This window comes from Trifolium pratense, linkage group LG7 (assembly GCF_020283565.1).
Source record: "Trifolium pratense cultivar HEN17-A07 linkage group LG7, ARS_RC_1.1, whole genome shotgun sequence".
NCBI lineage: Eukaryota > Viridiplantae > Streptophyta > Magnoliopsida > Fabales > Fabaceae > Trifolium > Trifolium pratense.
In genome coordinates, this window is record NC_060065.1 from 16,430,079 (window position 1) to 16,496,612 (window position 66,534).

Here is a 66,534-nt window from a genome sequence, read left to right on the forward strand (position 1 = left end):
AATAAGATAATCACGTACCCCCTTACGCACAAGGCTGGAGCACCACATACAAAAATGAATGTTCATGCCATGTCTACTCACACCATCACAAATATTCCAAAAATCATGCATTCACTAATATTTGTATAAAACACACACACATGGCTATCATCATACAATATTTCAATACAACCAAATTCATGCATAGTAACTTGTATGGAGGAAACTGCCCTTACCTTAATAGCTTCCCTTTCTTAGTCAACTCAAGCCCACACAAAGATAGCTCACAAGAAAGACGAGACAAATATGAATCAATTAAGGAGGTGCTAGGGGCTCTTGCTGGTCGAAAGGATAATGTACAGGGATGAAATACATGGGATATGATGTACTATGATTTCTCTTTTCGGATTACCGACGGAACCATCGTGGACTTATAATGATTTTGACATTGTTGTGTATGTAAGGCAACTTAAAATGAATTATTGCTACCTAGATATATATTTGAACGTGCAAGCCAAAGAGAGAGAGGGTGTCACCAACACAAAACTAATTACAAATGAAGGCACTTTATTGCCATGAATTAACTCATTAAAGAAAATCAAAACTTACACCTCAACATTAACAATGAATAATGACCATGATAAAGACACTTAAATAGCATTGGATGATAGGTTCATACGGGCTGAAAAATTATGTTTTGGTTCACTAATAATTAATCACTTTCAAGTTTATTGAGTAATAAATAAATTATTAGCAACCTAATTAATCAATCGGTCAGCACCAACATACTCATTTATTTTGTCACTCCACATTCTAAAATCATACAATTAAATTATAAGAAACTCTAAATTAATTAGATAACTAGTATAACTGACCCGTGCAATGCACGAGTTAATTTTCATTGAAAAATATTAAAATATTAATAATAATATTTTGTGATTTATTAATTAACAAAATTTATTTAATATATTCAATGTAATTTATCTAAATATGAAAAATGATACAGATTTTAGAGATTTTAAAGGGGAAGGGCGGAATGGTCTGACGAAGAGTGAAACTCATCCACTCTCCGTTTCCGATCGACGTGTTATTTTCTCCCTTGTAGCCATCTTCACTGGTCTTTACTACAATGCAAGGATCTCATGAACATAACAAATTGAATAAATAAATTCTATATTATTTTTCAAATGAAGATCAACCTCCCTGTGACCATATTTTTAAATGATTCTCTTGTTTAGAAAATAAAATTGAGAAGAGTGTTAATAACATTTTCTTAATATATTCTATATATAGTGGTGAGATTCACATGAGTGTCACTCACTTAAAGAGCGAGTTGAGTAATTGAAAGTGTTAAAAAAAATAGTGTTTCTGGCCTTCTTTATTCATAAACATGTTCATGGTTTTTTTGTCAAGTAACAGATGTGGAAACTTTGTACTATATAATAGTAAACACTACAAATAATGTGGATCTACAAATATTTTTTTGAACATCAAAAGAAAGAATTCTATAAATTGCAGAAAAAAGCACTAAATTATTTCTTTCTTTTTCTGTTTTCACAGCCAATTTAATTTGATTCGGGGTTAATTCTGGTATCAAGTGATTTATTTGATTGATATACAACATATGAATATTCAAATGCATTTTGACATGTATTAACATCTAATGTATTACAATAATTACTATAATACAGTTAAGCATATTCCCTATTTTTATTGCACTAATATTATTATATGAAATTTGAATTTTAATAGAATGATCTTATTCATAGAAAGTTTAAATATGGTAAATGCATAAATAAGTCATTATATTGAATTGAATAAATATAATTGTTAAAAAGTTATTAGAGTAAAGACATAATTTCTTCTGATATAAAAAAAAAGACATAATTCCTTCAATAAAGGATCCAATTTAGTCATCATGAAAAAGTTAAACCATCTTTTTAGTCTATGTCAAGGTTTTAAATTGTGGTTGCGGTCATGGATGTGGTTGCGGTTGTTGCGAATGCGGTCATTACGGTAGCTGCAACGCGCAATGCGGCTATTGCGGCGTGAAATTATTTTGACATTTCACAAGCTATATAAAATGAAACTACTATGTAACTATATTATTTATTCATCATTGCATAGTCTTAGTTTATTCCATAAACACTAATTTGAATGTGCTTAAAATACACGGTTGAGAGATGGTTAAAAGTAAGATTTTTCATTAGATTTAACACAAATTATGATTTAAAGGTCAAAAATTTTATTTTTTTGTGAGAAAATTTGAACCAACATCGTCGAAAATGTCTGATGCAGTTGTGGTGCGGTTACGATGCGGCTGTACACGTGAATATTGTGTTGTAATTTTTGTCTCTAACATGCAAAGATCACAAATATTTGCAAGGATCATGAATCTGCAATATACAATGAAAACAATTATAATCAACAAAAAAAATTACAATCAACAAAACAAAATTATCTATATTAAGGACATATGCATTGTAAATAGTCTAATCTGCGTAGAAAATAAATTCATAAATAAGTGCTCAATAAATTCATAAATAAGTGCTCATAGTATTTTATTGGTCATAGAGATGTATAAAAACAGTAGTACAAAAATAAGCCAACAATGAAGCAGACGAAAATGAAATATACTACTCACACAAAATAGACGAATAGAGAAACAGAGTACCTTTAAATGTTAGCTGAAACAAAAAAAAAAGTGTACAAAAATGGTTAGAGTAGAACAATATAAACGTGAAAATAAGTAAGGGAACAGGAAAAAAAAAAAAGTGTGCTATACCTTTTAAAAAAAATGGAAGAAAAACAAAATGTGATAAATAATGGTGAAAACTATACCTATATATTGATCCCAGGCACTAAAACGTTTTTGCTGTTAAATGATATTAATCATGATTAGAATTTTCTTTTTATAAGTCAATGGGGATTTTCTCAAAATAAAAAAACTTAATTAATGTCAATAAAGAGCATAATTACTATTCACACAAAAATTTTGCTACAAAAATAATAATAATACGTGATTGACACTAATAATATATTAATGAATTAATATGTAATATAATGAATCAAATGATTTGAATATATCCTGATTTAATTGAAGAACATTAAATTCGATTTATAAACAATAATTGAAAAATGATTGAATTTCCAAATTAGCCAAAGATTCTAAGTAAAATGATATCATCATGTATTAGAGAAATTGCAAAGACCTTCATAGTTAGCCACATAGGAATTGGAGAAATATTAGAATGCCACATAAGACATGGATCAAGGAAATGATGCCACATAGGAATTAGACCATGAGAGAGAAACTCCTAAATATATAAATAATAGATTAATAAAAATAGATCATAAAATATAAGTATCTAATTAATTAATTAAAATATAGGGTGTTACAGGGGGCTTGCCATGTGGTGCACTGCTATAATTGCCAATTGCCTTATTACCAGGAGTAGAATCTTTGGCTGCTGCACTCTTCTCTTTGTCACCTGATGATTCAGTATTGTTTTGGGGAGAATACTTTCTGAAAGAGGAGAAATTTCTGGGGGATTTCTCCATCAATTCTGCCTTCAAAGCTTGGTTGGACGCTTCAGCAACGGTCCAAACGGTTTGCAAACCCATCTTCTCCTGCAAGGATCCTTTCAATCCACTGATATAACGAGCCACATTCTGATTTTCTGATTCACCCAATTCATTACGTTCAGAAAAACGCAGAAATTCAGCGGTATATTCTGTCACCGATCGCTTGCCCTGAACACATTCAATATACATCTTATACAGAATTTGTTCATAATCTTCAGGTAAAAATCTCTCAAGCATCAATTGTTTCATCATCCGCCAAGTTCGAATGGGATTCTTTCTCTGCCTCTGCTTCTGAACGACGAGTTTGTCCCACCAGACAGCGGCGGTACTTTTCAGCCTGATTGCCACCATCTTAACCTGCGTGTGATCAGGGACGTCCATAACGTCGAAAAATCTGTCAACATCAATCTGCCAATCTAAAAATTCCTCCACTCCCATCGTTCCATAAAACAATGGAATATCTGCTTTCACGCGGTAATCATGGTGATTGCCACGATCGTTTCCTTCTTCAGTCACGGCCTCCTCCTCTTCTGAATTCGAATCATCCAGCGTATGATTATGTTGTTGTTGTTAACGTTTTTGTTGTTGTTGGATAACGTTGTCACCTGTGTTGTCAGAGCGGTGATGGCCGAGGTTAAAGCCGCTATGGCACCGTCAAACTCTGCTTTCGTCACCGGTTGATCTCCCATCTGACCACTTCACGAAAGAACAGGGGAAACCTGCTCTGATACCAACTGACGCAGAACGGAAGCACTAAGTTAGCAAAACGCTAGAAACCTAAATGATAATGACAAGCTGCCAGCACAAACTTGTCAAAATAGGGTTTCGGAGTCCACCGAAGGTTGAGATGAAACTCAAATATTTTATTGAATGAAAAACTGTCTGTCAGTCTACAACCGTTTAGCTTAAATAGGGAAAAGACAAAACCCTAATGGGCGGAAATTAACAAAGCGAAAAAATAATAATAAACTGCTAAAATATTAAATTGCTAAATAAACCCCCCTCCTACATCACTTTCTTATATGCAACAATTTTGAAAATGTATACTCATAGTTAATAAGAAACTGAATTGAGAAGGAAAATGTGAAGAGAAAACTGAAAATTTGATTATGAATCTCTTAGTCTTGTACAAATGGAAGCTACAAGGGTGCATGATGTGTCAAGGAATTGTTAACATTGCTTATGTGGCAAGGTTCAGTTAGCTTTTTACGCAAGTTACTTGTACCTCAAGTAACATCTTCAGTCTTTCTTAACTGTCCCCCACAAGCTTGGGCCTGGTAAATTTCTACCATGCCTAGCTTGGCTTAGGATGAAGTGGATTGTGAAGAAGTTAGCTGCTTGCTCACACTCTAAATATCCCTTCTTGAACTTTGTCTCGAACACAATGATAATCCGTTTCAAGATGTTTAGTCCTTTCATGGAACACGGGATTGGCAACTATGTGAAGACCACCCCGGTTGTCAAAATATAACCCTGGAACCTTAAGTGTTTTTTTTTTATCTTGGAGTCATCAAGAGCTACAAAGCTCTATGCTCAGATTCACTTAATGATCTTGAGACTGTGGTTTGCTTCTTAGGGCCCGTTTGAATTCACTTATTTTTGAGCTTATAATAAATAGCTTATGAAAATAAATAATTTTTTATGTTAATTCATAAGTTCTCACTAACGAAAATTGTATCTTCATAAGCTGTTTTTAATTTAAACTACATGGACAAACTTACGAATAATACATAAAAGCATAAAAGCTTATTTATTTGCATACGTTGTTTTGCATAAGCTCAAAAATAAATCACTCCAAACAGGCCCTTAGTGTGTCATGATATAAGTGATGTACAAAGAAAGAAGCATAACCCAGTAACAGACCTTCTAGTGTCAACACAACCAACACAATCTGCAGAGGTGATGATCAGTGTTTTATGCTGACAATTAGTATTAAACTATGTGGATTACGTAAAATCCAACCTGTTGTCAGGTTTCGGTAATTATGAAACCCAAGCAGTGTCTTCAATGGAAAGCAATTTATATTCCACTGGCCACAATCGTTTATATTAATCATACATACATTATACATATGGATTCTGTCATTAACCAACCAGTTAAGTTCTCTATATTAATCTATTAATATAGTCCCAAGTTAGAATTTACAGATAGCCTAGTACATTGATTTAGGGTCTAATATGTCTGTCCCAAGTTGGTTTAAACAAGTGTTATTCAAATGTGAAAAGAGCGTAAGTCTCAGATGCACCACAGCATGCTAGTCCAGTTTTCATAACACTTGTTAACGCTCTATGAAAATTAAAGATGCATCTGAGACTTACGCTCTATGAAAATTAAAGATGTACAATGCTCACAGTTGACAAGTGCGAAAAGAGCGTTAATATTCATATACATTTTTAACACTTATTAACTTGTTTTGTGTAATACCCAAACCCGTTATTTAAATAATTCTAACCATACAAAGTAATTTTTCGAAATACACAGCTGATAATAAAATCTTTATTGCTTAAAATCAAAGCTTAAATACAAAATATTAGTTTGAGGTATTACATTCTTCTTCAAAAAAAATATACTATTGTAATAAAAATAGTATTCATCGTTCGTACAGCAAAATGTCATTTTAAGACAATACATCTTTAATTTAAAAGACAAGAATAAGGACTCGATATATAAACATATGAATCCTTTCCCCGTGTCCTAATCAGAGCGGAGCTTCCTGACAACTCGAATCAACACATAGACTGAGAAATCTGGACCCAAACCAGTCAAAAACACAAAACAGAGAGTTAGATTACATAATCCAAATAAAATACATGTGCAAGGAGCATACTTAACACATGCCAACATACATAATCTAACTCACACACACGTTTAATCTTAAAACAATCATAAGATCACATGGTAGTAATACATCGAAACAACATTTAGAAATACATACATCTAAATATGATTCACATCACAAAGTCACATTTTCATCCAAGGGGTACCAATTACCACATAATCACCTTTTATATCACATCATATAAGGATGCTTCATCAAATGCCAATTACCAATTATCAATTAGGAAATAAACATATAATTCCTAATGCAACTAATGCAACAACTCATGTTATGTCACCCTCGACATAACTAAATGCATGTGGTACCATCTTCTTTATTAGAGTATCTCACCTCTAATATCCTTCTTGATCGAATGAATATAATCCGATATTCTTCTTTATTGGATAAATCCAATATCCCTAGTAATTCATGAATGCATGCATGATCATGAATACTCTTACATAAATCATCAACAATTAGCATTAAGCTTATCATTCATAAAGTGAACTTAACCCAACTTTCTTCTTTATTAAGATAACTCACAATCTTAATATTCTTCTTTATTAGAATAACACAATTCTAATATTCTTCTTTATTAAGACACATCAACCATCTTAATATGATAGTGGTAGTGGGAATGGATTGAACACGTATTTGAACCCCAGGGTACGTGGTTCGATTCCCACGGACGGCAAAAACTCCACTAGAGAGGGGGGTGGAGAAGATCGTGAGGTGACAGCCGGGATTGCCTACTAAATATGTAGAAAAGGGGCCCGGGTTGTTACAAATGAAATACACTAGGGAGAGGCTGAAGCTTTGGATGCAATCTCCTTTCTTTCTTCTTTGTTTGTAAGTTCTCATGAATATGAGTGACTAAACTATCTCTTGTGTTGAGATTATGTTAGTTATTTATGATCTTAATGTAATCATGTGATCTTCTTGGTTATAAATGAAGTATGTTTTTGTATGTTTATGATTTATTCCCATTCTTAATAAGCTGTTACAGCAAACTAGATTCATAACGAAAAAAATGCAATGAACCAGAAGTGTAATTCAAAATCAAAACCTCAATGATCTGAGGATTTTCAATGTAGCGGGTCAAACGAGTAAGGCTTGTTAATAAATTACTTAATTCATTAAAAGAATATCATAGTCAAAATAAGTCAATGGTTTGAGAATCCTTTGGTTTGTTTGGGGTAGTAAGTGTTGAGTATGAGTGCGAACTGGTGAGGAGAATAATTGTATTCAAAATTGCAAAAGCTGTTGTGCATTAGTGTGTTTGTGTAAGTGATTCTCTTCAGAAAAGTCTCTCAGAAGACATGTTGTGGTCATTGTTTATTAGATTAGTTCGTAGATCGTTGTAATTTGTGTCTGCTGTGTTTGCTCAGCTGTTGTTGGCTGGTTGCATATCATTTACAGGTGGCTGGTGCATTTCAGCCTTGTTGTCAAATTGGAGCCGGAATTCATTACATCTGTGTAGAGGTTCGCAGGCGTGATGGTGTTAGGTCGATGGTTGTTTGCGCTGGTTTTAGTGTTAGTTTATATCTATTATTTTTCGGGCTTTGTCTATGTTGGGGAGTTCAGGGGAGCTCGGGAGAAACAATGGGTCAATGCTCCAGGACCAAAAGAGAGGGAGACGCCACATCCCAACCCAAAACCTTAAGGTGTTAGGTTAATGGGTCACCTCTCTTATAAATCCAACAACATTCTTCCCACACATTGTCGATGTGAGACTTAAACACTCACACTTGAAACCCAACATTCAAACCCAACATTCTTCCCCAAGTGTGAGTCCCCCCCACATACTATAGTTGATCCAAACCAGGATCTCCTCCTGCTCCCCCACCAAGCCGAACCTAGGCTCTGAATAGCAATAATAATCACGAACAAAAGATAAAGCGATAAAATTGTAAAGAACACGAAGCAAATGTTTACCCAATTCAGTCAAAACCGACCTACTCTGAGAGAGAGTTTTCCTAAATTCTACCATTTTCCCGAATCTCTCCCCGTAACAAAGAGATTCAATCAATAAGTGTTTACAAGGTGATGAATCAATCCACAACCCTAGAGTATGCCCAAGGGAAGTTATCTAATAAACCCTAGCCTTTTGTTGGTTTTAGAAACCCTAAAATCACCTTTAAAAAACAGAAAAACTCAAGCAGCAGCACTATATAATCGTGCCCGCATAATCGTGCCCGCGCCCAGCTCAGGGAGGTTGGCACCCGGCTCAGATGGCAGGGAGCAAGGCTCCGTTTTTCTTCTTCTGCTGAGCCCAGCTCAGGCTTGCTGCGCCCAGCTCCAACACCAGATGCAAAACTCTGTTTTTTCTGCTTAATTTGAAGGCATAATCCAACAGTCTAACATGAAAGACTTCACCAAGTCTTCCACGGCGCACAAGTCGTGAATATATCCATTTGCAGGTTGAATTTTAGGTATTTAAATGTGAATTTATGCATTTCACTACATTGATAAGCTGTTATATGTTTATACAAGAAGTTGGCTTTTCCAACACAACATTAGGGCCATTTACGTTTTGGCTATTTCCTCAAGAAGATATGTCCAGCTCGCAAAATTGACAGAACCTGTAGGTCGAGGCACGAGGAGGTAATATATTTTGATGCCGAAAACGGCACATTCATTCTTGTATGTATATATGTTATGTCTTGATATTTTACAGCATGAAAGTTTTAAATTCATCTTTATTTTCTGTTGCAGGAGGTTGTAGTATATAGCCCAATGTTAAGAGTTAACAAAGTGTAGTGTCATTTATGTTGTAATTTTGAAGTCATAAAGATACCGATTTATTATTGTGGTGAAACTTTGTTGTTGTATAGGTTAGAATCTGTTTTGTTAAGGTCTGTATTGGTGATTATGCGCGCACTTTGGTTCTTTTGCAAAATCTTAAATTGTATTTTGTATCTCTAGTAATCATTGCTTCTGAAATAATTCACCTTATGCATCATAGGTTGTTAGAAAAACTGCACAGTATATTCTCAAATGTACTTTCATTTAAAAATTGCATGATCATAGTTCAAAACTGCTCAAATGTACTTTCATTTAAAAAATGTATTTTGATTCTAATTCTAATAGAGAAATAATTCAGTTTGGTTGAGTGAGATAAAATGTTAAGAGCAGAGCGAGTTGGTGTAAGCTTTTAAATTGTCGCATTAAGGTTTTTGCAATTTCGGCTGTTAAGTATGTTACTCGGTTGCTTTATAGATTGCTGCAACATTTTTCTACCGCTGTGATTGAGTTAAAGTGTGTGTTTGGTAAGTTCAATAAGTTAGCTTATAATTTATTGGACTAGCTTATATGCTTGCTTAAAAAATAAACATGTTTGGTAATGAGCTTTTTATTTAACTTATAGCGTTTTTTGAGATGCTATTAAAAGTAGAGTTTTAGCTTATAGCTTATTGTTTTTTACATTTTATTCCATTTTTATACCTTTATTATTTTATTATTTCTTTATTTTTATAAAAATATAATAACTACCCACTAACCACGTAATTTTATACTTACAACAACTAAATTTTTCAAAAACTTTAATTTCATTCTACTTGCTTTTCAGCTATAAGCTATCAATTATCTATCAACTATAAGCTAATTTTTCAAATATAAACTAGCTTTTCGGCTATAAACTAACTTTTCAGCTTAATTTTAACCAACAGATTTAGAGCATAAGGATGCAATACCTATACAAGAAATGCAACATTTTTATATAATTATTTGTAAAATTAATTTACGGGCAGAAGATGGAGGGGAAAAATGAAAGAGACAAAAGTGATCAAGCCTGGCAGTTTGTGAAATTTGATCTCAATACGCAACTACGTATATTTAATTAATTGGATGATTTGAACTAGGAAAAAATTCACCATTTCCACCCTATCAAAATCGTGCGATCAAAACAAAGTACCTTATATAATATGAATGCTAGCTTACTTTTATTTATCCATTTTCGCGGTATATTGATTCGTTAATTTGTCCTTGTAGAAGTTACAAAGCAAGCTAGCAATTAGAAAATTCATGTAATTATTTAATAGGACTTTGTAACAAGCTAGTAATTAGAAAATTCATGTAATTAATCATTATGTACATTGCATGGTAACATGATCAGTCCTATATATACCTTGCCTGCCAACCAACAGCAAAAACACAAAACCTCTTATATAGCCTTTGAGTTTGAGCAAGTAACATTAATCGATAATTAACCATGTCGACTACATCCCTCACCATATTCATCCTTGCTCATATGTGGCTTTTGATGGCGACAACATCAATGGCTCAGTTTGTCATCGACACAAGTGGCGAACCTGTTGAAGATGATGAGGAATATTTCATCAGACCTGCTATCACAGGCAATGGAGGAGGAGCCACTTTAGTTACCGGAAATGCACCATGCCCTCTAAATGTTGGTCTTGGCAATGCTGAGTTGGCACACGGTTTGCCTGTGGTATTAGTTCCATTTTCTCATCATGATGACGATGAAGTGAGGCTTAACAGAGACTTGAGAATAGCCTTTGTGGCTTCTTCAAGTTGTGCACAATCAACACAGTGGTTATTGGGTGAGAAGGATGCTACGAGTGGAAGGAGACTAATTATCACCGGAACAGATAGTGCATTTGGAGCACCTGGTAATTTCTTTAGAATTGTGCAGACACAAACAATTGGTGTCTATAACATCCAATGGTGCCCTACAGAGGTGTGCTCAACTTGTAAATTTGAATGTGGGACTGTCGGCGTTATTCGTCAGAATGGGAAGATTCAGTTGGCCCTTGATGGTGGTGCCCTTCCAATTGTATTCCAGAAAGAATAATTAGGATTTATGTGGTTTACGTACTCTGTTGCTTTCTTGTTTACCAATTAATATGGAGCTATAGTTGATTTTAATTATCATGATAGAAACAAAGAGTTACATGTATCATGTCATAAAATAAAATAAAGCTTCAATTGGTTATGTGTATATTGTCTTTACTAAGGAGTAATTGTTATCACTTCAATTGGTTAGAACTAGAAGTAAGGTGATAAGGATGTTCGAGAGTTCAATTTCTATTTTTAGCACATAATTATACATCTTCAGTACCTCGTTAATTTTGTTGGGTTTATGATCAATCAAAATTTGTATTAATCTAAAGTGTCTCCTTTCTTTCAAAACACAAACCACCTAATATCTTTATTTTTGGCAACCTCCGACCACCCCATAAAAACATCAATCTGCTTTATATCTCTTCAAACAAGTTAGATATTTGGACCACCAATTTCTCTTCTATTTTTCTACCATTGTGGACTATATTTGGCCACAAAAGTATCATCAATGAACTCTTGCTCTTAGAGGTGGGAATAGGTGAGGCCGGCCAAGATGGTCCAATGGTCTAGCCTACATAGGTTCGGGCCTGTCCAACCTATTTCTTTAAATAGAGCATGCCAATACATTTTTATAAACCTATTTAGCTAGGTTATGCCACACACCATTAAAAAAGCTTTTGAGGCCTACTAGTCTGGCCTATTTAAGTTAATGTGAATAATATTTTTACTACGATTATTATTTATATATTAAAATTTGTACTTTGATTAAATTATAAACCTATTAACTTTTTAAGTAGTTTAAGTTTATTAAACTACATTATGTATAAATGTATATTATAAACTAGAATTGAAATATAATAAAACTCTCTAAAATATCATTTTAAATATCAAAAGGAACATTGGTTTATTAGTTCATAAGTACATTTAAAATAAATATAATTATTTATTTAAATATGTTTATGTGAAATAGGTTTTTAAACAGGCTAACAAGCCACATCAGACTTTCAAAATGTCAGGCTCAAGCCTAAAAATTAAGCATATGATTGGCCACAGACGAGGCTCGGGCTTGGCAAAGCCTAGCTCGGCCTAGCTTATTCCCGCCTCTACTCTACAAAAACCCCCAATATATTTTTAGAGATATTTACTTTTATCATCCTACCAGTTAGTCGCACATCCTATGAGTTTTCATTTTTACCGTTCCGCTACTTAAGTAGCAAACGTTATAAATATGAGAAATTTTGAGGATTGCACGACAATAATAAAGTGCTTCTTTTTAAATATTTAAATGACTTTATTCATTTACTTACTGATTAACTATTTTACTATATTTTTGTAACCAAAAAAAAATTATTTTACTATTTTACAACCTTTTTTTTTTAGTAAAAAAAGTTGCAACTTCTCCGAGTCATTTGACATGTGTTTTCTCTCGTCTCTTATTTGTCTTGTTAAAGATTAATTACTATTTTGGTCTAAAATATAAGTAAAATTTAGTCAAACAAAATTGATATATTATAATTAAATTTTATATCAAATATAAATTAAGTTTTTTTTTCTCTAATTTACCCCTTTTTAATTTAGATTAACAGGTTATGAGTTTTTCTTATTTTTCTTAAATACCGTTAATCTTGATAGGTCTTGATAATATATCAAATAATTTTCAATTTTTCTAAAAAAAAATTATGGATGATATATACAATATAAACTTTCAATTCAACGGTAAATTTTATAAAATTCGTATTCATTATAAATTATATTGACCACTTATTCAAGGTGGATCACTTGCTATGGTGCCTTGTATTAGTGGTTAATTTCAAGTTACAAAAGTGAATTTTAAAGTACACAAAAAAAAAAAAATTTAAAGCATATCTATTATATTATATACATTAGGAGATTCCTACGGAACTCTTTCATGCATTCTCAATAGAAACTGCTTAGGTGGCATTCAATTGAATATTTTTATTTTTTTTTTGAAAAACAAGTGAATCTTCTCTAACCCATTATTAAAAAAAAAACTTCTCTAACCCACTTTTTTTAAGAAGGTTCTCTAACCCACTTTGTTGACATTCAATTAGAGAGATTGCTTACGTAGCATTCAATTGAATATTCTTTAACTCATTATTTAAAAAAATTAAAAAAAAACTTCTCAAACCCACTTTGTTGGCATTCAATTAGAGAGCTTGATTACGGGGCATTCAATTTAATCTTATCTAACCCATCATTACAAAAAAACAAACTTATGTAGCCCACTTTGTTTCCCACTTATTTGTTGAATGGTTGGATATATACAACTAAATTAGTTGGATATATATAAGTTATGTAATATTATATTAACAACTAAGCTTATACAAAGTTATATTATCTACGTAAGTACATTTTATTTTGGTTTAAAGAAAAAATTATGTTCATTAGGAAAACGAGTCCCATGGTTGAATATATGTTATATGTTCTACGAAAAGTGATCCCCAATTTCCCATGATCAAAAGTGTCTGTAGTTGATAGTGAGAACTAAGCATTAGAATTTTATTGTTATTCATTAAAAAATAATAAAGAATTAACAACTATTTTTTGTTCATGGAACACCTATAGAGTCCTATAACGGAGACCGAAGAGGTATAGAAATAGAAAAAGTCTCAGTGGTGTAAAATGGAAAATGACGAGTTTTTTCCTCTCGACTCTTAAAAATACACATTGACTAATTAAAATTTGAATATCGACTGTGGAGGTTGATCCATATATACATAGATTTTTCATTTGATGTTCACGCGTGAAGATTGCTTGTGGTACAAGGATCAAAGTATGTTAATCTTCATTTGAAAAATAGTAAAAAATTTACAATTATTTTTTATTGATGGGAGAGAATCCCTTAGTTTTGTTGAACGTGGAAACAAGGAATGGGAGAGTACTTCTCATCCCACTATGCCTCTATAACATCCTTAAACATATATTGTAGTTTCATACTCAAGTAAATTAAATAAAATCAATATCATAAACAATTGAAAGAAAAATATATACGGCGTTCAAAATAATATAAAATGAAAAAGAAAAAATATAAATAAATATTATTAAAAAAATAAAAATTATCCTAGGGGGAGATATATAAAAATAGAGAGTGAGAGAGAATCTTTAACTGGTGCAGAATGAAAAATGCAGAACACTTTCTACCCCGCTATTAAAAATAATCCTTGATTAATTAAAATTTTAAACCAAATTACTCAAATAATATATCAATCAAAATAAATACAGAAATAATATTAAAAAAAAATAATCCCTTGCCATCACGGGCTAACATACAAGTTTTCATAAAATCAAATCAAATTACTAATATATAGGTCAGAAGCACCCTTTTTTCCAAACAAAAAATTAAAGAAAAGGAAAAACTAAACGCTCCGAAGGAGAAAGGAGAAACTTTCTCTCTCTCAATCCAAATTCGCTCTCATCGTTCTCCATCTCCGATCTGTTTCATTCTCCGATCGATCTTCCATTCGATCAGAGTTTTGTCATGTTCTCATTTTGCTTCTCCTTTTCCAACACCAATTCAAAATGCACTGCGGTTTGATTTTCACGGAGCGTTCATGAATCGTGACGATCTTCAAAAACTCTTGTGATTCTTCACTGAGAGTTTTCAAATTGATTTCAGAATCAATTGATTGTGGTATTTGATGATTTTCTGTTTCAGGTGATTTTAATTATCTTCAGATATTTGAGTTAAAGTAGATTTTAACTTTGATTAGGGTTTTGATTTTTCTAATTTGATTTTTGTATGTTTAACGGATTGGAACATAAAGCAAGCAGATCGAAGAAAAAGAGACAATTTAACCGATGAAACAACATTCAATTTTCTCTGCATAGGAAAAGGTACCTTTTTTACATTCTTGATAATTCAAAAACGTTCAATCTTCTGCATGAGAGAATTGTGATCGGTCCCAACTCCCAAGACCCTTTTTGACACCTGAAAGACAGTTTTTTTTAGTTTGCTACAGTATTTTGAATATTTTTTTCATTGCAACATACTGGTTTATTTATGATTGATTGATACCTTGTTCGGATACCTATCTTTTCATTCTTGATTATTCAAGAACATCTAATCTTCGACTTGAAAAGAAAAACCAAGTTAGTTAGGTGTGTTAAATGCATTTTTAATGATAAATTTCTATTCATAAATATGGGGAGGTATAATTTATTCTTTGATGACCCAAATGCAATCTTGCAAAATATGCTAGCTTGCTGAAAGTTTTTGTATGCTGTAAATTCGGATCAAAATGGTTAGATGTCTATTCGCACCCTTACATCATGTTATTATTCAATATTGGAATTATGAAATGGTATCTTTAAGTTATTGATGACCCTTACTCGATGACTCTATATAAATTATGAGATGGTTAACATTTTACTCGATGACCCTTAAGTCCAATTGTTGTTTGTATAAATGATGGTTATGGATGTTGCCTTGACGTCCCTTGTCTCAATAAGTGGATAAATGTTGCTTCGATTAAGTCCAATTTCTATTGGCTATATAAATTTTGTGATGGATATATATTGCTTCGATGACCACCAAGTCCCTTTTTATTGGACTAAATAAATTCTTAGATGGTTATATGTTGCGTTGATGACCCTTGCCTCAATATGTGGATAAATGTTGTCTTGATTAAGACAAATTTCTATTGGCTATATAAATTATGTGATGGATATATGTTGCTTCGATGACCCTTAAGTCCAATTTTTATTGGACTATATAAATTCTTAGATGGTTATATGTTGCCTTGATGACCCTTGCCAATATGTGGATAAATGTTGTCTCGATTGAGTCCAATTTCTATTGGCTGTATAAATTATGTGATGGATATATGTTGCTTCGATGACCATTAAGTCCATTTTCTATTGGACTATATAAATTCTTAGATGGTCATGTGTTGCCTTGATGACCCTTGCCTCAATATGTGGATAAATGTTGCCTCGAATAAGTCCAATTTCTATTGGCTATATAAATTATGTGATGGATATAAGTTGCTTTGATGACCCTTAAGTCGGTTCGATGACGCTTAAGACAAATTGATATTCGTTATGTGAATTTTGAGATGGTATTTTTGTGCCACCTGGACCTAGCAATTTATAGTTTATAGTGTAAACTTTTTAATCATTCTTTTTTAGTCATTGAATGAAGGGAATGCAGAGAAGCCTTTGATTCTTTGGGGTGCACTGATGCATGTATAATTGCGACACCTTATTTGGTATCCCTTGGTTCTGCTCTTTTTTGGTTTTACAATTTCATATAATTTTCCATTCCCTCTGTCCTTGTGTGAGTGGAAACTGGCCAGGTACATGAAGTCAATTTAGTAGTACTGCTAAGGGAAAAGTAGTTCTATGCCACTTTTCTTTAACTCAAATTGTGTATGGTGACTGATTGTTTTGTTCTAACTAACTGCTTAATCAGTACTACATGGTAAAGTGAAAAGAGTGCAATATATGATATGGTGAAAGCAAAGAGATATGATTCTTTGTAGCGTAAAATGGCTAACTCCAAAAGCCAAAAGCCAAAAATACTCTTTAGGATAAGTTGTGAAATTTGAAAAGTTTGATCTCTAGAATTAATTGCGGCTAAAATGACTGAGTACTGGGATGATGAACTTGGCCCTCTAAAACACAAAAGCCCATGAGATAGCTTTGTGTTTACGCTATTGTTTCATTCTTTTATTTATGCAGCTTAGTTTCTCTGCGCATTGTTTCGTTCTTTTTTTTCTTCAAGAACAAAGCAAGACTTATGTAAAATTCTGGCGAAAAGAAGTGCAATGGATTGGAACATAAAGCTAGCAGATGTCTTGTTGAGAATGATCAAAGAAAAAGCGACAATTTATCCGAAGAAACAACATTCAATTTTCTCTGCATAGGACAAAGGTACCCTTTTTTACATTCTTGATAATTCAAAAATGTTCAATCTTCTGCACGTAAAAACAATACACTTTAATTGAGGAAACATGCTATGTCCCAAAACTCTATTTGACACCAATATTAAGAAAGATGACTTTTCATATGATCAATTTTTTGACAAACCTCTATGAATGTTGGTCAAGAAACGGTTCTACCGGTTGAAATACCCATTTTTCTCATTTTTTTTTATCATACAAGAAGTTCAATCTTCTGCTTGAGAAAAATGTGATCGGTCCCAAGACCCTCTTTGGCACTAATATAGTGATTTATCATTGATACCTTGTTCGGATACCCATTTTTTCAGACTTGATTATTCAAGAATATTTAATCTTCTACTTGAAAAAAACAACCATAGTGGTTTACGATTTTTGCGGGATACTGATTTTTTCATTCTTCTAATGGATGAGAGATGATTCAATTTTCTGCATGAAGAAGGTACCATTTTTTACATTCTTGATGATTCAAAAATGTTCAATCTTCTGCATGAAAAAAGAAAACACTTACATTGAGGAAACATGCTATGTCCCAAAACTCTGTTTGACACCAATGTTTTCAAAGATGATTTTTTCATAAGAACAATTTCATGACAAACTTCTATGAATGTTGGTCAAAAAACGGTTCCACATGTTGAAATATCCAATTTTCTCATTTTTTTTTATTGTACAAGAATATTCAATCTTCTGCATGAGAGAATTGTGATCGGTCCCAAGACCCTTTTTGGCACTACTACAGTGAAAGACATTTTTTTTTTGTTTGCTACAGTATTTTGAATTTTTTTTTCATTGCAACATACTGGTTTATTTATGATTGATACCTTGTTTAGATACCCATCTTTTCATTCTTGATTATTCAAGAACATCTAATCTTCTACTTGAAAAGAAAAACCAAGTTAGTTAGGTGTGCTAAATGCATTTTTAATGATAAATTTCTATTCATAAATATGGTGAGGTATAATTTATTCTTTGATGACCCAAATGCAATCTTGCAAAATGTGCTAGCTTGCTGAAAGTTTTGTATGATATAAATTTGGATCAAAATGGTTAAATGTCTATTCGACCCTTACATCCAGTTATTATTCAATATTGGAATTATGAAATGGTATCTTTAAGTTATTGATGACCCTTACTCGATGACTCTATATAAATTATGAGATGGTTAACATTCTACTCGATGAACCTTAAGTCCAATTGTTGGTTGTATAAATGACGGTTCTGGTTTTATGTTGCCTTGACGACCCTTGCCTCAATATGTGGATAAATGTTGCCTTGATAAAGTCCAATTTCTATTGGCTATATAAATTATGTGATGGATATATGTTGCATCTGGAAGTCTAATGTTGGTGTCACATATTTTGGTTTTGGCTTCATCATTTTAGAAGTATCCTTTTCAGATATGTTAGTGTCGCTGTCACATACTCTTGTGCAGCGTTGCCTAAGTGCCTGACCTTGAGTTTTAGTTCTCTCCCCGATTTTATTCATTGACTCTATTCTGAAGTAGCATCAAACTTGTATATGTGTTCTTAGTTTTTCATTGGGTGGAAATAAAAACTTGTGTTCATTATATTTTCATGGTGAATTTAGCTTTTCACATTATATACATGCCTAGCTCTTTTATCTTATTTTTATGAATTTTTGCATCCCAATTGGAAGGTCCAAAATTTCCCTGAAAAAAGTGTAATTCCCTGAAATGAGAGAATATTGTACTGCTATGTTCTCAATGGCAATGTGCAGCCAATACAACATGCTTACTGCATTTGTTTTATGAAGATATATTTTAAAGGCAATATTAAGACCTATTCTACACCATCTCTATTTGTCTGGTCTTTGGGTGGCTATTATTAGGTACCATTTTAGTTAATCTGCAGTGTTGCTTTGCATTTCCAAATTCATTTGACATAGTGGAGGAGGAAGTATGTTTACTTTACATACATTAAGTTTTCATCTACATTTGACATTGCCAAATTTTGTATTATGATTTTCCGCTGTCATGATTAAGAGTTGTATTAGCAGTTTATGTATTGAAAATCAATATGTTCATATATTTAACTCTATCAGGAAGCACCAACTACAATTCTATTTGCAGTGTTTGATGGAAAAATATGAGTAAATCACTATGAAAATTCAGTCCATCAAATTTGTACAGATTCTTGGAATGTTCATTTGATCATATTTGTACACGTGGCTACACATTTCTTGTTCAAGAACCTTTGACTTTGTTTTGCTATTGTTAGATTAATTTTTTTTCTTCATAATTTGAGGTGTGTTAATTATGATCCTAATAACCCCAAATCTGACTCCAAGATGGATACTTTGTTCCTTGATTCTTTTAAGGGATGAGATGTCGTGATAATCCTTAAGGAAACTGAAATATGAACTCTTCATTCATATTGTAAAAGTTGGTTGCAATAGCGAAATGCAATTTTAAAATAAATTTCTATGCATGGAAGTTATTGTTTTTGTTCTTTGATGACCCTAAATGCAAAGTGTGCCAGTTTTCTGAAAGTTTTTCGTATAAACACAATTACCACACTGCAGTTTGGTATTCATGGTGTAAATTCAGACCAAGATGGTTAATTGTTACCTCGATGACTCTTAAGTCTAATTGTTAATTATTAAGTGAATTTCGATATGGTATCTTTGAGTTACTGATGATCACGAAACTAGATTCTATTGCAATGTGAATATTTTTTTATAATGCATTATTGGGATGGATTGTATGTTTGAGTCATTGAATGTGCACAAAATCAGTTATGCATTCATTTGTAATTGTAGTGTTGTTTGCGTAATGGTGTGGCTTATTTGGTGTCCGTAGTTTTTCTCTTGATTGGATTTAAAATATCATACGATTTTGCATTTCCCTTGTGTGTGGAAAATTGGAAAGCATGAATTTACTATTGTACTGCTAAAGAAAAAGTAGTTCTATGCCCCTTTCCTTTTGTTCAAATTGTGTATTAGTGACTAATTATTCTTTCTATTCAACTGCTTAAGCATACATTATGGCAAAAGTGCAGATAGAGCAGAACATGATATGGTGAAAGCAAAGAGATATGATTCTCTATAAGGTAAAAATAGTAATCTTTTTCAGGACAAGCCATGATATCATTTCATCTATACAAAAGTGGGTTCAATTTGGGTATATAGAACTACAACTATTTGTAGATGAATTTGGGTCCAATTGTTTCGTCGCTTTGTTTTTTGCCTTATGAGTTTTTTGCATATGTTGGCCTTGCTGAAACTAAATTGAAGCTTGAAGCTAGTAGCCACAAATTTGGTAGAATTTGTTTAGTCGATGACCATAGAATTTGCTTAGTCAATGACCAAAACTGAAAAAGGGGTGTTAGTTATGAGCTTAATCAATTTGTTTACAAACCCTCTTAAAATTGAAAAAAGGGTGTTATTTTATGAAAGCTTTTTTCACACCACAATTTGGTATTTATTGTGTAAATTCAAACCGAGATGGTTAATTGTCGCCTAGATGACCATTAAGACTAGTTTTTGTTCATTATGTGAATTTTGAGATGGTATCTTTGAGTCATTAATGACCATGGAACTAGATGCTATTGCAATGTGAATTCTTCTTCATAATGCAAATGCAAATTGGGAGGCATGGTTGGTTATTGGCTATATAAATTTCGAAACGGTTAAATGTTGTCTTGACACCATTGTAATGTGTGAATACTTTATCAAAATATGTAACTGAGATGGTTAAATGACAGGTCCCGATGACCCCTTTTGTCCAATTTGATATTCATTATGTGAATTCACACATAATTAATATTGAAAGATACCCCCTTTGAAATGGTATCTTTGAGCCAATGTTGACCCTAGAATTAGATACTATTGCAATGTGAATTCTTTGTTCATAATGGATGGTATGTTTGAGTCGTTGAATGAAGGGGCTTGCTTAATGGTGTCGGCTTATTTGGTAATCCTTAATTTTGCTCTTTTTGGGTTTTTTTGTAGCATTGTATAATTTTGAATTTTCCTTTGGTTTGTGGAAACTGGAAAGTACATGAAGTCAATTTACTACTGTTAAGGAAAAATTAGTTCTGTGACCCTTTCCTTTAACTCCAATTGTGTTTTAGCGACTGATTTCTCTGTTCTACGTAACTGCTTAAGATTATAATGAATTACTATTACTATTATTTTTACAATGCATCCTTGCACTGTAATTATGAAAGTTACAAAACGCAAAATTTAGTTTGATCTATGGTATAACGATAGGGATTGTTCCTCTTAAATTTTGTAGCCTGTAATTTTTATATGTCGGAATATTGACGGGCTTGGCAGTTTTGGCTCTATTCTTCTATACTTTTTATGTTCTGGTCTTAATTGATTCCACCGGGTAAACATTTGCTTTGATGTAGTGTAGCTGGTGTGTGTTTTTTATTGCTACTAAGTGTAACTTGAATGATAAAAATTCAATTCAACATGTTTGCTGCATTTACTTTGTGATGAAATAACTATTAGGCTTAAATGCAGTTTTGGCCCCCCAAGTTTCACAATTGCTTGATTTTAGCCCCCCACATTTCAATTGCTTGATTTTAACCCCCTAAGTTTCACAATTGCTTGATTTTAGCCCTCCAGGTTTCAATTGCTCGATTTTGGCCCCCAAGTTTACCCCGTTTGCATTTCCTAGCCCCCCGTTGACTTTTTTGACTAAAAATTGCTTATGTGACATTTTTAACTATTATACTTAGGCAATCTGCAGTATTGCTCTGGAGTCTATAAGATGATGTTGTTTCGACTTTAGTTAGTTTAGGTATTGATTTTAGAACTAATATGTTCATATATTCAATTCTACAAATAGGATGAGTTGTCTGATAATGGGTCCAATCTTCGAGCTAGTCGCTATTCTACACATAGTGGCTATGATTATGTACCATTTTAGTTAACTGCAGTGTTACTTTTCTTTTCTAAATTCATTTAGCTGGAGTGGATAAACAAAGTGCAGGAGGAAGTAGGTTTACGTACATTTAGTTTTCATCTACAATTTCATATCCCAAATTTTGTATTTCTGATTTTGAACTGTCATTATCAAGAGCTATATTAGCTAGTTTGGGTATTGATTTTTAGAATCGATATGTTCATATATATATATATATATATATATATATATATATATATATATATATATATATATATATATATATATATATATATATATATATATATATCAGGAAGCACCAACTACAATTCTATTTGCAGTGTTTTTGTTCACATCAGTGGAGTTCATGCTGGACACTACTAGGCATATACTAAATGCAGCACTTTCAAATCAGTGGTATGTACTAGTTTGAGGAATATTCTGAATCTTACGGTATTTTTGTGTGTTATTCTATTCATCATAGTGTATATTCATTGTGCCCTTTTCTATTTGTCATCAATCTCCATTTCTTTCTTCGGAGCCGTTTCCTTTCCCGTCCCACCGCCCCAGCATAGTGCTATGCTTCCGGTTCTTTGGAAGAATCAACTGACTTCTCCCTTCTTCATTGATCTTGGGGGAAACGGAACTGTCTACCAGTTGGCAAGCTAGACATCAAGTAAGTGGCTTGATGAGGATAACTAAGCTGACACGCCGGAGTTGGCTCGCCCTATCCTGCCTGACAGGAAGGGAACTTATGAAGAAGACTAATGAGTGTTCTTCCTGTAATCTGACCTTAAAATAGCTTTCTTAAAGCTTTTGGGTTATTGATCTCCAAACTGTATTTGTATTCGAATCTGGTAATTCTCTTTCTAGTGGATCAAGATATTCGAGGCTAATCCACTCTTCCTTGAAACTTGGAAATCGCTCTTTATAAAAATGAAAAAAAAATTAACTTATAAATGAGTTGATTCTCGACTCGACTGGCTCACACTCCTCTCCTATCGTTTTAAGAGCTGCCATGGGCATTTATTTTCCTTGGATGCTATAAGAATGGACTGGCTCTTGCCCCATTCAAAAGGATGCTATAAGAGTATCATTTGTCACTTCTCTTAATTTCCCACCAGAAAGTAGCAGGCCTCACGGTGGCTGCTAATCAACGAGCGGTGTGGGAGTGTACTTTTCGTTCGCTCCTTTGACTTTCTTTCTCCCGGAGACCATGTCATTCCTTTGACTTTCTTTCTTTCGCATAATTGATTTTTAAGGACAATAATGGCCACTGTGAAATAGTAAAAATATGTGCTGCAGAGCTGGTGGTTGTAGATATGGCCACTATGAAATAGTAGATATGGTTGATGGAAATTTATCTAATGGAAATTTCAAACTTTCTTTAGTTATTACAAGTTAAAAGATTATTGATGACTTTGCTTAGTGTCTCAGTTGGTGAGACAACTTAAATATGATCTCCATTTGAACAATGACCACAACCAAATTGACACAAATGACACATTTTCATTAATTTTCTTATCATCTATAGAAATAAGCTATTCTTGAAATTCTATTAGACTGTAACAGCTTCATCATTTGTGTTTATGAATAGCTGAAATTCTAGACAGAGTGCTGGCATAAAATGAATAGCTGAAATCAAACTCTGTAAATTTGGAGCCATTAGATTTTTTTTCTTGTATGGTAACAGATTGCCTAGTGCATGAAGCAGTTACAACAGGCAATTTAGATCCCAAATTAAAACACTTGATGATACTTTTAGACATCGTATAAAGGATTGTGTATATCTTTTTGACTCGACAAAATTCTTGTATTCAAATTGTCTGCAGTTGCCAGTCTAACGCTTATATGAAGTTGGAACATTAATGTTGGTTGGGTCGAGATCTAACCATCCAAATGTCAATATAGATTTTAATTTTTTTTCTTTTAAAAAAAAAAACCAAAATTGGAACCTAACTTGTCTCATTTCAATCAAACGGTCATCAATATGCTGATTTTGTGAATGCGTGAAATGGTTGGCCGTTAATTTTTAGAAAGAAAAAAAAAATTAACGCAAATTGACACTAGAATTTTTAGAATAAAAAATGACAAATATCATTTCAATCCTTAAGACTTCACTCCAGTCACTAGCCCTGCCTTCGGCATCCCCCTCCTTGCGGTTAAGGTAACGACTTCGGGCATGGCCAGCTCCCATAGTGTGACGGGCGGTGTGTACAAGGCCCGGGAATGGATTCACCGCCGTATGGCTAAATTTGCAGAATCTAATTAGGTCTCAAAAGAATATTAATTTTTAGTCCTTTAGAAAGAAAAATACAAATTAGTCTCTTAATCAAAGAAGTCAATTTAGTGAATGCACCCTAGAATTTGCCATAATTAATTGGATGATTTGAACTAGGAAAAAATTCCTTATTTCCACCCAATCAAAATCGTGCGATCAAAACAAAGTACCAATGCAGCAATGCTAGCTTGCTTTTATTTATCCATTTTCGCGGTATATTGATTCGTTAATTTGTCCTTGTAGAAGTTACAAAGCAAGCTAGCAATTAGAAAATTCATGTAATTAATTAATAGGACTTTTTTGTCATTCATTAATCATTATGTACATTGCATGGTAACATGATCAGTCCTATATATACCTTGCCTGCCAATCAACACCAAAAGCACAAAACTTCTAAATACTCTTATATAGCCTTTGACTTTGAGTTTGAGCAAGTTATATTAATCGATAATTAACCATGTCAACTACATCCTTCACCATATTCATCCTTGCTCATATGTGGCTTTTGATGGCAACAACGTCAATAGCTCAGTTTGTCATCGACACAAGTGGCGAACCCGTTGAGGATGATGAGGAATACTTCATAAGACCTGCTATCACAGGCAATGGAGGAGGTGCCACTTATGTCACCGGAAATGCACCATGCCCTCTAAATGTTGGTCTTGGCAATTCTGAGGTTGCACATGGTTTGCCTGTGGTATTCATTCCTTTTGCTCCCCATCATGATGGCGATGAAGTGAGGCTTAACAGAGACTTGAGAGTAATATTTGAGGCTTCCTCAAGTTGTGCACAGTCAACAGAATGGAGATTAGGCGAGAAGGACGCTACGAGTGGAAGGAGACTAATTATCACCGGAAGAGATGATAGTACAGTTGGATCATATGGTAACTTCTTTAGAATTGTGCAAACACAAACAGTTGGTGTGTATAACATCCAATGGTGCCCTACAGAGGTGTGCTCAACTTGTAATTTCGAATGTGGGACTGTCGGTGTTATTCGTGAGAATGGAAAAATTCTGTTGGCCCTCGATGGTGGTGCCCTTCCAATTGTATTCCAGAAAGAATAATTAGGACTGTGAAATTTATTATGTGGTTTGTTTCCGTACTCTTATTGCTTTCTTGTTTGCCAATAATTATGTTGCTACGTTCATTTTATTTATCATGACAAAGAGTTACATGTATCATTTCATAGAATAAAGCTTCAATTGTCTATGTGTATACTTTCTTTACTAAAGAGTTGTTGTCACTTTATTTAATATATTATTTAATTTGTGTAGATTCTTTGGTAGGGGTATATCATATGTATAATGTTGATGTTGATTTTGTGGATGGGGTGGTGGACAGGAGTAAAGCGATAAGGATGTCGAGAGTTCAATCTCCACTCTCAACAATTAATAACAACCTTCAAAACCTTGTTAATTTTGTTTAGTGCATGTACTTAAGTGAGCAAGATTAATTAAAATTAATGTGCCATATTAATTTAGAGTATCTCCTTCCTCACAAAACACAAACCAAAAATCAATTCATCAACCTTCTGCTCTATATCTTTTCAAATAAGTTAGGTATTTGGACCTCCATTTTCTCTCCTATTTTCGTGCAATTGTGGACTATATTTGGCCACAAAATATCATCAATGAATATAAGTAAAAAATAAACAAATAGGTTATATAAATAGTTCATATAATCAAAGTGAGACACTACTTTTAAGATCGAAGGAAATAATAATTATATCAAAATAAAGAATAATGTTTTTAAAATTTTGTTTTAGTTGACATGTTAAATGAAGATGACGTGACAAGGCAAAATATGACTAGTGTCAAAAAGGTAGCATATTTGCAGGAATCTAAAACATAATTAACCCAAGCCACTAGGTTTGATCTAGTTGTGAGGGGTTTGGATAGTATGTTATAGGTCATGGGTTCGATCCCCAACTTTTTTTAAACCAAAAAAAAAAAAAAACATAATAAACCCATAATAAAAAAAATAAAAAAGGACACTGAGCACACAAGAAAGTACTCAACATCATGTCACCACATATCCTGCAAGCATGTAGTCACCATTGTACAAGTTTAAAAACCCAAGTATGATCCATAAACAGAAAGATCCAAAATTATTTCTACAATTTTTTCCTTAAAAAAATTTCAATGAAATTGTGCTCAGATGAGATTGGATTACAACAAAAGAAAAGTTTCCTTTCAGCAATCCTCAAGACCATTCCAATTCCAGCCATAAACAGATCATTGAGCCCTGAAACGAGTAAAGGAAAAGTTGCAACCAAATAAGATAAGAAAGAACTCAAGAATTCTCCTAACATATAACAACAATCTAACTCAGAAACACTTGCGTTAAAAGAGTTAAAACTTAGCACATGCACTCAAAATTTCCCAATCATGTGCATTATATCAAAAGATAAAGTTCCTATACATGCTAGTCTAGCCATAACTTATCATTCCATATCAGCAAATGAAATTATAGTTACCTTCAACCATATCATAGATTGGAAAAGTGACTAAGATCACAGATTCAAAGTTCAAGTGTGGGTGTAAATATATTAGTACTTCACAATTCAGATGCAGTAGCTACTTTTCTTAAAAGGCTAGTTTCTTGGAATGTTAAAGATTTTGTTTTAACTTTCAATGCTGATACTCAATAAAAATACTACTATAGTTTATAGTTTATGTTAAGAAACAAATGTGCTTATACTATTATAGTAGCTACTATAGTTTATGCTACTATAGTACTAGATTTTGTTAAAAATACAAATGCTAAGAAACCAATGTTCAAGATAAACTATAAAGGGTAAAAACAAGAATAAAGTCACATATCAGAAACTATGTTCTTTCGACTGGTGTCTTGTGCATGTATTAAATGGAAAATGTAATGCCAAGATTTTTAATTAGTTCCAATCCCTAGATATATCGGTTTCTTTCAAGGCTTCATCTCACATGAAATGGAACTCAATTTCTGTTTCTGAGTAGATGCCCTTCTTATTTTATCTTCTTCATGAAGATCTCTGATCATCCTCAACCTTTCTACGCTTTCTCTTAGTGACTTTGTTATTTAAACAAATTTAATTATATGGACAACTTGGCAAGATCTACCCATTTCTATCCATTGAAGGTACTAGATCAAACTATTTAAGGCATACCATGTCAAGAGAAATGGCCCTATATTACTACCAACCTATACCATTTCATTAACTAACTGAATATTGTCATATACAAAGTAAACAACTTCTTTTGGATAGATCATAACCACCTTATTTGGATGGAACAAACTTTATATTCTTTCCACATGTAAGTTGGACACATTCAGAAAAGGTAAATAACATTCTTGTCCTGAATCTAGGTAGTGTCTGAACTCTAAATAAGAAATAAGAAAATAGCAACATATAGAAAACAATCTTCTTTCAAATATATGATAATTTCTACCGGGGATCAATCTGCACCAGTTGATTCAATCAACATAAAGGGTTTTAGGGACCCAACAGCTACCAATTGCAACTGTATTGGCCATATTTTTTTGCAATTAGACCGCATGACCACAACTATAATGGTTCTTTTAAGCGCAAAGAATTCATTAAATCACTGATGTTCTTAGCTTACAAGTTCTATTCAATTTTTTTAGAATGCTCCTAACAGGCCAAGGGCTCTAACATGCCAAGCTCCCGGAAGAATACAAGTAGGACTACAGTTTCACCAGCATAATCGACAATGCAAATCTAAAACTACCAGCTCACCCATCAAAACTGAAGTCTAACTGAAGTTCTTCAAATGAAGGGGGGAAAAATAAAGGGATCTACAGCATGATGCTTTTTTCTGCCTAGAGAGTGCTAAATAGTAATACACCGCATTTCCATCGTGCAAACAGTTTAATGGTTTTGTGGCTATAAACTTGAGAACTAAAAGGACAGAACTTTCTCAATTAAAAAAAGAGTATAACTATCTCCAACAAGTGGGAAAAACTACCTCTTCAAAAATATAAAGTTGTCTTTTGTAAGAAGAGTAAGAACAGCACTACAATAGTCTATAAGCACTTTTATCAAAGTCTAATCCCCCTAAAACCTATCAGTACAACCTACCGAGAACCAAAACAAACAACCAGTCACAAGAAGCAGCTATAAAATCCATTAATCAACTGGAAAGCCAAGAAGCAACACTCCACTCACTCTAAAACCAATCTACACCAAACAAAGCAACACACCTCATTCAATCCAATTAGCCGTCATCGGTGTCTAATAATTGCATTTAGCAACCAAAAACTACAGCCACAATATATCTCCACAATGCAACCACAACAATTACCGTGGCATTTACCCACAACTTCAACACCCACTACTTAACCAGAATTGGAATAGCAATGACAACTAATACAGTTAAAATTAAATGCAACTTATTAACTATTAATTATCTACCTATGTCCAATGGCAATCATAAATAAGAACTCATACTCATGCATATTGTAATGTGGCAAAACGTCTAGAACCACAATCTGAACGATAAAATCAAGGTTTTTGATATATCCACACACAATGTGACCTGAATGCAAACTCAATCCATGACTATTACCGAAATTCAAAAACTTGCAATGAAAAAGAAGATTACCAACAAAATCAACGAGCAGTATTAAGAGCCATCATCAAGTTATTTCCACCGGGAAGATAAGAAACATTAGGCGATCTGGCAAGCGTTCCAGCAACTTCCCTAGAAGCTTCAATCCTCCTAAGTTCAATCAACCCATTCCCAGCAGCCTTAGTAGCATCAGAAATCAACTTAGCAGCTTCACTCTCACCTTCAGCACGAATAATCGCAGCACGACGCTCCTGCTCCGCCTTCATAACAACAAATTTAGATCTCTCAGCTTCCTGTTGAGCAACCTGTTTCTGCTCAACAGCACGCGAAAATTCAGCACCATAAGACAAATGTGTGATCGCCACATCATCAAGAAGGATGTTAAAATCCTTAGCACGTCGGACCAGGCTCTCCCGAACGAGCGCAGACACCTGCGGACGTTCGGTGAGTAACTGATCCGCATTGAATTGCGCCACAACAGATTTCAAAACCTCGTTACCGATCGAAGGGAGAACCTTTTCGTCGTATTCGAGACCGAGATTCTGAACGATTGTGGGGAGATTTTCGGTATCAGGACGAGAGAGAACACGGAGAGTTAGGTTAACCATTTGAAGATCTTTGGTACCGGAGATTGATGAGAAAGTGTGGGGACGAGTTTTGATATCGAAGATGTACGGTTTTTGAACCCATGGGATGAGGAAATGGGTTCCTTCGCCGACTGATTGGTCGAGGATGCCGCGGAAACGGTCGAAGAGGACGGCGCGTTGGCCACCGTCGACGGTGTAGAGGGAGGAATTGAGAGCGGTGGCTCCGGCGCCTAAGCCGATGGCGGCACGGGCGAGGTTTCTTAGGAAGGAGACTGCGGCTTGGTTGCTACCCATTTTGGAGGTTTGGGTTTTTTCTTTTAGGGTTTAAGAAAGAGAGAGAATGGAGGGTTTTTGTTTGCGTACATTTTTGTGGATTTATACGACAAAATATGGATTGCTTGATTAGGAAGAAGAGTAACTTGTTTTACAAATAAAAATAAATAAATAAAAAAGAGTAAAAATTGTGACTGACAGTAATCATAAATAGTAACTTTGTAAATCACATAAGTTTTTTAAAAAGAGTTAAATGCAATTTTGGCCTCAAATTTCACAATTGCTTGATTTTGGCTCTCATATTTTAATTGTTTGATTTTAACTCCTTAAGTTTCACAATTGCTTGATTTTAGCCCTCCAAATTTCAATTGCTCGATTTTGGCCCTTCAAGTTTACCCCCTTTTACATTTGCTAGCCCCCGTTGAATATTTTGATTAAAAATTGGTTATGTGGCATTTTAAAATTAAATAAGTATTTAAAAATAAATAAATTACAAATTGTTTTTTAAAAACTAAATTATAAAATATATTTTTTATTATATGTAGTTTATAAAATAATTTTGTTATATAAAAAAGTAAAAAAAACATTTTATGAACTATTTTTTAAAAACTTTGTAAACTTTTTTTAAAATAAAAAATAATTATTAAACCTTTTATTAAAAAAAAATACATTTTTATAAAAGCAAATATTATTATTTTTTAATTTTTTTAATTAAAACATATTTTTTATTTTTTAAAAAATGTCACATAAGCAATTTTTAGTCAAAAAAGTCAACGGGGACTAGCAAATGCAAAAGGGGTAAATTTGGGGGGCTAAAATCGAGCAATTGAAACTTGAAGGGCTAAAATCAAGCAATTGTGAAACTTAGAGGGTTAAAATCAAGCAATTGAAATGTGGGGGGTCAAAATCAAGCAATTATGAAACTTGAGGGACCAAAAATAAAGAAGTTTATTAAATATAATCTCAACTAACGAGTTTGGACAAAAATAAAGAAGTTTAAAAATATAATCTTTAATAATAAAATCAAAATAGATAAATTATTAAAAAGTTTATTAACATTGACTACCATCACTTTTGCATCCAATTCAAAAATGATGTTGTCTAATCCTAATTTCGCAACTCACATGATGGCTTGTAACAATCCACAGATTTCACCTTTTTTCACACTGAATTATTTCACACTGAATAAAGGAGAATAGCATAATATTTTAGTTTAGACAAACCCCCCCGTTGTAGCCTCAGATTATTACCACCTTGGATGCTAACTTTATTATTATTACCAAAGGATGCATCTAGAGCTGTCAAAACGAGCCGTTCGGCCAATTTCTGTTCGAGCTACATCGGGTCAGGTTAAAAAGCCCAGATAGAAAACTGGCTCGAAAAAGTATGGCCCGAGCTCGGTCCTATACGGGCTTCAGGCTTTAGGGATAGCCCACATTTTTGTATATTTCCAATAAAAAAATTGAAAATGGCAAAAATTTGTTTTTTTTATATAAATTTTGTTGTCAAGCAAAAGTTTTGGCAAAAAAAACATAGATATATATGATGAATAATTCTCGCGCGCCCTATTTTTATTCATCTGCTACCTACAAATTTCTTGCGCGCCCTACTTTTCCTCATTCGCCACCTACGATTTTCTCGCGCACCTTATTTTTACTCATCCGCTACTTACTGGTTTCTCGTGCGCCCTATTTTTACTAATCCGCTACTTATGAGTTTTTCGCGCGCTCTATTTTTACTCATCCGCTATTTCAAACATAACATTTAATATCTTGTAAAAAAAACATAACACTTAATATAAAACAGAAATAATATAAAAGAAAATCATGGGGGAAGCAAAGTATTGCATGCATCATGTATGTTACCCCACCTATGTCCCCAATTTGTTTGGAGAAATCACGGTTAATTGGTCCTTCATCAAGGTGACAACCACGTTCTAAAAAGAACATATAGATTTGACTAATGATATAGTAGCTAGTAACTGTTAATGTGGTCTTTAAGATATAACAACCAAAATTATAAACTAACTTTATATTGATTGATTGTTTAACTAGATAGTGATGTACCAGCAATGAATTATCATACACCCTCCATCACCTACCTTCCCAACTACCATTTCCCACCTGTCTCAACTTCTCTATTAAAAATGAGAAATCGTGGTTGTTAATGTAATTATTTATTGGATAAACTTACAAAATCAGAATCCTCTAAATTCAAAAGGAATAATAAGGTTACTTAAACTATAAGGTCCATAATTGAAAATTATCAAATGAAGAATACAATTTTACACTAAAAAACTAAGGGTTAAAGTAAACTAAAAAAACTTGAAAGTTATCTCAAGTAAATAAAGGAACATGCTTACATATGATGGAAAACCCTGCGGTTGCGGGATTCCCAACATTCGTGCAATTAGCAAATCAACACTGTTTGATTAAGATCGAATGATTCAGATTTTATAAGCATAAAATTGGGACACATCACACATGTAAAGTGCATAAGATCCATGTTCAAAGACCAAATGATCCAACTACCTGGCTTATACTATTATTGAGATTCCTTTGCACCTTTACAGTTATAAATCAAAGGCAATAACATGGAATTTGATGTGGCAACCGTTGATAAAAAAACAATTTTCTGTCACAGATTCTCTGTCTTTCCACAACAGCAAAATTCGTAGAGTAAATACAAATTATTTGGCAGCACATTCTTGAAAGTACATGGATCTTTCATATTATTCTTAAAAACTCTGCAGTTAAGCAATATACGACGACGAGAGTAGTATTCGAATGGGTGACAACACATAAATTTATTTGCGCCACCGTGCATGTCATATTCCTTCATTTTACCAAACAATATTAAATTCAAAAATTTGAGAGCCAAAATTTTACATATAGAAATAGGAAGCATTAGTTTTCATGCTATAATTCCTCAATTGACTTTAATACTTAACTATGAAGCACAAACACTCTTCAGATTAGACGTGTTCCGGTGTGTGAAGTCTTTGTTTAATATCCAATTCCACACTTTGTAAGCAATTCACTTACATTTTTCCCTCCAATTTCTAATATATATATATAAATAAATGTGAGTTGCCTTTAACCACACCTTAGTTAAAGATGAATTTGAAGAATAGTGTGGAATATCAATGGTTCCAATTCCCAAATATCAATGCTTCTAGTGTACAATTTCACCAAGTTTCCTAATAACTTGTTTTATGTTAGGTCTAATTGAAGGTGAAGGAGAACAACAAGCCATAGCAAGTTGAAAAAATGTAAGAACACATTCTTCCGTAACTTGAATTTCATCATCCATGCCGTTTCTAAGAAGAATAGCAGGATGATATAAATCGGAAATTCTATGTCCAAGAACCGCATTTCTCATAAAATTCGGCAAATAGAAATCCTCATCAGGAGTTGGATGTTCATTGATAGGTTCCTTTCCTGAAAGCAATTCAAGCAAGATTACACCGAGGCTATATATATCAGTTTCTTCACTAGCATCCTTCATTTTGATGAGTTCAGGTGCTTTATAGCCTTGAGTAGATGAACTTTCAAGCATTTCTTGTCCAGCAGTTGGATTCAACAAAAGATGGAGGCCGGAATCTGAGATGTGTGGTTGGTAGGAACTGTCTAAAAGGATGTTTTTCGACTTTAGGTTTCCATGAATAATTGGCTTTTCATATTCTGTGTGAAGATGTTCTAATCCTTTTGCTATACCAATTGATATTGTGCATATGTTTGACCATTTGTAACTCTCTCCATTTCCATCTGATAAGTAGGAAACATATATCTTTGATCAATAAATGTAAACTTTAAATAAAATTGAAAATACAAGACAAAATGTTAGGTAGAAATAGCAAGACAATAGTATGAGTATTGACTAATGCTTTAAATATATAGGTTTGAAATCTGATTTCTATCTATATTTGATCCCACTTTAATGGAGATTTCAATTTTTCCTAGTCCAATTTAAGAAATATTAAAATATGAATGAAAATAATGCCATCAACATAACTAAAACATAAGAAAAAATTGGTTTAACAATTGGGGTTCCGAGAAAATGTGTCTCAGTAATCCAGAATTCAGGTAGGAGATAAGTCCGAGCAAAATTGTTTCAACTAGGGATCAAACCGATGAACTCAAGTATTTATGATGGATTTGAATTTAACTAAAATTCATTAATCACTTAGTCTAATAAGTAAATGAAAATTGGGTAGTAATATCTCTGCCACTAGAAAAGATAAAGTCCATTTCATTAAAGTTCACTTTAAATAAATATTAATCTTTGGAAAGCCAGAAATAATATTTATAAAGAAAAACTTGACCATAATAGAAATCTACCAAAAAAATTCTCTCTTCTATGTAAAATTGATGTAATTTTTGTGTGCCTAAATATCATTCATTTTTGTCTTAACTAATATAGATTAACCCAAACACAAAATCTAATGCTTCTTCATCAATGTTTCTTCTAAAAATGTCAAATCCTCAAAATTCAACATTTTTCAAATTTATCAAAGATCAAGCTCTAACATGATTTCTAAATCTAAATCACTATCTTAAAAAAAAAAACACAACCCAAAATAAACTCAATTTCACAAAGGAATTAGAAAACACATAAATTTCCAAATAAACCAAAAAATTAGAATCCAAACAACTATTGGCAAGAGAATAATTACCTCTTATGAATTGAGTAAGATTCCCATGTCTATAAAATGGATGAACAAGAAGCTTCTCACCCCTTGGACCAGTATAAAATCCCAAAAGAGGAACCAAATTAGGATGTTTTAATCTTCCAAGAAACAAAATCATTTCATCCAATTCTTCACCTCTTGTAGTACAAATAGGTCTCAAAAATCTCAACAACCTCACTTTATTGCTTCTTTGTAACAAAGCTTTATAAAGTGTTCCATAATTTGATTTTCCAATCACTTCCCCTGGTGCATCCAATATATCACATATTGTCAAATCCTCTCCACCTTGAAAAATGATCAAATCCTCTTTCACATCTTCATGTTTTTGTTCTGAACTTTCTATGTCTTCAATATCATGTTTTGATGATCTTTTCAAATAACAAAAGCCATAAATTGCAATAATCACTAACAAAGTAGCTGAAATTAGTCCTAGAACTAATATCAGCATGAGGGTATTTTTATGTTTCTTAAAAATCTAATATTTTTGTTTGTGTGTGAGTAACAAGGTGAACTCAAAGAGTGTAGAAAAATGAGAATTTGAGAAAATGGGGTTGGTAGATAGTGAAAATTAGGATCTGGGTCTCATTAGAAAAATTGAAAGAAGCTAAATTTGTTGGAAAAATTTAATATTTTTGAAAATGAAATAAGACAAAGAAGGAACATGTTGAAAGAAACCTTGTGGTGTGAAATAGAAGGTGGTGGGAATTTTGTTGTGACTTGTGATGTTGCAAGAGATTATCAATTATTGGAGTAGAAGGAAGGAAGGAAGGAATAGATGCAAAGAAGAAGAGTTTGAAGAGTTAGAGCATAGTACACGTTGGAATGTGAATAAAATGTGACATAAGATAGATCTAAGGCATGTGATGTTTTATCTTTATTTGACTCTTGTGTTTGTGTTATTGTTTGTGAAAGTCCTTAGTGTATGTTTGGTTTGAATTCTGTAGCATCCAGAATTGATTCTGGACGTGTAGAATTGATTCTGACTTGTTTGCTTTCTCAAAAGTAGAATTGATTCTGCCTCCAGAATTGATTCTACTTGAAGCTAGAAATCGTAGCTTCTGATTCTAGAATTGATTTTTACACTCAAATTTTTTGTTCAACTCACTTTTTCATGAATATATCCAAACATAAACCACTTCAGCTTAAAATCAATTTTGGCCAGAATCAATTTTACAGAATCAATTATGCCAAAATCAATTCTCTCCGCCGCAGAACCAAACACATGCTTAATTGCCACACAAACATGTTTTTTTACCTTCCAAGTTTGTGCGAGAGAGATTTGGAATTTTGTGAGAGATGCAAAATTGAAGTTAGATGCTAGTTTAATGAGATTGAATGATGGAGTGAATTGCGGGATAATGTTGTATCTATGAATATGATGGAGTGAATTTAAGGAATGTAATAAAGAGATAATGTTGTGTTTTTGTATAAAAATAAAAATAAAAGCAAAAACTAAATAAGTAAAATCGTTCCTAAATTTTCACTCATTAATTAAATTTGTCAACTAATTTTTCAAAATAGTTAAAATATCGTCGACTTGCTAGACGTAAATCAATTTTGTCCCTCTATTTTATCTGTTGTCGTTAGTTATGCTGACTTAAACTTAAATGATATAAACTTAAATGGTATGATGTGGCGTGACAACTCATCTCCAAGTAAGTAAGGACCAATTTGATATACAATTTGAAAAAGTAAAAAAAAAAAAAAAAAAAAAAAAAAACCTATTTTTCCTATTAACCAATTTCACCTTCATCTTCTTTCCGTTTTCTCTTTCTCTGTTACCACCCAAAATCTTCATCTCTTCCGTTGCCCCGTCGCCACCTTCATCTTCTTCTGTATTGAATGATTATGTAATAAGTTTTACGGCACAAATATAGCTCTTACAGTCAAACAATATATAGCTTGGTCTATTAGGATTGTGTGCACTAAAAAAATAGTGACCGCAATGCAATCATCCATATAATGATCGCCGAATTAAGATTGGATGATCCAAAATTTAAGCTCTAATTTTTTATTTATAAACGATTAAAATTTGGCTATAAAATTTGGACTATCTGATCTTAATCGCACGATCCAGATACACTGACTGACTGTATTGAATCTAAATCCAAAATTTATGGGGGCTTCAAAATTTAAATTTCATAGTAGGTCCACAATTCACCACTTAAAGCAATAAAAAAAGGTAAATAGGTTTTTACCCCTGCAAAGTAGACGAGTTTTGGTTTATCCTACTGCAAAATTATTTTTTTGGATTACCCCCTGTAATGTGAAGATTCTCTGATTTACCCTCCTCATGGAAAATGTTGATTTAAGATTCCGTCGTTTTGCCCCCTGTAATGTTATCGAGTCTTGATTTACCCCTTGACTGACCATGCCACGTCATCATTTTTGTGGAATCTTAGGTTGAAATTTTTCATGAGGGGGGTAAATCAGAAAATCTTCACAATATAGGAGATAATCCAAAAAAATAAAATATTGTAAGAGGTAAACCAAAACTCCACTACTTTACAGGGGTAAAAACATATTTACCAAAAAAAATCCTTTGAACAATGAAGAAAAGAGAAAATGGAACGAAAAAAAGTGAAGATTAAATTCAAAGTTAATTTGTTAATTGCTTAGTTTTTTTTTTTTAATATTTTCTTCTTCACTAATTTTTTATTTCACTTTCTAATTACTAAATATCTTTTATTTTTATTTATTGGTTCAACTGTGTTAGCTTGAATCAAACTCAAATCAAATTCAAATATGGTGTAGAATTTATCCAAGATTGATTAGACCATCTATTATCATGTCACCACTCTGATTGTCTGGTCCTGAACGTAAAAGGATTGAGCTACTCTGGCAACACTCTAGATTGCAAGTTATATAGATATAAAAGGATATGTTAATAGTCATACATTAGATAACAATGACATGAATCGAAATATGACTGTTGGGTCTAGGTGCTATATTCATGGTTATGGGTTGTTTGTTTATGAGTTTGGTGTGTTTTTGGCGGTTTGACATGATATAAATTTAATGGGAAAAGGGGTAGAAGATGAAGATGAGGGTTGGTTTTGTGTGAGAATTGTTGTGAGGAAGGATTTTTTGTGATTTTTGGGTACCACATAATATCTCTATGGATTGTTGGGTAAATATACTCAAATTATTAAATTAAGGAGTAGCGTCCATCTCACCAACACATTACAGAATATCTAGATTGATGTTAAAATTGGTAATTTAACACATTCCTTCACACACAATTAGGAAAGCTCAGCCTAATAAAAACAAGATAGATGTCTCTAAAGTAAAACACCTCACTTCCGGGAATGGATTCTCTCAAGTGTAATTTATACTTGAAAGAATAAAGTGTGGTTTGTTACCATTGATTAAGAGAGAAAAACATATAAAAATTTAGAGAAAATGAATTTAGATGGTGTTAGATTACACTTTATTCCCTCAAGTGTAAATCACACTTGAGAGAATTCATTCCCCCTCACTTCCTATATAATGCGACTTGAAACAAGTTCTAGTGATAAAGGCAGGCCCAATCTTTTTTAATTTTAAGTGAGATCTAAAATAAATTTTATTATATGTGACATCATTGACATGTTATTTTTTCATACGAAATCTAATAAAAAATGAATTTTTGTTGATGGGACTAAAATTAAAATTTAGTAGCCTTACCTTTGAACTGCTCTTACTTGTAAATGAAGTTATTAATGTCTAGGTGGATTTTTACATAATGCACATTGTTTATGTTAAACATGACATAAGATTTGTCATTGTTTTGAAGAGAAATACTTTTGTGTTCTCTTAAAATTTGGTCTCAATTTGGTCACACACAAATAATAACACATATCATTTAATTATAATAAAATATATAATATTTAATTATTTTTTCTTTATACTTTTTTCTTAACAATGTGTGTGTAACCAAATTGAGACCAAATTTTAAGACACCACACAAGTATTTCTCTGTTTTGAAACAGAAAAACGAGGTTAGAATCCCTATGAAGAAAAAAAAAGGAAAGAGATCATGGAACCTAGTCAAGATTGGAAGCAGATCTGAATCATAAAGATACGTGGAACTTGTTCCACTTCAATAGCTGAAAATGACTGGAGCAACTTTTTTCCCATTAAAGACAAAGGACCAATATTCATATATACTCCATACTTCAATGAAACACAAATTAAAAAATTTAGTTAATTTTTCTTTTATATAAAAATTACTACTAACTTTCAAAATTGGAATTGGATCACCTCCTATTGTTTATCTCATCTCTCCAGTTTTATTCTTATGGCTGATATTCACGCAAGAGAAAATTAGTAAAGAGAAAAAATGTGTGACATCCAAAGGTTGAGATTAGCGCAGAATCAAAGGCATGAGAAAAAGTGTCGGAGACAATCTGAATCCTTCAAAATTACCTTTTACTACCTCCATGTTACAATTGTATAGGGAATGAAAGTAGTAAAGAGTTAGCAGTATATATGTATTATTATTGAGAGTGTGTTAGTACTAGTATGGCAGCATAGTGTGGTCCTCTTCAATAATTGGAGTATACACGACTGATATAACAAAAAACTACGTACATTAATTGCATAAGGAAGAGAGGTAGACATGCAATCTATCTATCTTTATTAAAGGATGGAATGGAAAGGGAAGGGATAGTGATGAATGCTCTTTAACTAAAGATAAAAGAAAAAGAAGCAAAGAAAGTAGAAACTAGCTACATGCAAAGTAGTCGACTAGCCAAATCCATAGACCTTTTTGAATACTGACTAGTCATTATAATATAAACATTGTAATTGTATATAAATTAAAAACTAAAAACTTTATATAAAAAATAAGGGTTAAATATGTTTTTTTGTCTCTATAATTTTCCATAATTTTCATTTTAATCCCTGAAGATTTTTTCACATTTTTTAGTCCTGAAGTTTTTTCGGTCAATGTTTTTAGTCGCTACTTTTCATTCAACTCGTGTATACTTCAATATCCAAGAAATACGCTTCAATATCATCACATACGCTAACGTTAATCATTTGATGTTGGTTGAGGAGAGGATTTTGGATAGTAATAAAATACATGATTTATTCAAATATGAGATTTGCATGTTCCTCTTTTTAATTTGATGAAGAGAATAATTTGATTTAGTATGAAGATCGGAACAGGTGTTACTTGACAAAGTCTAGATATAATATAACCCAACTAGGTCTTAGGTTCGATCAACATTGTAAACAACAACAAAAAAGTTTAAATATAATCTCGTTATGAAAGATATTATCCCGAGTGACAATTTTTATGTTGAGGGAGATTGAAACAAAGTGTCGCGGGTTTGGGCGCCACTAAAAGCTCGCCCCCGATTATGATCTATGTGATACCTATTGCCCTTTGTGAATCTGGAATTGAATATGACTTCCATATTTTTTCCCAATGTGATCAAATTAAGTCTTGTCGGAGAGCCGAGGCTTGAACAATATTCTGCAACACCGTTTAGACAAATTTAATTCGTTTGTAGTTATGTTGTTGGACACATATAACCTAAAGAGTCTATATAATCATAGTTAAATATTTTTTCTTGGACTAATAAAAAATCACCTGCTTGACCAAATAAAACATTTTCTTTGAGTGAATATTAATGATTTCTCCGAAGGTTACATTTGTCCCTAAATATAAGATCTCTTTGAAAAAATCACGAAGATTAAAAAGTTGATTGTGGTATTGAATTTGTTGACAATTGGTATTATTTTTACAATTTTATCCTGTAAGACTGAGATTGAGTTAATGTTGTTTTAGAACACTTGTTACAAAATGTAGAAAAAAGATGCGGTATAATTAGGAGTATGCTACTAAAAAGATATTACCCTTGAAAGGGTTCTTATACAAAAGAACAAAGAAAAAAATCTCAAAAGGGTTGTATAATTAAGGAATGAGGTAATTTTTTTTTAACCCTCCAATTCTTTTTTTTTTTGAAGAAGCTAAATTAGCCCACTCAAATTGGCACCAGAGAGAATCAAACCTCAGACCTCAAGAGGAGAACACTCCCAGGTCCCAAGCCAATACCAATGCACCAACCCAAGTGGGTTTTTTAACCCTCCAATTCTAATGAACAAGGACTCTAGTAATTCGGAATTTGGTAGGAAAGTAAGTATATTTTAAGGATTTGAATTTTCTAAAGCGAATAAAGTGTAATATGAAAATCTATGATTGTTGTGATTGTATTACTTTACCCTCTAAAGTGAATCATTCACTTTACGGGAGTCGGATTCATAATTGAAATATCTGCATATTAAATATCAAATATCTGACTGAATTATCAACGAATGTTCAATTAATAGTCGGTTTATATTGGAGTTTCAATCGTATATGCAATTATGAATTAGTAGTAAATTCCATTATGTACAGCTCAGAATTTTTTAGAGCAATTATTTGTAAATGAATGAGCATTGCTAAGCAATGTAATACATGGGATTTGGAAGCTTGAAAGACCTAACAGATACTGCAGAACCTAATAAATCACTCCACTGGTCACCAGAATTTCCAAGAATCCTGTATCCATCTTTCTCCATCTCACTCCTCTTCTCTGATTTGTAAATTACAGCTAGTTTTCCTTTATCATCTGAAGATCTGAAGAATTTAACAGAACAGATTCAGAAAAATCAGCATAAAAGAAACATATGAAAAAGATCACATGTACATGTAAAATACAAAGTAAAATGATCATAAAATTGTATCAGATCACATGTACATAAAGCATAAAGGTTGAAAAAGAGTGAAAATTAAGAGTACTAGTATTATAGTATAATCAGTGACCGAATCACTGAACAACTCAATTAATGATTAACAGTAGTGATATATGATAAGAAATTTTTTTCATAACAAAATTAAGTTACAGACATAAACCAGTTACATGAAAACATATTGGAGAGATAAGATGTCATGGCAAGAAAATTTTGTACTAAAAGGCATTGGTGAACGACTAAGCATCATATGAAGTTGACAAAAACAAAGAGGTTAGATTCTTAAAACACAAGCCACAAACTACGGGGATACAGCTCGGCATACCATATTTGGATAGTACTAAAATTACAAGACTCCAGATTAAAAGTGGATTCTGATGTAGTTATTGATTGGTAACCAAAAGCCAATGGTCAAGTAGTATGTTTGGGAAATCTATTGGAGATGCTTCAAATATCTGTTTGAAGTCATCTACCAAAAAACAAAAATCTGCTTGAAGTCTCTCCAATGATTTTTTAAACATGTACTGTGGATCATGATTTTGTGAGTTAAGACATCGAACTTTAAACATGTACTGGATCATGATGGTAAAAAGATTATTTAATCCAAATCAATGATTAGGAAAATGACAGATTTAATTAAAATCAGGTCCTAAAACCTATTCTACACTGTGAATCAAAACTATTAACATATAGATTAAAGTTGTAGGCATTGAGTCAATATTTCAGTCAACTTCAATAAAAGTTCTGAACATCAACAAATACATAAAGAGCGGACAAAATATCTACGACACAACAGAAGATAAGATTGTGAAATTTAGAAACTATGAAAACTTAGATTTAGAGTATATCTATCACAATTCTAAAACCTACGGTCTCAATTCTCAAGCTAATTCATCCAAAAGGGACTGGTGTAAACTATTTCACCCATGCTACAGCTACTAGTACTTGATAAATAGGCGGGTTTGAAAATGTGTATCAAAGCTTATGTACTAAAGGCCTAAAACCTATGTTCAACACTGTAGTGAAATGTAACAAGTACATGTAGTATCCATGAAGTCAAGAAAGAAGCCTACTGTCAACACTGTAGAGACTTGTGTCTTACACCAGAGAGAGTAGTATAAGAGCTTGAAAATAAGACAATCAACGAGAATAGTCCTTCCACAACAAAAAGGTTTATGCATCTTGTTAGTGACTTGCTTAGCTCTTAAATACTATTTTTAAAAATAACAAATAAAAACAAAATGCCAAAGAATCTCAAAATTATCTCAGTACAAAAACAACAACCAAAGCATTCCCCATTATTCACTACCAGCTCAAGTGACGCATATTCACATGAACTAACCAAAAAAACATCCACATAAATCCTTTTCTTATGGTTTCACATATACCTTAAACTACAGGTCTATTTTACATCAATATACTCTTCTAATTGGGGGCATCTATTGGTCTTCTGTCATAACCAAATTATCAGTGGTCTTATAGATATGTAATAAAATTGTTAAAAGGTTAGATGCACTTTTCAGTCATAAAGGTCTTCTTCTCTCATAACCAAATTATCACTGGTATTATAAATACGTAATAATTTTTTAAAGGTTAGATGCACTTTTCAGTCGTAACACCCGTTACACTTCTGCTTTTATCCTGCCTAAGTTTACAGCTCTCACTATTTTTGCTTTTTGTGGGAAGGCAAGCACTATACTCCATTTTCACTGCTATGGACATTACATCATCCTAACATGCTCACTTAAACCTCCTCTTGGGTAATATTGCACATATACCAAAGCCATAAGTTTTAATGTGTATCAATCATTTTGTACAACTATATTAAATAAACTTTTATCAAGGCTGCTTGAAATCTTTATGCAATCTCTGTTAAAAGTTTGACAAAAAATACTCTTCACCCTCCGTTTAACCTTGTCTAGAGTTGTGCCGTACACTAAAATATCTTAAATTCAAATCTTATTTCATCATTGCTAGTCTTACAATACTGGAGTTCCTTTAATTGTTTCTAGTTCCATTCATCACCATAAAAAAAGAAAATGGTCAACTTTTGTATAAGTTTTCTAATATTCTAATACTAAGTGCTAAAATGATTTCAGGTAAGCACTCTATTGCCCACAAAAAAGTGGAGGCTGGAAAGTCAATGGGTCTTTTCCAAAGCCCCTCCAAAAATGAGCCAAAACAGAGTTTACCCTTCTCCAATGTTCTGGTTCATCTACATTAATTTTATATCTATATACTATAGTAATGTCTTTTAAAAAAATAGCATTATGCATGCTAGGACACAAAACATTTGACAGAAATCATATTATATAATATTTATAGTTAAAAAAATCATTCAACCATAAGGGAAATGGAAATATCTGTACCACTATTTCAAGTTGTTCTTCACGGAAACATGCCACATCTTACGTGGTTAGTTAGAGATATCATATATGATAACAACAAAACCGATAAATGCTAATAGCAATAAGATTGGAAGAGACTGGTTAATTTTGCACAATATATGTAAAGATTTCGTTTAAACACAAAATAACCAACTTTATCTACATCACAAATGCATTCAAATCTCTGATCATTTAACATATAGTAGCATCTGCAGTTATGAAATAAACAAGTTTTGTAGGAATTACCTTAATATGAGCTGGTGCCAATCCCGAAAACCAGCGTTTATCAGATTATCAACGGTAACACCCCTATGACTTTCTTTCCGCCCTGTAAGTAGAATGACCTTATACCCCAGATTCAAAATATCCTCATAGAGTTTTAAACTGGCTTCTATTGCTGGGGCTACACCCTTTTCCACCCAAGCATCAAACTTTACATGGTCAAAAACCTCGAACCTGCAAGCACATATAAAGATTATTCCTATCCTTTATGCCTGGGACAATTAAGCATATAGTATTTGGGCATATTAGATTTTGAATACGAAAAAAATACAAAACGATTATCCTCAAATGCCCAAAGGTATATAAGGCTGTACCTATCTTCTCACTAATGTTCCTATTAATAAGTTATCTAAATAATAATTTCTGTTTAAAATTGCATTACATTTTAGTGTTGCCTATAACACATTTTTCCCTACATTTTGATTCTTGAAATTCTAGGTTAGCAATTTAGTTCTTAAAATTAACATAGAGATTAATTTCTATGCAATGCATGCAATAAAATCAGACCCTATTTTTATAAAATAATTCTAAAATAACAAAAATTCTATTATCACATTAGTCCCATGAAGCATTTCAATATTTCTCTAAACATAAGAATTAGGATCCGTTTCCCTGACAACATGCTTAAGGAATCCAATCTCTTTTTAGCGAAATATGTCAACTTAAACCCCTAATTGTTTCTAATATTAGTGAAATATGTCCAAACCCTTAATTGTTTCTAATGGACTAATATAATTTAGGAATTTAGTTATAAAAAAATAAAATTGTGTTAACCCTCCGCCTCCGATTCCTAAGGGAAATAGGCTATGCTAATCCGGACTTCATCCGGGAGGTAAGTAAAGTCTGGCCGAGAATTGTTATTCTCAATAATAGAACTTTGGTTCTACCAAACCATTTAAGAATTTAGTTAATTTTATGAACAACTTTGTTCCTTCAATCCTATAATGAGAGAAATTAAAATTGCAAATCATGGTTTTTCAACCAAAAAAACCACCACCACAGCTACATTATAATTTTTACATTTTGAATCCACATGTAAAATTAGATATCGTAGATAATCATACTTTTATCATTACTAAATTAACCTCCTAATTTATCAAAAATTAATCAAACAGAAATAGTATATGCATAATAAATAAATAAAAATTGTGAAATTATTATTATTATTACCCGTAACCATGTGCAGAATAATAGGGTAAATTAGAGAGTAAAGTCTCATCAATATCGAAAATCCACGCATCTAATCCATCATCTTTGAGTTGAATACTTTTAGCAAATTCACCAGCTTCCTTAGAAACAATTTCTAGGTCATAAACATAACCTTTTCCCGTCATATATTCCTTAACATATTGGGCACATTCTTTCGGCACCGTTATCCATGGACTCAGATTGTTCGCTTCACCGGAGAATCTCCAACTGGTGCATCTCAACTTCACCTCTTCTTCGAGTTCAGAGTATTCTAGAATCAACGGTCTCGGAAAAGCGTGGTGGTTGTGGTGGTGGTGGTTTTGAGGATTTGGTGTTTCGTGAGAGAAGGAAAGTGCGAAGAGAGAAAATAGAAGGAAGAGGTTTAAGAGAGGAATCGTCATTGTGGAAAATGAATGAATGATGGATGGATGGAAAATATGGGAGATTTTTAAAAGAATTTGTGAAGAAAATAGGAGGAAGGAAAGGAAAGGGAAAGAACTGAGAATTGAGAAATGCTTTTCTTTCCCTGGTGAACAGTATTAAGTATTAACAACTCTTTGTTCTCAACGTTTGGTTTCGACGAGAGGGCGTCACGTGACGTTAGAATGAAGCGAAGCTGAGAGATATTGTGAACTGTTGGTAACGTGGGAACGACGGAGTTTGGAATATTCCGTTCAGGTTTTAAAATTCTGTAAGAGGAAGGACAAGGAATTAGAGTTCTTTGTATTAATATTTGTATTAATATTAGGGTCTTGCTAACGAGTGTCCCCGGGGCACTCTTTAAGCATTCTATTTAAAGAAATTTTTTATTCAAAAAGTTAAACACTACAATTTCCAATGCGTTGACTTTACGCATTCCGATAAAAATTCTATAAAAAGTTTACTATTTATGGGCTTAAAGAGTGCCCCGGGGGCACTATTTAGCATTTGCCTTAATATTAAGGTAAATTTTAATATGGATCATAGAAAAATTGAAAATTATTTGATATGTTATTGACACACATCAAATTAGCGGTTTATTAAATAATGTAAATTTTAATGAATCTCGTTATAGTATCAAATGATTTTCAAAAAAATTTCAAAAATCTATGGATGATCTATACGATATAAATTTTCAATCCAACAGTGAATTTCGTAAAATTCATATTCGGTAAATCACTTGTCCACGGTGGACCACTTGTGAAGGTGGTCCACCGTAGCATTAACATTAATATTAATCCTATTTATAAGTGATAGATGAGCATAATATATAAATCTAAAACAAATCATTTTTTTTAAGGAAAATCTAAAACAAATCATAATAGTAATACATAATATAAAATGAAATCTTAGAAAAGATATAAAAATATATTATGTAATACTACTATAAAAGATATAAACATATATTATGTAAAAAAAATACTAGATATATTTTTTTTGACTAAAAATCAAATACTAAATATATAAATAATATTTTCTAATGCCTAGTATAAAAAATATCAAAAATAACAAATATATTTTCTTTTTTTTTTCACTAAATGAATATATTTTTTGTCTCATGGTGCGAGATTTGTGTAGTATGCTAGAGGTCCTGGGTTCGATCCTCAGCTCGTTGTAAACAATATATATATATATATATATATATATATATATATGGCGGGATCAAATTATACCGGTGTAACATTTGAGTAATGTTACACCGCTCAATAACGCTTTAACGAATACAAATTTTACAAAATTCACCGTTGGATTAAAAGCTTATATCGTATAGATCATCCATGTTAAATTGTATAAAAATCTAAAATCGTTTGATATGTTATGTTATTGAGACCGATGAAGATTAATGGTTTATGTGTTTTTATTGAATACCGTTAATCTTGATCTATCTCAAAAACATATCAAACGATTTTAGATTTTTATACAATTCAACATAGATGATCTATATAAGCTTTCAATCCAACGGTGAATTTTGTAAAATTTGTATTCGTTAAAGCGTTATTAAGCGGTGTAACATTACTCAAATGTTACACCGGTGTAATTTGATCCCTCCCATATATATATATATATATATATATATATATATATATATATATATATATATATATATATATATATATATATATTCTTTTCTCTCCGCCATGCGTCAATTAAATCTGATGGTTATTATTAGTAGTTCTCATTTCTCATAATAGTTATCAGTTTTCATCGGATACACTATATATATTGTTAAGAATAGTGGTGATTAGCTAGATATTATTAGTTAGTTAGAGTTTATATTAGTTTGTTAGAGTTTGTTATTAGGTGGTTTGTTAGTTAACCCCTAAATTGCTCTATATAAGAGCCACCATTGTATCATTTTCATCATCTTTTATCAAATATGAATCCTTATAATTTTTACTATCTTGAAGACTTTCTAAAGTTTTCTCCATTTTCTCCAAACCATGGAAATCTTAACATGGTATCATCGCCTCGGTTTCGATCACCGAGAATCCGTCCCGCTTCCGCCATTGTACCGGTACCGGAGAATTCCTCCATTGCTTATCACAAAGAAATTTACACTGTACTTTTTGATCCACCTTCATTTCTAATGGTTCACTCCATTTTTTGTCACTTGTGGAAGAAATCAAAGATGGAGAAGAAATTCTTACCACTTCCTCCGCTGCGAACTTCAATCTATATTCAAGAACCTTCCTGCAATTCAATTTCAGAAGCAGAAGATGAAATTTCAAGTTCCTCAGCCTGTGTTCTTGAACCAATTACATCAGATAGCAGTTTCAATTTCAGTTTTGGTAATTTTCATTCTGAAAGCATTCCAATCAAGTTGATCAAAGCCGTTAAACCACAGATTGGGGAAATTGCATGTTCCCTTGCCTCCTTCAACATATCTGAAACTTCACAATCCATGAATACAACAATGAAGGTTAAAGAATTAGAGAAGAAGAAACCTATTGTGAAATTGAGCATTCCTTCGACATTTGTTTTATATTCTTCTGAATTGATCAAGAAATCGATGGAGATCATCCATGAGGTTGATTCCTTTTGCAACAAAATTCGCTCCATCACCTCCTGTGTTAGTCATGCTCTTGAAGATACGGTTCGTTTTAATCTCAATCTCGTTTCGTTATACATGTGCTCCTTGCTTCACCACGTCAATAACACAATTCTCACTGTCGAAACGGTTTTCGATCCCGACGGTGGAGTTGAACCTCTTTCTGTCGCAACGTTTGGTGGTACGATAACCTTGATATCTTCTCTGCTGTTAATTTTTCGTTTGATTATCGTCTTAGCTGTTGAATTTTCCGGTGAATTCGCTGTCCTTGTTTTCGATCCCGGCGGGAATTGTCACCGACCGTTATTGAAGTCTCTAATCAACGTTCTGAGTTCAGAGGAGAAGGATGTGAGTACTACACTGTTTATGTGTTTTCTACTTGCAATTCTTCTTGCTTTCGTCGTCGGCGACGACGGTGGTTTCCGGTGGTAATCACCGCCACTTTTGTCATACAATCTTGGATGCGCTCAATTTTTCTATTACTGTTTTCAATACGACATCACAGAGTTGCGTTTTGTGGATGGGTGAAGAAGAGAACTCAGAATATGAAAGAGCTTGAAACGACACAAGAAAATCGCGTTTTGAGGTTCAATCAGAGTTTCTGAATTTCCTTGCTTCAATGTGTTGCTGATGGAGAATTGTTTTGCCTCATTGGGCCTGGGTCTAAAACCTTGCTGAACTGCAGTCTGGGCCTCTCATACTTTCCTACCAATTCTATGTTTTTTTGTTGCTAGTTTACCCCCATTAGTTACTATAGTATGATTAATCATTTGTATTTTCATTGTGATTCAAACTCAAGTTGGAAATTTTCCAATGTTGAGTTTGAGGGAGGATGTTAAGAATAATGGTGATTAGATAGATATTATTAGTTAGTTAGAGTTTATATTAGTTTGTTAGAGTTTGTTATTAGGTGGTTTGTTAGTTAACCCCTAAATTGCTCTATATAAGAGCCACCATTGTATCATTTTCATCATCTTTTATCAAATATGAATCCTTATAATTTTTACTATCTTGAAGACTTTCTAAAATTTTCTCCATTTTCTCCAAACCATGGAAATCTTAACATATATATATATATATATTCTTTTCTCTCCGACACGCTTGAAATTAAATTTTTTTATTTTCGTTTTGTCATATAAAGAGTAACATTACCTTTAAAAAAATTAGTTGATAAAATTAGCTTAGTAAAAATGTTATTGAAATGTGTATACGAGATCAAAATGGAGGTTTTTTTTTTCTTGGTTTATAACTTTCTGATTTCTAGGAGAAATAGGCCCTAGTAGTCCAGAGTTCGGCTGCGAGGTAAGTAAAATCTGGCCAAAAAATTGTTCCACCCAAAAATTGAACCCGAATTCTCCAAAAATCCGTCATTTTTTGTGAAGTTTGGACAAAATGAGAGTTTTGTCCAAGCTAAATCTTTATGCTATTCTCCTTTGTATAATGTGAACAAAGGTGAAGCTAATGAGTTGTTACAAACCATCAAGTTGATTGAAGCATTAAGATTGGACAACCTCATTTTTGAATTGGATGCAAAATTAGTGATAGACAAGTTAATAATTTTTTTCATGATTTATCATATTTTAGTTGTATTATTAAATATTGTATTTTTGAACTTAATATTTTTTTTGTCCAAACTCGTTGTTTGAGACACCGATATTTCTAGAAGGAAAACTAACTTGGTTGCTTATAAACTAGTTTAAAACGACTACTATATAATTAATCTACTAACACATTATATTCTTGATATGATGGAAGTTTGTTTCTTTCCAAAAAAATTATATTTTTTTGACAATATTATACTTCCTCCAATTCTAAATATAAAATAAAATTTATTAAATAATTAATATATCTAATTTATATTTATTTTTTGGTTGATATCTAATTTATATTATAAATTATTGGCTTAAATATGCAAAAGGTCCCTACACTTACGGATCATTTGAGTTTTAGTCTCTGCATTTTAAAATTCTTTCATTTTGCCACTACACTTTCATTTTACTTTAGAAACGGTCCCTGAACCCATTTTTTGTTGAAGTGGCACATTTTTTTATGATGTGTCAATTTTATTTTACTTTTGAAAAATTACTTATTTAAGGGTATTTTGATCGATTCACTGCAAAATTAAATGAGTCATCAACTCTAAAGTCCAGTCAACAGTGACAGATCAGCAAAAATGTGTCATTTCAACAAAAAAAAAAAGAAGTCTGGGGACCATTTTTAAAGTAAAATGAAAGTGCAGTGACAAAATGAAATGTTTTTAAAATGCAGGGACTAAAACTCAAATGACTCGTAAGTGCAGAGACTTTTTGCATATTTAACCCTAAATTATTTATATTAGTTTTTCAATATATCTAAAAAATAAATTTTCTTTTATATTAATAAGCGGAGATAATAATATTTTTCATCTGCCTATAAAAAATTTAAATGACTTGTCCCGCGAGTTTAACTCGGTTGGTAGGAACATTACATTATATATACAGGAGTTCGAATGACGATCATCTCACTTATTTATTTTTAAGTTAAATTTCTAGTCAATAAACTACTTAACATAAAAAATTAAAAAAATTAACGACTTAATTATTTTAAAACGGAAGTGGTAATTCATTTGAGGCTGATAAACAATTGAGGAGGATTAGCGAGTAAGAAAACGTGTGAGGATTTGGTCGGTGGGACTGAGATGGGTTTATTTATCTAAAATAAAAAGGTATGATGATGTGGATGGAACTGGGACCCACTATGAGTTTGTTGACCAATAAGGTTTTCGCATTTCGGTGTTTATAGTTGGTTCGTTGAATGCACGTATGATATGATATGAATGAGTTGATGATGATAACCATGGGGGTGAGGGAGGAAATTATAATTTATGTTTTGCAAGACTCTCGTGGTTGAAAATTTAATTCGACCTTTTTTGTAGTGAAGAAGGATTTTAGCCCCTCACAAAAATTATAGATAAATTAGTCCACAACAAAAAAAATTATAATTTTTTTTGTCAAAGATAACTATAATTCTTTCACCTCAACTTTTACGTAAATAATACGATGTTTTTATTTTAATAACAAATTGTTTGTATATTACAATGTTATGTTAGTTTCTGCATAAATAATACGATGTTTTAAGCAATTGAGATAAGTTGATGTAGACAAATTTTTTAGTAGATAGACAAAATACTAAACTATTGAAAGCTCATACACATAAAAAAGATGAGCCACTAGGTTTGATCTAGTAGTGAGGGATTTGGGTAGTATGCTATAGATCCTGGGTTCGATCCTCAGCTCTTGTAAACCCAAAAAAAAAAAAAGAGGAACAAAAATTCGAACCCCGATAATAGCAAACTTATCAATTTTGATCTTACCTGATCAGAAGTGCGACCGCGCCGGCGTTTGTTTTGATAAACCCCTGTTGAAACGGAGGGGGGTGGTGTACCTGCAGACACTCCGACGCTCAAGTCAGTGAGGTGAAGTGAAGGTTTTCTGTGCTAAAAAATGCGTACCTTACAAATGACAAAGAGTTGCGTATATATAGCCCCCCAGCGCTGGGCCAAGACCCTTGATGGCATTAATGGCCATCAAGTAGCTGCCGAAAAACGGCCATGAGGCCTTGATGTGCAGTAAATGTTCATCATTCCGGTTTACGGCCGTTACGATACATGGGAGTATCAGACCGTTGGTGAATCGAGCAAGGCTCGTGGGGTCTTCGCGATAGGCTAAGCTCGGGTTATATCTGGTCGTCATCATTCGGTGCTCGAGCATCTATGCTCGGCCCAGAACAAATTTCAATTTTTTTTTTAATCTCTTATGAAAAATTTAAAAATAAACCATGACAACTTAGACTTTCCAACAATTATACTCCATCCTAAAAGTAAAAAATCATTTTTAGGATTCATCGAAAAACTAACGTATCTAGCCTATATTAAAGATTAAATACATCAGTTTTTGATTTTTTTTTCTAAAGGCTCCCAAAATTATTTTTTTACAACAACACCCTATTTTAAAAAATATTGCCATAATATCCCTCTTTTGGGATAAAAACTGACGCGTTGCAATCCCCACTGATGGCGGAACTGGCAACCTCGCCATGTCAGGAAGATGGCGGAATTCTGAATATCGCCATGTGCAGGTGATGGTGGAACCTGCAATTTCGCCATTAGGTTTGCCCTTTAGCTGTTCATTTCATTTGCTGCTTTTACATTTTGAACCAATTTTTGTTTTTTTTATTATTTTTAAATGATAATAATAAATATATTAAAATCATTATTTTTATTCAACTCTCATCTCATTCTATAAATATCACACTCTATACTTTCATTTTCCATTCACTAATTTCATCTTCTTCATTTTATTGTTGCTCATTCACTTTCTTCAATCTCTTTATTTTATAAGAAATGACATCTTCTTCAAATGTTCTTGATAACTATTTATCATCAACGCCTTATTTTTCGGTGAAATTTCAAGATTGCGAAGAACATTTTAAATTAGTAATTGACAAATTGAGTTCTTTCATTGCTTTAAAGAACAAGATTCAAGATAAAAAGTACACAAATTTAGTTTTTTGTTTATAATAGTGACTAGAGGGAGTATAATAGTACACATAATTTTTTATAAAAAGTACTATGACGACTTAGGTGGATGATTGTGATTGGTCCACAAATAGTATTTAAAATAGAAAAATCAATAAATATTATTTGTAAATCAATCAGAATCATTTACATTAGCAAATATACCGATATATGTCCACATAATATGGCTACCGAAAAATTCACCTTGTTTTAAAGGTTCGTATAATAAGGAGTAATTATCACTTTGTTTCATTTATCACTTTTTTTATAATTTGTGTGAAATAGTCAAGGATTAGTGTGAGAGGAAATGTAATAATTTACAAATAATCAAGCAATATAATTACAACTTTGCATTTGCTATTAGGATTAGGATAAAAGTTAAACTAAAAATCATGGATTAAGATGTTGTTAAGCCACATGACTTATAGTTCATTATTTCTTCATGTTCAAGTAGAACTAGTTAATAATAGTTCTCCCTCAAGAGGAAAACCTATATGATACATAGGCTCCAAATGCAGCAATCACTAGAACTGCAGCACCTACATTTTCAACTAAATGTCTCTCTTCACCACTCAATTTCCCTTCTGCTATTCTTGTTACAAATTGAGAAGAAGCAACAGCTAATTTTTTTATTCCATTCATATTCCCTTCTTGATTGGGAGAATTTCTGCAGCAAGATTCCTTTTCCTTTTGTGAAACATTTGGAGTAGAAGGTTCTGCTTTTTCAATTTCATTTTCTTTTAAATTTTGGTTCTTCCCATCTTTCATTGTGTTGCTTGACTCATAAGGCTTCTCATTTTTCTCTTTAACTTCATTCTCAACATCTTCATCACTCTTTGTTACTATCTTTTCCCCTAATTTTTCAGTTGTAACCGTTCTTACCATAGGTTTTGGTTCTACTTCCTCTTGAGGCTTTTGAGTCTTTTCATTTGCTTGTGAATTGGTTTTCTCTATGGATGTTGTTTTTGGCTCAAATTCTTCTTGACCCTTTTGAGCCTTTTCATCTATTTGTGTTTTGGTTCTCTCTATAGATGTTGTTTTTGGTTCAAATTCTTCTTGATCCTTTTGAGGCTTTTCATCTATTTGGTTTTTGGGTGTGTCTTTAGATATTGGTTTTGGCTCAAATTCTTGTTGACCCTTTTGAGGACTATTGTTCCTAAATGTTTCTTTAGGAATTTGAGAAGATGTGTCATTATCATTTTGTGTCTTATCTTCAAGGCTTTGAGTTTGAGGTGAATCACTTTTCATGTCTTTAGTTGATTCTTCCAATTTAGTAGATTGTGGTGGTGGAATGGTTTCTTGGACTTTTTCAACCTTTGTTTCATCAACATTTGCTTTATTATTTGAAGGATCTTGTGGACTTTTTTCCACTTCTTGTTTAGGAGCTACTTGTGATTGTGGAATGAGTTTCTTTTGCATTTTAAGGATGAGAGTTCCTTGTTCAAACTTAGCTTCAAGTTTCTCTGCCTCACTATTTTGTGGAACAGGATATGTTTGGTCAAATTTTCTCCATTTATTTCCTTGAATTGGTCGTTCACCTGTAATCCTTAACATTCTTGATGTGTCCAACAATTCAATCTTCATTTGATCCTTTGTAAAACCTTAAAAAGTAATTTTGGTTTTATTATAGGCAAATGCCAACATATACTCTTAAGACACATGATAACTAACTTAACACAAAAATATTTTTATCATAAATTGTGCATTTAACTTTTCAAAAGTTAAATTGTTGTATTTTTCAATGTAATAATTCTATTTTTTTTTGTTATTTAACACGTGTCATGTAATGTTAGTAACACCCTTTATTACCACAAGTGGACGGTGAGATTCGTTTCCTCATAAAAAATGATAAACTTTCATTTACGAGAAAAGGCCCAAATCTTGGGCTAGCAGAGTTACAATATCTAGGGGGTGTATTAAGCAAAGTTTAACCGGGCTTAGAATTTAAAAGCATGGGCTAATAAACTTGTACTTAAACATTAATTTTTAATAATCTGACGCTTATAATATATTGATAGTGTAAATCTTATTTACACCGATGTTAGATGTATATAAATTAAATCCAATTAATAATTAAAATTAATAGACATGTTGAATTTTTTTTAATAACATTGAAGAGTATTCATGAGATGAAAAATTATTTTATAAACTATAAGTTATCAGCTATTTTTATCAAACATAACTTAATTAAGTACGCACCAAGAAGATAAACTTGTAGGATATGAGCTTCAGGAGTTTCCTTCATCTCTGATCGAGGCTGGAAAGTCTCATACACACGACGAACTGAAAGTTGTGACCGGAAAGTTGGGGTTCTAAATGAACGAGGTGGATTGAAAGCCATAACTTTATAATCTAACTAATAACTTTTTCTATCTATATGCTAAATATTATTTTTTGCACCTCACCAAATTGTGATTATATAAATGCTTTGATTTGGGACACTAGCTATATTTGGGTTATATGTTTCATTGTTTGTGTGTATTTATATGAAAGAATAAATATTATGGTTAAATGGTTTTCTTGTCATCGAGATTATTCTTTATTGTATATTTTGGTTTTTAAGGTATAACTTTTTTAATTATACAAGGTATTCCCAAGGTATAACTTTTTTAATTTGCCCAAGAAAGTAATTGTTCTTTGTTTTGCCCAAATGCATGGATATTCATCTTTTACCCAAATGATCTTAGTTGGATATACTTTTATAAGTGTAGTATGTTACCGTTCACAATTTTATATATTTTCCTTCTTTTGTTTAGGAATCCTTCCTTATTTTCTTTAAAAACCATTTGATTCCAATAAGCATCAATAATCCTATTTTTACTAGGGATGGCAAAAAAACCCAAAGCCGAGAGACCCACCTGAACTCAAACTTAAGTCAACGGGCGAAACCCGATTTGACTGGGTTTGGGTTTGGGTTCGGGTGACACCCGAAAATATGGGTGTGGGTTTGGTATCAGTCAAACCCACACCCAAAACTCATACACCCACCCGAAATATTTTATAATTACCTAATTACCCCCATAGTCTCCCTCAATTTCCTTGGAAAACCTTAAATTTTAGTTGTAATTTAATTTCTTGAAAGTCTATGTTGTAACTTCTTGAAAGTCTATGTTTGAATTTCCTTGGAAGACCTTAATTTTAGTTGTAATTTTATTCAAAGTCTATGTTGGAATTTAATTTCTTAAATTTGCAAATTATTTTCAAATGTGATGCGGGTTTGGGTGGAAAAAACCCGAACCCAATGGATGTGGGTGTGGGTGTTGTTTTGCCACCCGAACAGTCTTTGGGTTTGGGTTTGGGTGATGATTTCGGGTGTGAGTTTGGTAAGTGTCAAACCCGCACCCATGGGCGCCCGTTGCCATCCCTAATTTTTACGTTATTTTTATGCACATAATCCAATTTTTACGATATTTTTAAGTAATCCCATTTTAAGGAAATTTAAAACTAACATAATCATGTATTTAATTGACGTTTTACAATTTCACGGGGCATTTGTCTATTTCCAAATTTCATAGGATATTTGACAAATTTTTAAATTTCGAGAGGGTATTTTGATATTTCATTCAAAAAAATTCACTATATTTAAAGTATTTCTGAATTTGTAGTTCTCAAATTTTATTCTTTTGAGAGAAGATTTAACCGCACATGTTTAAAATCCTTCAACGTAGTTTTTGGTGTGGTTATGTTGTGGATGTACGTATGATTAAAATCACACAGTAATTGCGGATGTGGATTACAATTTAAAACCATTGCTCCACCCTCAAATCTGCACTTTATTTTTTATTGTAGTCGTCTTGCTGTTTCTCAAGACTAACACTAATACTACACCTCTTTTCTGTGTGACCAACAAATCGACACACAAAATATAAAGGACCTAACCTCCCTACAAGGCAATAATGACTCATCACATATTGGCCCCGAATTGGATCCGTTTTTTGTTAGGCATCGAATTGGATCCTCTCAATTCCATTTTTTGTCAATCTCTTTCAATCAGAAAATTCTAACCTTTAGATCAATCTAATGATCCAAAAGTCTAAAAGTATAATTTATTAAAATAAAACCTAATGTACAAAATAAATCAAAATAGTTCAAGAATTCTTGAATAACACACACAGTCGACCGTTACATGTTGTCCGTGTCTGCAACTCGTCGAGACTCCGGTCACTCGGTATTGCTCCTCTTGTCTTTTCTTTTTCATATACAGTATACTATTCTATAATATACATCTATTATACACTGTTATATGGCTGCGGAGATTGGCAAGCAAGCAAAAGCCTCCAATGCCAAGTTGATCATAACACTGGCATGTTACATGCTTTAAAGCACACCACTAAAAAAATCATCCAACTTTAAAAAGGACCGTAGATAGAAACAAATTAACAATAATCCTGGTTAAGTGTCTTCAATTGTGTAAAATATCTGAAAAATTAAATAAAACAGAACAAAGCTTAAAAACTAGAGCACAAGACAAAATGCTCCTATATTAAACAAACACTGAACTCCAAAATCAAGCTTGCAAGTTGCAACTCAGCAAAAATGACCAGATCCATTCGCCATATAGAAGCCAACAAAAATACACACTCTTTATAGCTAAATTCAAATTTTTTTATTATTCTTTATACATTATTCTTACAAGGAAAACAACGAAACACCAACCAACACTTGCAAATTACAATCCACCCCAATTATTTATTTTAGGCTCATGCAAAACACGCTGCCTTGGAGTATTTGTTAATCATATTAAAAAAAATTAAAGATAAAATTATGGTTTTTTGTTTGGTGTTAACATGGTATCTTCACGTACAACTGCAGAGATTATTTCTTAGAGCTTTATAAGACTCAAATGAAAAACAAACTCTCCTCAAGATTTTTAACACTAGTGCATGCCAAAACCAAAGATAAAATCCAGAACCTTGGTTAAGGTATAAGAGACCTGCACAATCTTATAAAATTAATGTTAATTTTTTTATTTATATTTATTTAAAAATGCACAAATTTCAAAATCAAACTTCTTTATTAATATGCTTAACTAGTGCCTAAAAACACTATTTAGCATTTTCCTTTATTTTATCATAACAACACAAATGTGCATACATGACTAATATGATAATATCCTCTCTTACGGTGCAACAATACAGTAAAATATTTTTCATGTAACACAACATACGTAGTAATACATTTCAACAAAAAAAAAAAAAAATCTATATGCTAAATCATTACTTAGTCACTTTGATTGGAACAATTCTGACCGGTTGAGATTTTTCCAAAGTTATCCCATATTCATCTTCCTTATTCAAATCACCAGCATTCGATCCATCTTCAAGTCTCCAATTAAAACAATTAAGCAAAGATCCCAACATCAAAGGCAACATTCTAATAGCCAAAGGTAAACCAGGACAAATTCTTCTACCAGATCCAAATGGAATAAGCTCAAAATGATGTCCTTTCACATCAATTTCAGAATCCAAAAACCTCTCTGGTAGAAAAACATTAGGATTATCCCATTTATTTGGGTCTCTACCAATAACCCAAGCATTAACCAAAACTTGTGCATCTTTTGGAATAATGTAGTCACCAATTTGGACATCGATTTCGGCTTTACGAGGAAGTAATAACGGAACTGCTGGATGTAAACGAAATGTCTCTTTTATAACTGCTTGCATGTAAGGTAGATTCGCTATGTCAGTTTCTTGTACTGGAATACCTTTGCCAACAGCTTGTTCGAGTTCTTTTTTTACTTTTGACATGATTTCTGGATTGTGCATTAACTCTGCCATTGCCCACTCTAGTGTGTATGTTGTTGTGTCTGTTCCTGCAACAAAAATGTTCTGGTATATATACCACAATTAATTAGTAAAAATCTGGAACCATATAGATGCATCAATTTCATAGAATTTTTATTTGTGTAACTATATATATTCATGTTTTAACTAAATAACAAATTAGGTTTTGGAACCAAATTTCTCCTAGAAATGAATTTTTTTTATTAAATATCTGGTTCTTAGGAGAAGTGGTCCCCGTGATTAAGAGTCGCGAGGTAGTAAAGTTTAGACAATAATTGTTCCTACCAAGAATCGAATTCAAGTTTTCTCAAACAATTCGTCCTAAGGAAAGAAAACTCATTAACCACTTAAGCTCAATGTTACAAATGGAATCTCTTTACTCTATACTTATGTTTGAGTAGTATGCATAAGGTTTTGGATTCGCTGTTGTTGAACTATCATGAGGTTACACGCGTCTCAGTCACAGATTTATGATCGGACGGTGCAGATTATATATACATTAAAACAATTACTATAATCATTCATTCCTTAACATCAGATGGCACAGGGAATCTGTTTCTTTGCAGAGGAATGTTATAACCAATTTTTAATTACCTTCAAATATATTAATACAAGTATAATTAGATACCTAATATTCAAAAAAAAATTAATTAAACAAAGGAGGTTTAAGAGAAAACATACCAGCAACAAATGTTCAATCTCATCTTTATCCATCTCAATCTTCCCATCATCCAAAGAAATATTAAGCAAAGCATCAAGCACATCATCATTTCCAATAGAACCAGTACCTTCTCTCATCTTCAACCTATCCGCAACAAATCTCTTAAAAATATTCAAAACCTTCTTAACAGAAACAATTGAACGCTTTCTAATCCCCTGCAAATCAAAATACTTCAACCTAGGAAAAAAATCCGACAAATTCGGCGCTCCAACTTCCTTCAATATACTCACAACAATCTCCTTATACTCACCAGCTTCCTCGGCTGAATGAACAAAATCAGCCGAGAAAAAAGTATTCGACAACAAATTAATTGTCGTCTTGAAAGCAACTTTTCCAATATCCACAGCTTCCTGAGTTTCACTACACCTTTCAATATCATCAAGAAGATTTTGTAACTTCCTACGCCTCAACGCCTGGCTACCGTCGAGTGTTTTAGTTGAAAACAACTGATAATTGCAAATTTTTCTAAGATCACGCCAGCGTGGAGAAACGCGCATAAAAGACAAACTATATTGGTCATGATTGAGAACGGATAGCGCATCCGGTACAGTTCGGTTTGACAATAAAATGTCATGTGTTTGTAGAACTTCTTTTGCTATGTCTGCCGAAGAAATTACTATGGTTGTTACTTGGCCTAATTTTAGTGTCATAATTGGGCCATGAACGTTGGAAAGATTTGCTAGGGAATGATGTGGTTTGTTACCTAATTTTAGAAGGTTTCCTATTATGGGAAGTGGTGAAGGACCTGGTGGAAGTTTGGAGTGATTTTTTTTGTTGATTTTGTTTTTTGGAATGAGAAATTTGAGAAGTACAAGTAGAGTGAAGATGTAAACTAGGTAAGAAAGTGGTGAACTTGGTAATAAGTCCATGTTTGTGATAGTGGAACAAAACAAAGTGAATTAAGTGAAAACTTAGTAGTGAGTTTCATGAAGAGCTCAATGTACCTATTTATATTCGATCGATGAACTCGTACTGTAGTACTATTAGGACTGAAATGCCAGCGGTCAAAGTTATTTTGAGGTGACTGGTGAGAAATTAAAGTTATTTAGTGTTTCATGCATTATGAAAGACCAATTATTTGGGTAGTTTGTCTTTTTAGTTTTTTTTTTTTATAACTTAGTTTATCTTTTTGTTGAATTTTCTCAGTGTGTCAAGAAAGACCAAACATGTGTAGTTTGTCTTTTTGAGCAAACAATATTTGACTAATTTTTTATGAAAACTAAGTTTTGAATTTTAGTTTTTTTAGAATTTAATTAATACTAAGTGTTGAATATTAGTTTTTTTTAGAATTTAATTAATACTATTGTAAAAAAAAAAAGAATTTAATTAATACTAAGTTTGAATTTTAGTTTTTTTAGAATTTAATTAATACTATTGTCAAAAAAAAAAGAATTTAATTAATACTAAGTGTTGAATTTTAGTTTTTTTAGATTTTTTTTGTTTACAATGAGCTGAGGATCGAACCCAGAATCTATAACATACTACCCAAACCCCTCACCACTAGACCAAATCTAGTGACTTAGTTTTTTTAGAATTTAATTAATACCCCCTTCAGTTTTGTATAAACAAAAATAAAAAATTGTTTAGAGGTCACATTTAGATAAAAGCCTTATACAATAGGGAGTATTAAGATAATTTTTTAGATAAAAATTGTTTAGAACTCCCTTCATTTTTAATGTTTAATTAGTTGCATCAATTAATTTTTTACATAAATATCTTTAATTAAATGAAAAGAACTAAAAGATACACTTTTTATCTCTTTTACTAATTGAAGGTAATTTTGAAAAACAAATGTACATTTTTAAAAAGTTTAATATAAAAATAATTTCTATTGTTTTTGCAAATTAGATATTATTATGTTCTAGAACGCAGGTAGTATTAATTTTTTTTTTCTAAGCAAATGAAATTAATATATATTAATAAGAGATGAAGTACAAGGGTACTTCAACCTTTACAACAATGTATTAAACACTTACTAAACAAGCTAAAAGATTAATGCACCAATAAAAAAAAAACATAGTTTAGATTCCACCTCTTCTCCAGATAAACCATAGCCATGAAAATATCTTTGATATTTCCCATCAAACTATCAAAACAAATTGAAGCTACTCTGAAGATGATATTGTTTCGCAATCAACAACTGTTCCATGTTGTTGCACACCAAATTAGATGCCTCACTTTCGTGAAATGAAAAAAGCCAGCATTCTGCAGAGGAAGTATTAATTGTAAGGATCATGCTAAACAGTGCTCCGAGGCACTTTTTAAACATATTAAAAAAGAAAAATATTGAAAAGATAGCTTTTTACATTTTCAAGGTATTAAATGCACAAATTTAAAAATAAAATATATTTTTTAATATAAATAACTAGTATCATAGAGACACTGTTTAACATTTTCCTAATTCTAATTGGGGATATGTTAGTACGTTGGATGGTTTAAATGATTTAAAAAGTTAAAATAAATTATTAAGAGGTTTAGATTCAAAGTCTAACAACAGAATTAATTAGGGTCCATTTATTTAGCTTTTTGTATGTTAGTGTTAGGTGTGGATTGTTTAATTGCGTTCTACACGTGCGTGAGTTTGCGAGCTACTACATGGTGATGAGTTTTTTTTTTTTAAAAAAAATAAAATAGTTTAGTGGTTAGAAATTTTACCTTATATGTAAATAAGTGAAGGTGATCGAAATTTGAACTCGAGCTCCTGCGTATATAGTATGATGTCTCTACCAACTGAGCTAAGTTTATGGGGACTGAGTGATGAGTTTTTAGTTTGGTTAAATATGTTTTTTTGTCTCAACAAAATAACCAAATTTTGTTTTTGATTCCTATAAAAAAGTGACATGTTTTGGTCCCTAAAAAATTATTATGCATGCACTTTTGATCCCTATTGTTAAACTAATGCGTATTTTTAAATCATTATTTCGCAGACATGTTTAGAATAAGATTATAAAAAATTCTTCGAAAAAAAAAACTCAAAATTTGATTTCTAATTCGAGATTTTCGTTACTTTTGTCTTTATCTTTTGAATTTAATTCGAGATTATAAAATAAGATTATAAAAAATTCTTCGAAAAAAAACTCAAAAAATTCATAATTAATTCTTCTGAATTTAATTTTTTTTAAAGTTTTGCAAATAAACTCTATATAGTATTCAAAACATGTTTGAAAAAAAATTATTCAAAAATTAAAATTTTAAGAACAATTAAACAATTTTGAAAATTTAAAACAAAATTATTCCAAACATGTCACTTTTTATAGAGATTTAAAACAAAATTTAGTGATTTTGTAGGGAGTAAAAATATATTTAACTTTTTAAATTTGATATTTTCTTGTTTTAGGAGGATGATTGGTTAAACTTTTTAGTTTTGATTGTCTCTTGATTTTTATTATTTTATCTTATCTGGGATAAAATTTCTGACTAATTCTTATGAGTTTCTATACTTTGTATTTAGTTAGTTGATTGTTTATTACTGTCGACTTTTTTTTTTACGAATATTACTGTCGATTTTTATCTACTCCTTCCATTCCAAAATATATGAGTTATTTTGACTAAATGATACTATTTAATTATTTTACTTTGACCATATTTTTTTAATAATATATAGATATAAATTAGATATTATCATATAAGATATTGTTTGATTTGTTTTGATGAGTATTTTCAAAATATCAAGTTTTTATAATTTTTACTAATAAACAATTAAAGATATTAATGATCAAAATTGTGCGTTGGCATAGTTATAATAGTCAAACTAATTCTTATGTTTTAGGACGGGAGTATTAAACTTTATCTCTTTCGAAAAAAAAGAATATAATTGGCAATCAGTTTCAAATCAATGAACTCTTCTACCATGTTCAGTTTTTATACTAAATTTAACTCATCCTTGTACACAATTGTCAATCAGCCAGGAAAAAAAATCTATAAACTTATAAATGACGAAAGAATACACATGAGATAGTCGGATTTAGAAAATCAAACATGAAAATTGGGTTCGGATCTGAATTTCCTATTGTGATAACAGATTAGGACCGTCATTTGAACTGTCATCGTTTACAGTATGAAAAGTATGATTAACATCGTTTACAGTAATTTAAAGCTATATTAATTTGAACTGTCATTTGTGGCTGAGATTTTAAACCGCGTGAAAATTGTGTTGTTTTTTAGAGCACTGAATCTCAATCCCGACCATTAATGAAGAAAACAACACAATTTTCTCCCTCGATACTAAATTATAAGTCACTTTGAGAAAAAAAATTTGTATCACATTATTATAAGTCGTTTTACATTACTAATAAAATAAAATTCTTTAAAGTGCCAAATTATGAACTACTCTCTAAACCATGTTGACATTGAGGTGATTGATGACTCGCGGGGAATGTGGAGATTAACTGGTTTCTATGGATTCCCTGAAGGAGGTCGAAGAAGAGATTCATGGAATTTTCTCCGCCACTTAGCTAGCACTTCTCAACTTCCATGGTGCATTATTGGTGACTTTAACGACATTCTCTCGTCCGATGAAAAGAAAGGACGTACTGACAGACCAGATTGGCTCATCAATGGTTTTCGTGATGCCGTCGTGGATGCTGGCCTTATTGACATAGAGCTGGTTGGTTACCCCTTCACTTGGTTTAAAAGCCTTGGTACTGAAAGAGCAGTTGAAGAAAAACTTGATAGAGCCATGGCGAATATTGAGTGGTGCAATTTGTTCACACACGCTGCTTTGGAATGCCTCACAACAACAGCCTCTGATCACTATCCTCTACATCTAAGCTGGGTTCAAAGAGATACTGACAACAGACCCCCAAAAAAGTTCAAATTCGAAAATTCTTGGCTGCTAGAACCAAATTTCAAGCAATTTATGCATCAAACGTGGAATTCAGCTGAAGGACCGTTGGTAACGCAAAAGTTGAATAATTGCGCTACAAGTTTAACTAAATGGAGTGCAGCAAATTGTCAAAAAACACGGAAGGAGATAGAAAAGTACAGGCGTAAGTTAGAAGTGGTGAGAGCTCATGTAGATGCTACAAATCTGCATTATTATAATGAATTACGCCAGCGACTTGATTTTCTCCTAGTCAAGGATGATATGTTTTGGAGACAAAGAGCTAAAACTTTTTGGTATCGCGAAGGTGATCTCAATACGCGTTACTTTCATGCTACTGCTACAACCCGAAAGAACAAGAACCGGATTGTACGGCTAGAGGATGTTCACGGTAATGTCTGCAATTCTGTTGAAGACATTAAAGGTATAGCAAAAGACTATTTCATGAATCTGTTTCAGCAGCAAAATGGAGAGCGCATGCCTGTTATCAATGCGGTTACTTCAAATATTTCCGCGGAAGATAATAACGACCTCACTGCACCTTTCTCTATTGTTGAATTTAAAGATGCTGTTTTTTCAATGGAAGCAGATAAGTGTCCAGGACCAGACGGTTTCAATCCTGGTTTTTACCACAATTTTTGGGATCTTTGTGGTAATGAAATTTTTGAGGCTGGATGCTCGTGGTTAGAGTGTGGCGCTTTTCCCCCAAGCCTTAACTCAACAAATATCGCACTTATTCCAAAAGGTGATTCGCAAGCATCCATGAAGGATTGGAGGCCAATCTCTTTGTGCAATGTTCTTTATAAAACTGTTGCGAAGGTTCTTGCAAATAGGCTGAAACCAATTCTTGAAAAGTGTATCTCTGAAAACCAATCAGCTTTTGTCCCAGGAAGATCAATTCTTGATAATGCAACGGCTGCCATTGAAATCATCCACTATATGAAGGCTAAAACAAAAGGTAAGAAGGGTGAGGTAGCGCTTAAGCTGGACATTAGCAAGGCTTATGACCGTATCGATTGGGAATACTTAAAAGACATCATGGCAAAGATGGGTTTCTCTCAACAGTGGATCGGGTGGATCATGTTATGTGTTGAAACAGTTGACTACTCAATCATTGTCAACGGCAACCTGGTGGGACCTGTTGTTCCTGGTAGAGGCTTACGTCAAGGCGACCCTTTATCGCCATATCTCTTTATAATATGTGCAGAAGGGCTTTCAGCTCTAATTCGCCAAGCTGAGAACAGAGGAGATTTACATGGTATCAAGGTATGCAGGCGAGCACCTATTATCTCTCATCTTCTCTTCGCAGATGATTGCTTCCTTTTCTTTAAGGCAACGGTTCATGAGGCTATTGTGTTAAAGAATATTCTATCAGTTTATGAAGCGGCATCCGGTCAAGCTATCAATCTCCAAAAGTCTGAGTTCTACTGTAGTAGAAATGTACACGCTGATTTGCGTGAAGAAATTGCTCATCAGCTTGGTGTGACTCAAGTCCTAGGCACCGGAAAGTATCTTGGCCTTCCATCCATGATTGGTAGAAGCAAAAAGTCAACGTTTAAATTTATAAAGGACAGAATTTGGAAGAAAATCAACTCTTGGAGTAGTAGACATCTCTCTCAAGCAGGCAGAGAAGTCATGATTAAATCTATCTTGCAATCTATTCCAACGTATGTGATGAGCATTTTTCTACTCCCTAAAACCTTACTGGATGATATAGAAAAGATGCTCAATTCTTTTTGGTGGGGTCATAGTGGTAACAACGGTCGCGGTTTACACTGGCTCTCTTGGGAACGACTCTCGGTGAGCAAAGATTATGGTGGTATGGGCTTCAAAAACCTTCAAGCTTTCAATATGGCCATGCTAGGCAAACAAGCTTGGAATTTACTTACAAGACCAAGCAACTTAGTCACAAAATTACTCAAAGCTAAATATTTTCCAAATTGTGATTTCTTCGAGTCAAGCATCGGGCATAACCCAAGCTATGTCTGGAGGAGTATATGGAGCTCTAAGTCACTAGTCAAAGGGGGGTGTCGGTGGATTATTGGCACCGGCGAGCATATAAATATATGGGAGCAACAATGGCTCAAGGAAGGCATGCCACTTACTACACCTTATGACATGCAACGGTTTGGTGATATTACAAAAGTAAAGGATCTCATGTTGATCAACTCTAAAACATGGGATTTTGACAAGATCCGTGGTATTTTTGACAATATTACTCTAAGACGGATTATGCAGACTCCTCTTTATGCTTCTGTTCGTGATGACAAGCTAGTATGGAAGTTGGAACAAGACGGGTTTTATTCTGTTCGCAGTGCTTACAAACAATGTGTTAATGATGCAGGTTATCAAGACAGACATGGTGTTGCAGGTCAATGGAATAACATCTGGCATGCCAAAATTCCTCCAAAAGTGAAGAACCTCATTTGGCGCATTGGTCGGGATGTTTTACCAACACGCAAGAAGCTTAATAGTCGTGGAGTACAATGTCCAATGCATTGTGTTGTCTGTAACGATGGAGATGAAGATAGTACGCATGTATTGTTCTCATGTACAAGAAGCATTCAGTGCTGGCAGCAAGCAGGTTTGTGGGCTCATATCAGTACAGGTCTGGGTGCTAATAACAATATTGCAGAAAATTTGTTCTCAATTTTGCACCGGTTGAATAAAG

At 32.6% G+C, this 66,534-nt stretch overlaps 7 protein-coding genes across 7 annotated transcripts; 2 read left to right on the forward strand and 5 right to left on the reverse strand.

Annotated features, from left to right (window-relative positions):
- The first annotated feature begins 10,573 nt into the window (after window positions 1–10,573).
- LOC123894469 (kunitz type trypsin inhibitor 104-like) lies at window positions 10,574–11,195 on the forward strand. Its single transcript, XM_045944483.1, has one exon. It carries the CDS (start codon window positions 10,593–10,595, stop codon window positions 11,193–11,195), a length of 603 nt encoding a protein of 200 aa, XP_045800439.1. The 5' UTR covers window positions 10,574–10,592.
- A 13,413-nt stretch (window positions 11,196–24,608) lies between these two features.
- On the forward strand, window positions 24,609–25,391 carry LOC123894470 (kunitz type trypsin inhibitor 104-like). The gene has a single exon (XM_045944484.1). It carries the CDS (start codon window positions 24,715–24,717, stop codon window positions 25,321–25,323), a length of 609 nt encoding a protein of 202 aa, XP_045800440.1. The 5' UTR covers window positions 24,609–24,714; the 3' UTR covers window positions 25,324–25,391.
- Window positions 25,392–26,269: 878 nt separating this feature from the next.
- LOC123894471 (prohibitin-3, mitochondrial-like) lies at window positions 26,270–29,818 on the reverse strand. The gene is made up of 2 exons (XM_045944485.1): window positions 28,861–29,818; window positions 26,270–26,503 (listed from the first exon to the last, which is right to left on the reverse strand). The coding sequence occupies exon 1, from the start codon at window positions 29,706–29,708 to the stop codon at window positions 28,869–28,871; it is 840 nt and encodes a 279-aa protein (XP_045800441.1). The 5' UTR covers window positions 29,709–29,818; the 3' UTR covers window positions 26,270–26,503; window positions 28,861–28,868.
- A 2,709-nt stretch (window positions 29,819–32,527) lies between these two features.
- Window positions 32,528–35,289, reverse strand: LOC123894472 (putative kinase-like protein TMKL1). Its single transcript, XM_045944486.1, has 2 exons — window positions 34,363–35,289; window positions 32,528–33,454 (listed from the first exon to the last, which is right to left on the reverse strand). The coding sequence occupies exons 1-2, from the start codon at window positions 34,823–34,825 to the stop codon at window positions 32,862–32,864; spliced, it is 1,056 nt and encodes a 351-aa protein (XP_045800442.1). The 5' UTR covers window positions 34,826–35,289; the 3' UTR covers window positions 32,528–32,861.
- Window positions 35,290–40,662: 5,373 nt separating this feature from the next.
- On the reverse strand, window positions 40,663–45,608 carry LOC123894473 (acid phosphatase 1-like). Its single transcript, XM_045944487.1, has 3 exons — window positions 44,937–45,608; window positions 43,731–43,940; window positions 40,663–40,984 (listed from the first exon to the last, which is right to left on the reverse strand). The coding sequence occupies exons 1-3, from the start codon at window positions 45,353–45,355 to the stop codon at window positions 40,807–40,809; spliced, it is 807 nt and encodes a 268-aa protein (XP_045800443.1). The 5' UTR covers window positions 45,356–45,608; the 3' UTR covers window positions 40,663–40,806.
- A 7,227-nt stretch (window positions 45,609–52,835) lies between these two features.
- LOC123894474 (inactive protein RESTRICTED TEV MOVEMENT 2-like) lies at window positions 52,836–55,004 on the reverse strand. The gene is made up of 2 exons (XM_045944488.1): window positions 54,737–55,004; window positions 52,836–54,138 (listed from the first exon to the last, which is right to left on the reverse strand). Exons 1-2 carry the CDS (start codon window positions 54,876–54,878, stop codon window positions 53,015–53,017), a joined length of 1,266 nt encoding a protein of 421 aa, XP_045800444.1. The 5' UTR covers window positions 54,879–55,004; the 3' UTR covers window positions 52,836–53,014.
- A 2,528-nt stretch (window positions 55,005–57,532) lies between these two features.
- Window positions 57,533–60,086, reverse strand: LOC123894475 (geraniol 8-hydroxylase-like). The gene is made up of 2 exons (XM_045944489.1): window positions 59,002–60,086; window positions 57,533–58,365 (listed from the first exon to the last, which is right to left on the reverse strand). The coding sequence occupies exons 1-2, from the start codon at window positions 59,908–59,910 to the stop codon at window positions 57,754–57,756; spliced, it is 1,521 nt and encodes a 506-aa protein (XP_045800445.1). The 5' UTR covers window positions 59,911–60,086; the 3' UTR covers window positions 57,533–57,753.
- Window positions 60,087–66,534: the final 6,448 nt, after the last annotated feature.

What these genes read in the sequence shown, in the direction of transcription:
- LOC123894469 (XM_045944483.1), top strand. Translation starts at nt 10,593, where the DNA reads ATGTCGACTACATCCCTCACCATATTCATCCTTGCTCATATGTGGCTT.
- LOC123894471 (XM_045944485.1), bottom strand. Translation starts at nt 29,708, where the DNA reads ATGGGTAGCAACCAAGCCGCAGTCTCCTTCCTAAGAAACCTCGCCCGT.
- LOC123894475 (XM_045944489.1), bottom strand. Translation starts at nt 59,910, where the DNA reads ATGGACTTATTACCAAGTTCACCACTTTCTTACCTAGTTTACATCTTC. An exon ending in AGATTGAACATTTGTTGCTG is followed by an intron (nt 58,366 to 59,001) that starts GTATGTTTTCTC and finishes TATATATACCAG; the next exon opens with AACATTTTTGTTGCAGGAAC.
- LOC123894474 (XM_045944488.1), bottom strand. Translation starts at nt 54,878, where the DNA reads ATGGCTTTCAATCCACCTCGTTCATTTAGAACCCCAACTTTCCGGTCA. An exon ending in CCTACAAGTTTATCTTCTTG is followed by an intron (nt 54,139 to 54,736) that starts GTGCGTACTTAA and finishes TTACTTTTTAAG; the next exon opens with GTTTTACAAAGGATCAAATG.
- LOC123894473 (XM_045944487.1), bottom strand. Translation starts at nt 45,355, where the DNA reads ATGACGATTCCTCTCTTAAACCTCTTCCTTCTATTTTCTCTCTTCGCA. An exon ending in TATTCTGCACATGGTTACGG is followed by an intron (nt 43,941 to 44,936) that starts GTAATAATAATA and finishes ATGTGCTTGCAG; the next exon opens with GTTCGAGGTTTTTGACCATG. An exon ending in TGGCACCAGCTCATATTAAG is followed by an intron (nt 40,985 to 43,730) that starts GTAATTCCTACA and finishes TAAATTCTTCAG; the next exon opens with ATCTTCAGATGATAAAGGAA.
- LOC123894470 (XM_045944484.1), top strand. Translation starts at nt 24,715, where the DNA reads ATGTCAACTACATCCTTCACCATATTCATCCTTGCTCATATGTGGCTT.
- LOC123894472 (XM_045944486.1), bottom strand. Translation starts at nt 34,825, where the DNA reads ATGCTGATATTAGTTCTAGGACTAATTTCAGCTACTTTGTTAGTGATT. An exon ending in TCTTACTCAATTCATAAGAG is followed by an intron (nt 33,455 to 34,362) that starts GTAATTATTCTC and finishes CCTACTTATCAG; the next exon opens with ATGGAAATGGAGAGAGTTAC.